A 72089-nucleotide genomic window follows, 5' to 3' on the forward strand; every position below is an offset into this window, starting at 1 on the left:
TTGTTTTTAGCAGCGTGGTGATGTCAGGATCCTCAATGGATGGTTCTCGAAGCACGCGATAGCCCTCAGTTTATGGAATATTAATATTTCAAGGGTCATGATCATCCTCCTCTACCTGCACGTTATAACATTCTAGGGTGCTCCTTAACTAGGTCACCCATACTAGTTGAAGCATTTCCAGTGGCTCCTATGGTATTTTGAAGATGGCAGCTTTTACTGCTTGCAGTGCATTGTTAACAGTATCCCACCACTAGTCTTTGAAAATGAATGTTAACAAAAATCCTTCGCACAATATATCGCACTCGCCTATACCATGTCGGAGTTCTGTCTTAGTATACTAGTTCATGGGTATGACATCCAGGGTATGGTAGAATAAGTGTACCCATTCAGACTGTGGTTCTTCCCCATAGACCTTGGTCCATTTCACGAGGTACGTGCATGGGTCATCTCATCCATCATATTTGTCTTCCAACCATAGTTGCGGTTTCCAAAATCATAGGTGCATCATCCTTCTACATCCATGCCAATCCTCAAAATTTCCTTGATGTGTACCCTACCATCATGCAGGTGTTGCGCACAGTGCCCACCTCAACGCATTGAACCGCTACTATTCTAGTACTACGCTTTCAAATTTTCTCAGGAATTTTTCTACCGCTATCAATCCATCATATGTCGGAAGCTCTCTTGCCTTTGTGGTCACACAACACAGTGATCTAACCATCATGTTGCAATTCAGCATTCTCACTTCGTGCAGCTAATTCTGCCATCGCTCTACTTCTTCGTCTGAATCCAAAGTGAAGGAGCTTAAGTGCTCCCACGAGATTCTCCCATCTGCAGTCAGATTCACCCAGTCCTGGTCTCATGCAGTTATCTTGTAAATACAATCTATATCATCATCGCTATCATCGTCGTGCACTGGTTCAGTGTAGCGCACTCCTTCAGCTAGGTCTAGCGGGACTACTATGTGTAGTGACTTTTCATCGAAGATCATATTACGCTTCTTTAGGTTGATGACTCCGTTCATATCAGTGGCCCAGTCTATTCCTAACAGTGCAAGATAGGATTGTTGTCATCGACAATCTCTATTATCTCAAAATCTGCTTGCGCACTCATGCCTTCAATATCAACTGTTAGCCCTTGCAACCTCCCCATGGGAAAAATCTTCTGTTGGTTCACCATTGTAATTAAATAGGGGACCATTATAACATGGGCCTACCCATGTGTTCCCATGTTTGCTTCAGCAACACATTCACGTCTGAACCTAGATCTAGGATTACCTTATCCATATCATACTCATCAATCTGCGCAGTCAACCTCATTTCCCTTCTGGTGCACAATGCATGCTTCCCCAATTTTCGGACTATGCGTGGTTCTCCTAACCCTGCACACCTGGTGATAAGCTCCTATAGTCCTTTAACTACCTTGCTGTCACGCAGCAGTTTCATGCATGTCTCCAGAAAGATAGTGAGCATTGAAGAATCCATCCCTAGCTCTGGTTGATCCTTACTACTTAAAGTGGAGGCCTCCGTGAAGCTCTTCTTAACTTCCATGAATGTCTCCTTTGCATGCTCTAAGTCAAACTTGGGTTCTTTTGTAGGAGCCTTGCAAACCCACGTATCTTCCTCTAGCTGCTTCCCCTTATCCTTTCCCATGGTCGCACCACTTCTGAGCATCATGTTCACATTTGGGTGTTCTTCACGTGGCTCAAACCTCATCATTTGTATATTCTGAGTCAGAGGAGGCTGGAATACCCATTTTTCGCACATTTGTGTGATCAACGTAGGACAATCTATTGTTTCATGATTAAACTGAGCACAATACGAACAGGACATCCTTGTCAGATTGCTACAATCATGGGCATAGTGCCCTAGTCTTCCACAATTGTAACAAATTAATTGTACACAACCCCTTCTTCGTCCCATTCCTCCTCATTCTCGACCTCGTCTCTGAAATCCAGCGTGCGCCATCCCTACAGTTGAGCTGAGGGCTCACATTTCTGTCTGCATCCTATAGACCGGGGTCTAATCCATCATTAGCTCGTAGCTCCAGCAAGTGTGCTCATTGTGGCCTACTGACCTACAGAAATTACAAAACAATTGTTGGGGCGTCTATGTATACTTCTGCAACAAATGACAATTGTCCGTTATGTGTTTCCCTCCTATTTGACAAATCGCGCACCATAAAGTGGGTGTCGCACTCAGCCCTTCCTGTGCCTCCATCTCAATGGCATTGGCCCTCCTCCTGCCAAGTAGTTTACTAATACTGAACAATGATCCTTGTCATGCCCCTGGCCTTTGCATTTTATGCACCATACTTCCTCACGTGCCTCTGGTCGCGGTGCCCTATCCTGCTTCAAGCTTTTCATTTCTAAACACATATTCTGTAGTTGTGCGTGGATTTGTTGAACTCCCAACCCAGGGTCTTGTATTAGGGTCTCATATAACCTCATCGTCATTTCCAATGCTTCGGCCTAGATGGAAAGTTTCTGTTGTGACAACGCCATCCTCAAGTGCAGTGTCAGATATGCTACAAACCATGCATGATGTTGTCCATCTTTCAACGTCATATTGGCTTCGCAGATCATACTCTTCAGCTGTTGATCCAGATTGCAGGGAGTCTCACTCGGGAGCATTGCAATTTCTTTAAACTTGATGATTGATTGTCTTTCTGACTTTGGCCTACTAAATTCCTTTTTCAGCGCAGTCTGGATCTCTGCTATTCCTGCATTTGGGTGGTCGTTAGAGTGCTTGATATACCATGTTAATGTGTGATCCTATAGCATGCTCACCAATGTAGCCTTCTTAATATTATCATCTATGACACCTTGTGTTTCCCATACTACTCTTACCTAGAACTAGAATTGGTCCAGAGATTCATTCCCTATCCCTTTGAATACTGGTAGTTTGATTGCGCTCGCCATACTGAACTGTGGAGGTGGTGGACATGGAGTAGGTGGAGATGGAGGTGAGGGAGGTGAAGCAGGTGGTGGTGTGGGTGGAGGTGGTAACCACGGAATGTGCTTCCTTATCAAACTAATCGTGCTTCTCGAAGAGACCTTAGCAAACTCTTCCTCACTCTCTCGTGGGGGTGAAATTAAGGGACTGTTTTCTAATTCCTCGCTATTTTTGTAGATCTTTTCGCTCCGTGTGGTCCCAAACATTAAAGTATTCTCATGACCCTTTTTTTGCACAATAGCATTTTAATCCAAGTATTCAAAGATTTAATATACTTACCTTGCCGTCCTTTGAGAAAGCGTCATTCTGCCTTGCTGTAGCTCACAGTCGTGTCTACCGCAAACTCAGTGATAAATCCCCTTATTATCTAGTCGAGCCAATGGTCCACAGCTTGCGCGATCTTATCCTTTGATGCTTCTAGTCTGCGCACTAATTTTGGAGTCCACACTATTGGTTTGTTGAGCCTACACCTTCCTTGGTTTTCAGCTAACTTCATGATCCACTCATATAGCTCCGAAGGAAAGGATGCAAAGAAAATCTCATGGATTTCCATATACACGTAGCACTCCAACTACTTTTCCTTAGATACTTGCGAAGTTTTGTTTTCCTGTGTTGTGAACTCATGAATCTTCTTGTCCAACCACTCTTCAATTTCCTTCTTTGTTGGGTTCCAATGGCACGACATTAGACATCCCTTATGTAGATCCCAGTCCTAGCAACAGAACCATTTGTTGGCTTAGTGGGGCCTGACCTAGGTTCAGAAGTGATTTAGCCAAGCAAATCCCAGTACTATTGGCCCTTTCGGCAACAGTCCGTGGAGCAAGAGCTGATGTCTCACCCAAAGTAATATGGGAGGGTGCTAGAACCAGGTTTCCTCACCCTGGGGATGTCTGATATAAGGTGATTAGTACACAATCCAACCTTTGCACTTATTGTGCTACACACACTAGCGAGCACCCCATGCCCTGCGATACGGTCTTCGCACAGTTCTAGCCACAACGCGACCCATGTTATTTACCCAAGTCTTCCTTAATTAGGCTTTGTTAATTGATTACTTAGATTATGTTCATATACAAGCATTCATATAAGTATTTATCAATTGAGTGCAGTAAATAACATGGTAAAAGTAATTCATAAAATCAAAATATAGAGTCAAGAATAGATGCACAGAGTAAACTTCTCTTTATTATCTTTCAATCCCATTTACAGACCCGACTCTGCCCTGCACACTCAGTTGCAGGGGTCCGCGCACTCAGCTGTGGACTCTTCTAGGCCTCTGCGCACTCAGCTATAGAGCCTCTTCCTACTACTATGACCCAGTACACTTCACATCCAACTCTACGCTCTAACCATGCCTTCACATTTCTATAGGCCAACACAACTTTACATTAAATTACAATCTTTTAGGGCAGATAGCCCTATGACTCATCCTAGACTTTCAGGCTCCACGCCTACACTTCGCGGAGTCTTAGAATACAATTGACCAAAACTTTGGCATTGAGCACCAAAAAAATGCTGCAGGGGATCCCATGCCCAATACAAGATTTCTCCTTTGGACATTTTTATGGTTGATCTGTTTTGATAGGTATTGGTTCTCGAAACTGGCATATAGGTTATGTTTTTCACTTGAATTGCACATTTATCCGTTTCCTTTTCCATTGTGGCCTTAGGATTGACCCCACCAAGTTATGATGTAGAACCTTCTCATTGCTTAGAAGTATCATGACTTGTTGGTAGAGCCTACCTTATCATGGGCGCCCTAGATAGTACCTTGTTGTCATTTGGCACTCATGCTGAACTTTTGTTCTTAGGCTTGGGAATCCTCTTTATTCCCCCCGATGACTTGTTCGTTGAAGCTTAATTCTCTTACTTCTTCACTATTTTTTTGGCTTTATACTTTAGAGGCTCCTTTGTGTTGAGTTGTATTGTTGCATTGCATGTTGACCATTTGTACCATTTGGCCTTGAGCTGGCTTCACCTGGACTCGTGTTTAAGCCACCTTTCGACCATGTCTTCTATGAAATCAACCTTGAAATCACTTAGCCTCTACAACTTAACGCACCCTTTTACCCATGGAAAAAATATTCCTTTGAGTGTCATTGACCAGTTTCACCACCTTGCATTGAGCATAGGAATGTTCCCCTCCCGGGAACTAGAGCATCTGATTTTTCAACACTCATTCTTTCCACCGTACTATAGCATTCGTTTATTCCTTTTCAGGCTTAATAAATATGAAAAGAAAAAAAAAATTATATATCCCAAAAAAGAGTGAGAATGGGACATTATTTCCATAATTGATGGTAGCTATAGTCAATTGTGTCACCCTTAAACAAAGCACTAAAAAAGAAAGCCTTTCCTCCATTGGGATGTGCTTTAGTTTGACTTAGGAGAGCCTTAACCTTGTTATTGAGTTAGTACTCCTCTAATTAGTTATATCGTCAAATCATATTAAGAGTTTTCTTATGCCTCTTGCATGGAAAAATTATACAAAGTTATCATATGCTACCATGTAGTCACAGTTGAGTCATGCTTTTGTTCAAGGGAAGTAAACCTGAGTTGGCCTCTCTACGTTGTCTCTTGACCTATTTTTCATTCAGCCATCCCTTGTTTTCATCGTCTTGTTCGACATCACATCATCTATGTTGGTCCTTTTCTCATGCTGATTTGAGAAGGTCTCCATTGACTTCTTGCTAGCAGGTCTTGCTCTTATCGACTATGAAAAATTGCTCTGAGGGTAGATCTAGAGCCGCACCCTGGCCCTATTTTCATTATTGATAGGTCACCTTGTGATCAGCATCGATCAGTATCATGGGTCTTTGACTGAGTGGTTTCCCTTGCGTTTGACATCAGTTTTCATTATCACACATTGGGATTCATGCAGTGCCTTGGTTTCCATTTGACCCTATTGGTGGATTCCTCGCCTCTGTGTTAGCTTTCATTATTGGTTGGTTTAGAGAGTTTCTATTAGTGCGCTAGCTACATCTTTTGTACACTAGAAACGTGCTTCGGTTTGGTTACTACATCTTTGTTCATTCGATTCCTTCCACATTATTGGACTATGGGTTACGCTTGTGCTATATTGATGAAGGATGCCTTAATGCCTTCCTTCTAGTAGATCTTTTCCCATCGACTTCAGCTCATTTCTATGGGAAAGTGATCCAGGTGGATATTGGTGGCCACCTGCCAAGTCCACCTAGACCCCCACCATTGTCCCTCTTGACATTTTCAGTTTCCTTAATTATAGCACAATTTACTATTTTTAGCAGTTTTCGGGTCCTAAACTTCCGGAGCCGTTTTGAGGCCCTAAACGACGTTTTTTGGGAAATCCCGCTCTGCAATTTTTTGGGTAAAAAATCGTTGTTTGCGTTATAGTCCTCAGAAAGATCTTTTCAACGGGCTATCATGCGCGTAAAACGGAGATCGTATGCCAAAGTTACGACCCCGGGAAGTTGATGTACCAATTTACCCAAACGGGGCCCATAGTTTGGCGTTTTCATCTTCTAGGGTTAGGTTTTGGAATGTTAAGGGTTTTCCATTGTTTCTCAATAATAAATAGGCCTTCGAGCCTCATTGTAAAGACAGTTCGAAACAGTTCAGAGGCATGTAGCCGACACATCTCTTCTCAGAGATAAGCTACCATCGCCCTAGCTGGGTTATTTCTATTTGTAAGCATATTTCAGTATTCTCCATTAATTAAATGAAGTATTATTTCCGCGGCATCTCTGTTTTTATGGTTATCGCATATTATTATTTCTGTTGCATCTCTGTTTTTATGGTTATCGCATCTCTGTATTTATGGTTATCTCCGTAATCTATTGCGTTCCTGCTTAAATCCGGATCAGTGGTATCAGAGCGGTCTGCTTTTTCTCTGTTTTTCTTTGCATGTCCCCAACGAGGTCGGGATATAAGGAGTTAGGGCTTGAACTGGTCGAACCTTTGCAAGACCAGCCTCGCAAATCTCGACGTCCTCCCATGGCGGATGAGAAGAAAGACGAGGGGGCAGGAGATCCTATCAAAATCTTGCTCGAAGAAGCGCTCGAGCGACAAAGGAACGCGATGATGGATAGCTTTGCACAGATCCTTCAGCGGCTACCCAGAGGCGACGCATCGGCTTCCAACAGCTACTCTGAAAACGCCACACCGTTTAAGGTACAAGTTAATTTTGAAATCCCCATCTTCGAGGGTCAAATAGATGCAGATGCCGTAGATAAATGGTTAAATCTGCTAGATGGGTATTTTTCTGTTCACGAATTTTCAAGTCGGGAGAAGATTGTTTTCGCTCTTCTCAAAGCAGCCCCCCACGTCAAGGACTGGTGGGAAACCTATTACGAGCAGAAGGATGAAAGTACAGGCTCACTATTTTCAACCGCACCCACTTGGAATGACTTCCGGGATGCCATCAAGGAGCAGTACTACCCCGTCGGAAGCTATGAGGACAAATACATCAAATGGACCACACTGCGGCAGGGACGAGACCAAGATGTGCCGGAGTTCACAAACATTTTTCATACCCTTCGCACACAGTTGGGTATCAAAGATTCTGAGCTGCATCTGGTACTCAAATATCGTGGCTGCCTACACAGATACATCCAGGAAGAGATGGAGTTCTTGAACATCTCCTCACTCGGCACAGCATACCGATACGCTGTCAAAATCGAGCAAAAGTTCAAACAGAAGAAGCGAGACTTTGGATCTGCAAATCTAAAGCCCAAAGGACAAAGCCAAGGCGGGGTGACCCAAGACAACCCGTCGAAGCTGCAAGAAAAGAACAACACCACGAAGCCGAAGAAGGACACAGGAAAGTGGTGTGAGTTCCACAAGAGTCCCACTCATAACACAAGTGAGTGTTGGACCAAGCAGTCGCTGGTGGCCGAGTTGAAGGCTTCCGAATCAGATGCATGTTCCAACTCTGAGTCAGAACCCGACAAGGGGAATGACAAAGGGAAGCAGATTATTGATGCGGATCCCAGCGCCACTGTTGCTACTGCCAAGATCCAGAAAAATGAGCCCGAAGATCCAGAGGAGGGGGAACGTCTTTTCCACTCACAGATGTGGGTGAAGGGTTCGTCGCTGCAATTCATTGTCGACAGTGGCAGCCAAAAGAACCTCATTTCAGTAGAGGTCGTGAAGCGGTTGGGCCTACCAACTACACCACACCCACAGCCGTACACTATCGGTTGGCTTCACGAAGGACGAGATCTCAAAGTTTGCCAGCAGTGCCGCCTTCCCTACAGCATCAAGCCCTTCACAGACGAGGTATTGTGTGATGTTACACCTCTGGATGTTTGTGATGTACTATTAGGCCAGCCATACTTGTGGAGGTGACATGCTGTGTATGAGTCAAGGCCTCGCGCTGTCATCATTTCTTTGGATAATTCATTATACAGGATACTAGAGGTAGCCCCACCTACCGCCACCTCTTTGATCACTGCTAAGAAAGGCAGCAAGCTCATCTCACAGACTAGGAAATTTATTTTCTGTCTGGTTCATTCCCAAAGTAAGGGGAAGATCGTTGCTACATCCATGACCCCCGCGAAGGGTTCCTCCACACAGCAGCAGCAACAGAGGGATACAGTCATGACAGAACACAGGAACAACTTCTCGTTACCTGGAGGGGTACCACACAAGTTTCAGGTGGGTGACAAAGTCTGGTTGCATTTACAAAAGGAACGCCTTACTGGAGCCTATCGGAAACTGAGACCACTCCGATATGGTCCCTACACCATTACTAAGGCTGTGGGAGACAATGCATTTGAACTCAGCATTCCCCCATTCCTTGGCCTGCACCCAGTGTTCAATGTGGACCGCCTTCGGCCATACTTTCCACCATTGCTAGATACATCCGACATTGCAGAACAGCTCACCCCCACAGAATTAAATCCAGATTGCATGGAACAAGCTGCAACTGATCGAATCATGGACACACAGATCAAGAATACTCGCCGACAGAATATTCAACTGTATCGAGTTGTCAAAGCAAGTCAACTCCTTCACAATGGCAAGTGGCTCACCAGGGACCAAGTTCAGCAAAAGTTTCCCCATCTCATGGAGGAACTCAACGCAATGGGGACCATTGCTTCCTAAGGGGGGAGGAATGATCCAGGTGGATATTGGTGGCCACCTGCCAAGTCCACCTAGACCCCCACCATTGTCCCTCTTGACATTTTCAGTTTCCTTAATTATAGCACAATTTACTATTTTTAGCAGTTTTCGGGTCCTAAACTTCCGGAGCCGTTTTGAGGCCCTAAACGACGTTTTTTGGGAAATCCCGCTCTGCGATTTTTTAGATTAAAAATCGTTGTTTGCGTTATAGTCCTCAGAAAGATCTTTTCAACGGGCTATCATGCACGTAAAACGGAGATCGTATGCCAAAGTTACGACCCCGGGAAGTTGATGTACCAATTTACCCAAACGGGGCCCATAGTTTGGCGTTTTCATCTTCTAGGGTTAGGTTTTGGAATGTTAAGGGTTTTCCATTGTTTCTCAATAATAAATAAGCCTTCGAGCCTCATTGTAAAGACAGTTCGAAATAGTTCAGAGGCATGTAGCCGACACATCTCTTCTCAGAGATAAGCTACCATCGCCCTAGCTGGGTTATTTCTATTTGTAAGCATATTTCAGTATTCTCCATTAATTAAATGAAGTATTATTTCCGCGGCATCTCTGTTTTTATGGTTATCGCATATTATTATTTCTGTTGCATCTCTGTTTTTATGGTTATCGCATCTCTGTATTTATGGTTATCTCCGTAATCTATTGCGTTCCTGCTTAAATCCGGATCAGAAAGAGATCTAGAGTCCATTTGGCAGTACCTTAGGGTTTGTAGTCATTGGTGGTAGATTCCTTCACTATCAATAGTGGGAAAACATCATTGTCTCTTGATTTATAGATTCTTCCAAGTGTTCGACTACAACTCATTTATTCACATTTGTTAGATTGTACTGGGTACCTTGACTCTCATCATCATTATCGGTGAATAGTCTCGCGTTTGTTAACAATATACCTCAATGACCAGTAATCAAACAATTTCTCACATGGTCAACTTCAAATCGTTTATTCCCATTATGTAGAAATGTACCATGATGGTTGGTGAAGACCTCAGGTTTGCATCAGCATGTCTTGGTTCACTTTTCAGTTGCTCCTGTTTCTCCTAGTTGACACCATCCACATTATATATTGCAATTCCTTATAGTGACATCCTATATGTTGGCACTTGAGTGGTAGTGTAGTACTATTTATTCCACCATGTTGACTTGGTACTATGTAGATCAGTTTTTTGACTTCAGTGATCAGCTTCATACTTTAGCATCATTGATCATCTCTTTATATGTGATATTCTGACATGTACTTTCTTGTTTATGTTCAGATGATACATTATGTATTTTGAGTTCCTTTATACTTGTATGCATATTGGATCTGATTTTTTACTTGACATGACGACATGCTTTACTATTTCTGAGCATGGGTATGCCTTCCTTAGACAACAGTTTCTTTCTGATCTCTTTCACTGGTTTGGCAGGCTGAATTCTAATGAACTCCTCCTCGGTCTCAGCATGATTCTTTCTATGCACTTAATACATTTTGGCCATAGTGTACCCCTTCTGACCTCATATATTAGACGTCATCTTTTATAGCACCATTTACTACTCTTGGTAGATCTAATGCTCTAATTATGGCCTAGGGCAACTGTTCCTTCCAGACTTGGTCCAAAATCTAAAAACCAGTGTTTTATTCCCTATATGCTACTTTTCCCTCTGATAAAAATGTGTACACATGTGTCAGCATATACCCAAACCATGTTCATGTGTTAAAATACTTAAAAATAATAAGTTTCCTTAATTTAGGGTGGAGTTCACGGGTTTTCCCTATTGCTCACCTCCTATAGCCTGTGGCCCAACTATTTCCCAACTGAAAAAACTAATTTGGAGAGGTATAAATAAACCTTCATGGGAATGCCTTAAGGGGGAAGATATGAGATATTGATACTATAGTGAGATTATCCCTAATCGAGTCTGATGAAAACCATGTGCCTCCTGCACTCCCCAAAGCTTCAGGAAACCCTTATTTCCTTGTTGGAGATATCCTTCATCTTTCTTGAGATATCATTATGTATGGTGATGGAGGAAGATTGTTGAGGCTGGGAAAGGATGAATCCAGAGGAAGGTTCCGTTTGGATTTAGAGGAAGAATCGGGTCATATTTCTCTACTTTACTTGTAGCGTACTTCAATTAAGAAATGATGTTATGTTCCTGATATTAAACTTGTTTATGCATTGATTTATATTTTAACTTGTTTATGAATATTATATTGATGCGTAATTGTTCATTTATTTATATGATATAAAGTTAATATCATGAACATGATTCATGTTTCTATTGATGTATATGTTTCATTTGAATAATTTTCAGGTTTCAAAGACATCAGGAGAAGCTGAGGGTTTGCACCTTGCAGGATCTACCCTAATGTAGGACCTTTGGGTAAGGACACTCCTACACAGTTTAGTAGAATAAGCATTTAGGTTGTTTGCCTAAGCATTTCTTGTTGTTGTCGGCCATCCACTCTATTGGGGTTTTCAACCCAAGACCCTAGGGTGATCTCACCCTCAACACCACAACTGATTGGATCATGGACACGCAGATCAAGAACATCCAACAACAAAGGATCCAACTATATCGAGTTGTCAAAGCAGGCCAACTCCTTCACGAGGGCAAGTGGCTCACTAGGGACCAAGTTCAGTAGAAGTTTCCTCATCTCCTGGAGGAACTCAATGCAATGGGGACCATTGCTTCCTAAGGGGGGAGGAATGATATAGGTGGACACTGGTGGTTACCCACCTATTCAACTTGGACCCCCACCATTGTTTCTTTCCATTTTTCAGTTTCCTTATTTCTAGCACAATTTACTATGTTTGGTAGTTTTTCAGGTCCTAAACTTCCAAAGTCGGTTTAAGGCCCTAAATGATGTTTTTTTGGAACATCGAGACCAACATGGGTCATAAAAAATTTTGGTCATTCAAAAGTTGTATTCCTTCCATAGATATTTCTAACAAGGTATTGTGCATGTCAAATGAAGATCGTATGCCAAAGTTATGACCATGAGAAGTTGATGTACCAATTTACCTAAATGGGGCCCATAGCTTGGTGCTTCATCTCCTAGGGTCAGGTTTTTGGATGTTTAATGTTTTCCACTATTTCTTAATAATAAATAGGCCTTTGAGCCTAATTGTAATATAGTTCAGAGGCATGTAGCCGCCACATCTCTCCTCAGCGATAAGCTACCATTGCCAGAGCTAGTCTTATTTACATTCTGTTTATAAGCATATTTCAGTATTTGATATTAATGAAATAAAGTGTTATTTCTACTGCATCTCTATATTTATGGTTATGTTTGTAACTTGTTGTGTTCATGTTTAAATCTGTATTAGCTGTATCAGAGCATCTTTCTCTTTCTCTATTTTTCTTTGCATGTCCCCAATGAGGTTAGGATATAAGGAGTTAGGGCTCAATCTAGTTGAACCTTTACAAGATTAGCCTCACAAACCCTGACGGTTGCCCATGGGGGAAGAAAAGAAAGACGAGGGAGCATGACATCCTATCAAAATATTGCTCGAGGAGGCCCTCGAGAAACAAAGGAACACAATAATGGATAACTTTTCCCAGATCCTTCAATGGTTTCCGACCGATGGTGCATTCACATCCAACAACCACTCTGGATGATCCACTCCTTTTAAGGTACAAGTAAAAATTGAAATTCCCATATTTGAGGGCCAAATAGATGTAGACATGTAGATAAATAGTTAAATATGCTAGAAGGATATTTTTCTGTTCATGATTTTTCCAGCCGAGAAAACATTACTTTTTCTCTCCTCAAAGCCACCCCCCACGTTAAGGACTAGCAAGAAACATACTGTGAGAAGAAGGATGAAAGTATTACCTCACTATTTGTAGCCACACCCACTTGGAATTCATTTTGGGATGCCATCAAGGAGCAGTACTACCCTGTTAGGAGCTATGATGTGGCAAGGAAGGGACCAAGATGTGTCGGTGTTTACCAATGTTTTTCATACCCTTCAAGGATTCTAAGAAACATTTGGTATTCAAGTACTGTGGCTTCCTACACATGTACATCCTAGATGAGATGGAGTTCCTGGACATCTCCTCACTCAGCATAATGTATCGATATGCAGTCAAAATCGAGCACAAGTTTAAACAGAAAAAGTGAGACTTTGGATTTGTGAATCCAAAGCAAGGGAAAGGTGCCCCCAAACCACAGAAAAAAGGAAAAATCCAAGGAGGGGCAGCCCAGGATAACCCACCAAAGCTGAAAGAAAATAACAACACGGTGAAGACAAAGAAGGACATAGGAAATTTTTGTGAGTTCCATAAGAACTCCACTCACAACACAAGTGAGTGTCAGGCCAAGCAGTCACTGGTGGCCAAGATGAAGGCTTCGAAATCAAATGCCTATTCTGACTCTGATTTAGAACCCAACAAGGGAAATGAAAAAGGGAAGAATATTATCGATGCGAAACCCAACACCAATATTTCCACCATGAAAATCTAGAAGGAGGAACCCGAAGATCCAGAGGAGGAGGAGCACCTCTTCCCCTCCTAGATGTGGGTAAAGGGTTCCCTGCCATAGTTGACTGTCGATAGTTGGAGCCAAAAGAACCTCATTTCAGTAGAGGTCATGAAGTTGTTGGGATTGACAACCACATTACACCCACAACTGTACACCATCAGGTGGCTTCACCAAGGACTGGATCTTCAATTGAGCTAGCAGTGTTGCCTTCCATATAGCATCAAGCCCTTCATGGATGAGGCATTATGTGTCATTGCTTCCCTTGATGTTTGTGATGTATTATTAGGCCAACCATACTTGTGAGAGTGACATGATGTGTATGAGTCAAGGCCTCACACTGTTATTGTTACTTTGGGAAATAAGTTGTATAGGATACTGGAGGTAGCACCGCCTACCACCATCTCTCTGGTTACTGCAAAACAATGCAGTAAGTTCATTTCCAAAATTAGGAAATTTGTTTTCCTGATGATATTCCCTTAAGGAAATAAGAAGACAATGGCCACAACCTCCAAATAGGGCCCTTTCACATGACAACAATAGATGGAAAAGGTTGTGGAGGAGTACGAGGACATCTTCACCTCCCCCACAGGGGTGCCTCTACACTATTAGGTCAATCACTCCATCAATCTGACCCCAAGTGCGTTGTTTCCCAATGGACCAATCTATCGACATTTCGTTTTGGAGAATGACGAAATTAAGAGGAAGATTTAGTAGTTGTTGTAGAAAGGTCACATATGGCTAAGTTCATTGCCCTATGGGAGCCTGATCATGTTGGTACAGAAGAAGGATGTGACTTAGAGACTCTGTATTTACTCTCGAGTGCTGAACAAGATCATTGTTCACTATAGGAACCTACCTCCCACATATTGATGACCTTCTAGACCAACTCAAAGGGGAAAATATTTCAGCAAGATCGACTTGAAGTCTAGATATCACTAGGTACCAATCGAACCCTGTTATGCGTGGAAGAATACCTTCAAAGCCTAGGAGGGCATTTTCGAATGGTTGGTTACGAATGCTCCTACAACCTTCATGAGTCTAATGGATGACATCTTGCGGCCATTCACCAACTAATTTGTATTTGTATACTTGGATGAAATCTTGATCTTTAGCTAGAGGTGGGAAGAGCACCTCCACCACATCCAACAGGTTCTCCAGACACTGCAATAACATAAGATGTTTGAAAATTTGGAGAAATGAACATTTGGCATGACCCAAGTTTAGTATCTAGGATACATTATTGATGAACGATGGGTGCATGTTGATCCAGCCGAGATCCTAGTCATTCGAGATTGGCCAGACTTTACCACTTTGATAGAGCTCCACAACTTTCTGGGTCTTGCCAATTTCTACTGCAGGTTCATGTTGGGATTCTCTCGTATCACTTGGCCATTGAGTCAAGTCACCAAGGGAGGAGCGAAAGAAAAATTCTTTTGGTCTGAATCTTAAAATAATGCATTCGCAAAGTTGAAACATCGCCTCTTCTTTGCACCAACAATCAAATTACTAGACTTGCAACAACCATTTGAGATCGAGATAGATGCCTCTGACTATGCTATTGGGGGAGTGCTTACTCAACAGGGGCATCTAGTGGGATATCACATTGAGACACTTTCAGACACAATTTGGAAGCATCCCACTTATGACAAAGAGACATTTTCCATTCTATAAGCCTATTGACAAAGGAAGCATTACATTTTGGGGAAGGAAACAGTCATCCACATAGACCACCAACCCCTGCAGTTCATACAAATGTAAGGGAAGTTGCAGAATGATCGCCATCAGAAGTGGTCCACATAAATGCAACAGTTCCATTTGAATATCAAGTATAAGAAGGCCATCATCAATAATGTTGTAGACTGCCTTAGTCGACCACCGATCATGGCATTAACCACCGTGCTCAACTCTTGTGGGCACGAGACTTCTGATTGATCACTTCTATAAAAAAGTGACCCAGAATTCCAGGATGCCTTGTTATGCCACCTGGGACACCTTTGTGTTCCTTCAAGTGAGCATGTGTTGGCTTGTTGGGGCATGACCAAGGTTCAGAAGTATTTTAGCCAAACAAATCCCGAAACTACCAGCCCTTTCAACAATAGTCCGTGGAGCGTGGACTGAGGTCTCACCTGAGGTAGTATGGGAGGATGCTGGAACTAGGTTTCCACACCCTAAGGATGTCTTGATGAGGTCTGGAAAGGTTGTGAACCAATCTTGTGTGCTTGCGTTGCTCCGCGCAGCTGTTTGACCTTCGTGTAGCTCTGTACAGAGCACGACGAGTTGTGGCCTAGATCCATTACCTTTTCGATGTTTATTATTATATATCTGACTTAATCTGTGGGCCCAATATTCTTATTTAACGTTTATAACCAATGTGCGCAATCATAAACTATAAAGAGATGCATAAACATATACCAGAAGCATAAACATACAGATCTGCGAATAAATGCACAATATTTCAAATTCAACTTAGCTTTTATTAACTTTCTATTCCTATACAATCCAATTCTACCCTGTGCACTCAGTTGCAGGGGTCCATGCACATAGCTGCGGACTCTACCAGGCCTCTGTGCACATAGCTGCAGAGCCTCTTCCTACTCCTACAACCAAAGACTCAAACTTATAGACTCAGAGTGAATATTGCATTCACAAACCCATAATATTTTTCATCAGAACAAAAACTGCCTTCTACCCTTAGAGCCTCACTCTATTTATATACTCCCATGGTCCGTGGACCATGGGTAGGTCGACATATTCTATATTAAATTACAATATTTTAGAGCGGACTACCCTTTGACTTGACTTATTACAATTTACACTCCGCGGAGCTTTTACAACATCATTACCCAAACTTGTGGGCTTTAAGCCCCAAAACCATTACGCGGGGGATTCGTTGCCCAACAGGCCCCCAACACAATCATCATGACTCATCCCGAGTCACTCCGTCGGTGTGGCGAGTCACGCTACCAAGGCTTTGCGGTCCACCATCCCTATGAGTTATGTACTACAATCTGTTGCTCCATCATTTCCACCTACAACGCTTCTTCAGGCTCCTACTCCATTGCCCCTACTAATTTGCTTAACTGATGATGCTCATTCTACTCTGCTAGATTAAAAAATAGTGACTCCTCATAGGATTTTAGCTCTAGCTGAGATGTCTAATGCGTGAAATTTTTGTGAAAGAGCAGCAAGCTCGCAATCTCTGGGTCAATATACTCAATGTCTGCTGAAGCTTGTGTTGCATTTTTGCAAGAATGTTGTTGCTGTCCGTGAGGTCCCAATCTTCAAGTTTTGTCATAGGCATGCAGCCCACTTCAACTCCATTTAAATTATCGTCTTTTGTTGTAATATTCCACATATTACCCTTATCTTTCATAGATTTCCTACCAAACGACGGGTTTCACGGTGACATCTGGACCAGTCTTGCTATCTATCTAGGATTTTCCAGTGCATCTCCCACCGTTGGCATTGGGCTCAGTGTGGCTTCCTTGGTCGTCGACATTACACTGCCCTGAAGGTCCTACGTCTCTTTTGGTATTGTTGCAAACACTGACCTTAATCTCAAAGCTTCGAAGTTCAACAGGTCGATACCTATTAGATAGCGCAAGAACTTAATTCTCAAGATGCCACAATTTGTTCAGTGGATGACCAGCTATGATTTATAGGCCTGTTTAAATTCAAATTCGACTGTTCCCCCTTATTCAGGTCATTAATGTGAGATTTACGGTAGATCATTCCGAATCTGGCACTGAATCCATATCTAAATTTCTCACTGCCCACTCCTTTTCACCTTAACTCAGACATCTTGTCATGAATAGTGACCCCAATGATTACTTCCTTGATTCTTCATGCAGCAATGCAGCCCCTTCTGCACGACCGCGACCCTTGTGACATACCGACCTTGCGCGCACCCCTGTTGTCGCGCAGCTCTCTAATAGAATTTTTTATAGCCCTGCACTCTCTTTCAACTATCTGGAGCGGTGAGACTGTCTCTTCTTCAGCTAGTCAGGTGGTCGCACCCCCTTGATGCACTATTATCACGTCTTGGCAACCAACTCCTGATCCAGTCTCTATTTTCGCCACTACGTATGTTGCTGGATGTGGCGCGCTCTCCTGATTTCCCTTGAGAGGGAGGTGCGGCCTTAACCTCGTCATTCGACCTACTAGCTCCCAGTCATACTCCTTCAACCCATCCTTAGGTTTTCGCGTATCCATCTGCAACTTTCCAGGTCTTCCATTCAGAAAGTGTTCCTTTAGTTCCTTTTTTAGCTATTTAATCTCCATGTCTAGCATCGAATTCTTCGTTCTCAATAGTACCCTGTTTCTTTCCAATTCGCGAAGTTGTGCATATCCTTGCCGAATGGCTTCTTGAACCCCTTCATACTCGTCTTCGCGCGGTCTTGTGAGTTCCTCAGTCTGGACTTCACTTGTTGTTCTTTTCACCGACATTGCTATATCTACGACCTTTTGCAGAGGTTCCTCAGTTCTTATACCATTCTGCAGCCTCAGACTCGTCTTCGCGGCTAGGTTCTTACATAGTGCCATATATGCCAATCTGACCACTGGGATGCATAGGTCCCCTATTGTATATTATAACTAATGTCCCCTATTCATGACTTCACCTACCTTGGTGAACACTTCCCTCCTCATACTTGGTAGTGCGATCCTTTTCTTCCACCAATGTGCCTTATTCGGGCCTATCATTGGAATCCTGCTGTGCATAGGAATAGTCTGTTTGGTATATGTCTGTGCCTAGTGACTCAGATGGGTGTGCCGACTGCTTCATCCTGGCTGCGTGGCTCATGTTTGATGCTGGCGAATTCCAAATTGTAAGCTTATATGTCTTCTATATTCGCACCAATTCCCCATAGTCTTCTGATGTGTAGTCCACCATCGTGCACGTGTCACGTGCAATGCCCATTTCATCACCTCGTAATGCTATTGTTCCAGTACCACCCTTTCAAATTTGTCTAAGAATTCATCCACTCCTGTTACCCCCTCATAGGTTGGCAGTTCCCTTGCTTCGGTCGTCACGTACTGCAATGATTTAGTCATCATGTTGCAACTCAACATTGTTACCTCATGCAACTAATTCTACTAGCATTCTATCTCCTCATCTGAATCCAAAGTATAGGAACTATCACATTCCCATGAGATTCTCCCATATGTAGTCAGATTTACCCAATCTTGATTCCGCGCAGTTATCTTGTAGATACAATCCAGCTCATCGTCACTTTCATCATCACGTACAGGTTCGGTGTAGTGTGCACCTTCAGCTAGATCTAGCGGAACTACCACGCGAAGGGATTTTTTCTCAAATATCATATTCCTCTTCTTCAAATTGATGACTCCATTCATATCCATTACCCAGTCAATTCCTAACAATGTGGGGTAAGGATTGTTGTCATCAACAATTTCTATCACTTTAAAATATATCTGTGTGCTTCCACCTTCAATATCAACTGTCACTCCTTGAAATATTCCCATGGGCATGATATTTTGTTGGTTCACCATCTATAATTGAATAGGGGACCACTGCAATGTGGGCCTACCCATGTGTTCCCAGGTTTGCTTAGGTAACACATTCACGTCTGAACCCAGGTCTAGAATTACCTGATCCATTTCGTATTCCCAAATATGCACCATCAATCTCATTTACCTCCCAGTGCGCATTGCATGCTTTCCCAACTTCTAGACTATGCGTGGTTCTCTCGACCCCACACACTTGGTGATCGATTCTTGTATTCCTTTAATCACCTTATTGTCTCACAACAGCTTCATGCAGGTCTCTAGAAAGGTAGTAAGCATGGAAGGATCCATCCCCAACTCTGGTAGGTCCTTACTACCTGAAGTGGAGGCTTCCGTGAAGCTCTTCTTAGCTTCCATAAATGTCTCCTTTGCACGTTCCAAGTAAAACTTAGGTTCCTTTGCAGGAGCCTTGCAAACCCATGTACCTTCCTCAGGCTATTTTCCCTTATCTTCCCCTGTCATCATGACACTTCTAAGCATCATGTTCACGTTGGGGCCTTCATCGCGGGGTTCAAATTTCATCATCTGGATGTTCTAAGTCTGAGGAGGCTAGAGTACTCCTTTTTCATGCATTTGTGTGATTAGCGTAGGACAATTCACCGTTTCATGATCAAATTGCTGGCAATACTGTTACTGGGAATAGTGTCTATGCAGAGCTGCTAATCCCACTAAGGCTGGTAGCTACCTTAGAAACAAACAAACTTAAAACTACTTTCGTTTTCCTTTATGAGAAATAGATGAGAGAAGAATAAAGGAGACCAACCTCTGTCTTGCGCTGGGTTCCTTGCTCGATTCCTCTCTCTTTTGATAGTCCTTTGCTACTTGCTTTCTTGTGTACCCAGCTTCACAGAGTACCTGTAGAATCAAAGCAGCATAACACTATACGAGAACATAGATCTATTATCATAAGCAATATAGGATCAGATGTATATTAACCATACAAATGCATAAAACATCAATCACACAAGTGTATGGAGGAAAACTTGAATAGCTTTATTGATAATCAAGAAAGAGCCAAGAGAATTACAACCAATTATTCTGACCCAGCATCATCCTCTCAGCAAGAAGCCCTTCTTCATGTCATGAAAAGCTTAGATCACCCAACACTATGATATTGCACCAAGAAACCAGCAGCACTTCCTTACAAGATACAAATTCCAGCCTCTGGATCTCTGGGATGAGGGATCCATATATAGATGTATGCAGGGAGGTGAGTCAGCTTTTGAGATTTGATTAGTGTCTCCCCTCTGATAATTCCTGATTCCACTTGGAGATTGATGATCTCTTACTCATCCCTGGTCGAATTCAGAGAGGCAAGTGTCACAGGAGAAGTTTCTGGAAGATTCCATGCTTCTCCACCTTGCGGATTGACCCTGCCATTTGTCCCTTCTCACCCATCGCACCCCATAAAAGGGAATTTTGACATGCAACACACCTACTGTGTGTATTTAGGTGGGATGAAACGCAATTTGCCTATGGAGCAGGTGAAATGGTCCAGTTTTGACCAATTCTGAGTAGTTTTTCATGGAGAACTTTTGGGAGATGCTGTAATCAGTTGACCTTATTCTTTTAGGGGTTGGAACAACACCTTTAGGGACTTAGGAGCCCTTGGTTTATGGACATTTATGCTTGGGGTTGCAGTGCCCAAAAATGTCTATAACAGTTGCCCCCTAAAGCATGAGGTCGTTAATCTTTTTGATGTCAGGTGAAATGCTTTATCGTGAGGATCCGAAATTCTTTCAAGCTGGAAGGAGACCTGTAATAAGATACAATATAATACATTATCTTCATAATATTTTCATGATCTAGCTGAGGCGGGCATCCCCATGCTCAGCTTTATAAATTCATTTTTCATGTACATGAGACAGACAATCGTCTGAGTGTAGACTGATGATTCGGGTAGAGCCATCATCCCTTAGATTGGATGATTATCTGTGCAGCAATGATGTACATTTGATGTCTTTATTTTCCTGAATATATATCGTAGCCCGAATGGATGAAACTAGATCCAGGTTCTTCAATCTCATTCGATCTTCACTCAAAGTACAAGTCGATCCATGTGAGAGATGTTCTGGAGTCGAACATGGAAAGACACCACCTGATTACCAGCCAATGATGTAAGCTGTTAACAGGCGCGAGAGGAATCACCGATAATGATGACGACCCTCAAGGTACTATAGTACAATTTACATGGTGTGAATAAAGGACTTGGCGTCGAACACCATGCAAAATATTTCGGTCGAAGGCCATTGATGTAAACCTTGTCGCCGGAAGTGAGAAACTTGCCATTGAGGCATGTAAGCTTCAAAGTACTGAAAGGGTTGTTCCTAGATCGACTTCTTGGATAATGAGCTGATGTCGACAAGAAGTGATCTGTCATAGGAGGGCCTTAATGAATCCCACATCAATAACACGGAATGGAGCAAATGATTTTAATGGAGGTGAAAACAATCTGGTGATATAAGGTTCAGGGTGGCGGTCATGAAAGAATGGAGCGTAAATGTATTGCAGTGGGTGAGACACAGCTGAATTCTCTGAGCGACTTCTCTTGAACATATCAGCGACATTGACATGATGGATCGGTAGCATTAACCCCAAATGTGGATGGTGTGATGGAACCATGGTGATGTGACCAACGAATGGAACAACCCAACTCGACTTGGATGCATAGTGAAAGTGTCATGTTCAAGAGCGACTTGCTACCAACAAAGTTTCTTCAAGTTTTCTTCCCAATTTTTCCCCAGTCATTGCTGACCAGTACCTCTTTATTTTTCTCAAGCTTGAGGAGGATAACATATGCTTGTTCTATAATTTTCCCTTCGAGCAAACCCATCGCTATGTTTTAACGAGCCTAGCAATAATGAAACTCGTTCTTGTCTGTTATGGACAAGTTTGTCGCTATTAGGTTTTAACGAGTTTAATGACAAAGATAACTCGGTCCTTCTCAATTTTAGAGAGTTTGAAAAGGGATGTAAAGGAAACTCCAAAAAATCCTTTTTCGTCATCTAATCCCTTAAGTCCGAAAAAGTATAAAATAATACAGAAGGGATGAATTTTCGGTATTTTTAACGAGCTGAACAAAACAAGTGCTCAATATTTTTGTGTAATAATCCCTCAGGTCCAAAAAGATTAAAATCAAAAGGAGGGATAGCACTTCCGGTCACTTTAACGAGCTGGAGAGGCCAATAGCTCAGCAATCTTTTCATATTTTACGAGTCAGTTGAAAAGAGCTTAAAGGAGACTCGTCTTTGAGGAATGAGTGATAAATTTGGGTAGCAGCTGATTCCAGGTAAGGTTTGGAATTTTCCAATCACGGCAGTGTCACAAGGATGGCTAACAAGATCACTCTTCGTAGCTGTTCCTCAAAAGGGGTAAACAATCAAGTGGAGGTGAATGATCGGCCAATACAGAGTGGAGGTGATGATGAGAACACGACCAAGGCTTTAAAGGCTGAAGTACTACATTCACGGTGGTTATTTATCGGAAATTGGTTCATTTTTTATTTTAAAATGAGCTTAAATGCTGGGGGAAACACTTGCTCATTTCTTATGTTTATTTTTTAACGAGCTTGAAGTCCGCGTTAAAACTGCTCGATCCAGTCATATAATAAGGATGTCTCATCTTAAGATGCCATTTTTATGGAGCTTGCACCTTACAAAGCTTTGCTCTGCTGCCTTTCACATGCCAGCTAGGGGTGACCAACTACTGTTTATGGGGTTAGCTAACCACTAAGGTTAGGTAGGAAACTCTCTCCTTTTCTTTGCAGACGCCTTTTGGAACAAAAGGCCCCCCTGCAAAATGAATGGTCGGTCCGACCACTCACCTAACTTGAGCAGTTATAGTTAGCGAATGTATGAAGTTAGCATTATGTTGGTCGCTTTTCACTAGTATGCTGAAAGGTTTGCATGCCCCCAGGTATAGTGAAATAGAGTTTCAAGGTTACCCCTCAATTTGCAGACAAAAATTTGTTTTATCGGGAAAGGCCTACCTTTTCAGGTTACCCCTCAATTTGCAGACAGAACATTTCTTTATCAGGAAAGGCCTACCTCTTTCAGGTTACCAAGATTTTTCTATTTGTGCCATAAAGAAAACACTTCTTCGGCGATGTCTACCGAAATAGACAAAGGTGAGTGACACAGACGCCTCCACTCACATAACTTTGATGAGGGAATCTTATTCCAGTCTAATCCCATTTTCCAAAATGGACGGGTGTGTCAGACTAGTCATATATCCTTCGTGGAAACCTACCCTATACCTGAAGTTTTCCTGCTGAAGCAGACCAGGGTGCATGCCCCCTGGGTTTCAGTCATGCCCTCCGAATCACTCGCGCTCATCAGGAGGATGGACTGGGGATTGATGAGACATTCCTTGCGTGAAAAGACCATTCAGGGATGATATATGACTATTTGTTGTGCGTGAAACGGGGAATGAAAGCTGGTCTACGAGCTTGACCACTCTTCCTTCGTGCGGAAAACACATTACTCTAAAGAGTGAGGAGACAATGGCTCCCATGCAATAAATATAGTCTCGTCCAAGGAGTAGATTATAATCCAGGGGTCCTTGGACTACCATTACGTTCATGTGAACAGTTTTCCCTCTCAATGTTATGGGCACATCGGGAAGGATCCCTAACAGTTGACTGGTTCCTTTGTCAAAGCCTGTTAGATTTCTCATTTCAGGCAAAAGCGATGGCGAACCAAGTGCATTCCAAGCAGTTGAGGAAAGGATACTCACAGAAGCCCCCTCATCTATGATGGTACCAGCCATAACCATTCTATATACTTGAGCAATGATTCAGAATGGTACACTAGCCGGTAAACGGGGTCTGCCTAGTAGATTCCAGTCAAAGGAAACAACCAGGTTGCTTGGAGGTGGGACCGAATAGACGGCCGGGTATGACTCTGACGAACTTCCTTCCTGTGGTAAAGGAACGGGTAAGTTGCCCCCATGTTCATCAGAGTCTGTGCTTATGAAAAGAATTTGGACGGTGTCATCTTTGTTCTCTTCGGTGACTGTATCATCTGAAGATGGAACCTCTGAAGGCAAGACCGGGTCAACTGCCGCCTCGACCTTTTGACTTTCGTCTGGTATGGATTCAGATGGTTTTTCTTCAATGATAGATACTTCGGCCAACCACAAGGGCGTGTCAGCCGGATTTTCAACTAGTGACGGACTCAGCAAGAGTTTCTTATATCCAGGAGGGAGCCGTAACGGTGAAACTGGACGATCATCCAAAACTCTTTTAGCCTCATCTAAGAAGGGACAACAGTGGACGGCGTGATCACCTTCACATAGTTTACAAGGAAATTTACACTTTCCTTTTTGTCTAGGGGCTTCACTTTCACTAGTTGACGGTGTATTTTCAACATGATCATCAGAGGTTGATGACACCGAGTTGTGCAAACGAGGAGACCAGTCCCTTAAGATCCGAGGGATGCAAGGACAATCTCGATGATAGTGGTCTCCTTTACAAATGACACATGGCGATTTAGGCCTGGTCGGTGTAGTGTGTGGATTTTCGCTAGACAATGCTTGGTTGCCCCTTTTCGCCTTTGGCTCCTTCTTCTTCTTCTCTTTCTTCTTATTTTCCTTCTTCTTCTCAGGTACTTGATTTTTGGCTTTACCAGCTTCATCAAGCGAAGAGGAAGGAGGAGAGGAAGAATTGGATGAAGTAGAGGGTTGGGGGTAACTATGGAATCGTTTAGTTGCTGACTCGATTGTTCAGGAATCGCGGTGTTTTGAACGATGGAGGCTGAGAAGAGCCATATGGGCAAGCCAATTGTCAATCCTGGAAGTGACAATGTGGCCATATGGGGTGCACCAACATCTACCCAAGAGGAGAAGGGACTAGGATTTCCTCCAAGGGGAACTCCTTGGTTGGTGGACCCCATTTTCCTTAACCTAAGACCAACGTAGGAAAGGTGATAATTATTCTGTTTAAAATAAATTTTAGACGCTTTGACACAACTTGTTTTTTCAATTTTTAAGAGTCGAGAAAAAACAAAATATGACTCTAGTCGCCTTTGATTTTTAATGAGCCTGAAGTGACAAGTGCTCAGATGGACCTTTTCTGTTAAGGAGTCTGAAAAGGAATGAAAGGAACTGCTCTGGAAATCTAGATAGAGGGATTACCAAACCAATCGCAAAACTACAGAATACTTTTTACAGTACGGCAATCAATCTTCCCGAATGCTATGTTCAGTGCATTGCAATCGATAGGGCAGCAGACACAGCTTCCTATGGATAAAGGATTCAGCCTATTGTGGTCTCCCAAAATATACTCGACGGTACGTGGGAGCAAAAGCCCGTACTGGCACTTATTGTCTCAAAGTGTAGGAATCACCCAACCAACAGTGAAAACAATAGTTACCAAGCTTTACGACACCAGAATACGTCTCTAGCCTAGACTTCTAGATGTTGTGCGTTAGGTTCCAAAGCGTTTTTAGATTCATTAAATTTATTTTATAGTTGATCTTGCTTAAGAAATTTGCCTTTCAGGTTCACCACGTGATGTGGATGTACAATTCCTAAAATGCAATCTAAGATGATAAACAGTCGTTTAATCTCTTTTCTGCAATTGAATATCCTAGCTATTAAGGAAAGAGAGATGGCATTCTTTAAACAAAGAGCAAAGAGCACACACTATATGCACTGTCCTAAATCAAACCAACAAACAGTCTAAATGCAAATGAACATGCATGTATTTGTTTTCAGCCTTCTTAATGTGTGAATGATAAAAAGAAATCTAAGCGCAAATCTGAATTATTTTTCCAAAGCGACAATTACTAACAATTTTCTTTTCAAACAAAATGAGGACAATGACAACACTTTGCGATTTGGAATTGAAAACTTGCTTTCGACACTAGAAAAAACTACTAATTCAGATCAAATACAAGAGTAACAGTGTAATCAACTATCAAGAATAATCAGATTCTCTTCTATGACTGAAAATGACACTTGCGACACTTTCAAATCAAGAAACGACAGTACAATTACGCTACTTCTTTGTAAAGGAGAACTGAAAATGACTCAAAAAATACATAAAAACATTTATAGTTCTTTGCACAATGGAGGCGGAATAATAGCAAGGAAAGGGGTTTCAAACAGAGGTGTACAAACTACAGGCAACAAAAATCCTAAATAGATCTGAAAAGAGTGAACACAAAAACCAAAATTTAGGAACACGGCCTTGTCTGATCAGCGCACCTGTAACACAGTGAAACTGAAATGCAACGCACCTACTACACTCGGGAAGTGCCCCACATTTGAAGTTCATAGAACAGACAGTGCACTGGACCAGGGATGAGACTTTGATTGGGTTCCGAGTCACAGTTTGCAGTTCAGTTCAGGGATTTTGGCCAAGCAAGTGGTAATCAGTAAATCAATCACAGGGGTAGATCTAAGGAGGTTACTAGAGCCACCACAAGGGCAATTATAGAGCTTGTAGATCAATTGTTTAATTCATAACAAAACTCAGAGATTGACTTAAGCAGCGTTGATCTAATTTGCACTTGCATAGCAAATGCAGTTCGAAGGCTAGCTGGCTTGACTTCAGGCTCCGTCTATAAGTTTATAAACTAAACAAATGTAGATGAACAAAACAATCTACTCGCTCCCCAGTGGAGTCGCCATTTTGTTACCGGGAATAGTGTCTATACAGAGCTACTAATCCCACTAAGGCTGGTAGCTACCTTAGAAACAAACAAACTTAAAACTACTTTCGTTTTCCTTTATGAGAAATAGATGAGAGAAGAATAAAGGAGACCAACCTCTGTCTTGCGCTTGGTTCCTTGCTCGATTCCTCTCTCTTCTGATAGTCCTTTGCTACTTGCTTTCTTGTGTACCCAGCTTCATAGAGTACCTGTAGAATCAAAGCAACATAACACTATACAAGAACATAGATCTATTATCATAAGAAATATAGGATCAGATGTATATTAACCATACAAATTCATAAAACATCAATCACACAAGTGTATGGAGGAAAAATTGAATAGCTTTATTGATAATCAAGAAAGAGGCAAGAGAATTACAACCAATTGTTCTGACCCAGCATCATCCTCTCAGCAAGAAGCCCTTCTTCACCTCATGAAGAGCTTAGATCACCCAACACTATGATATTGCACCAAGAAACCAGCAGCACTTCCTTACAAGATACAAAATTCCAGCCTCTAGATCTCTGGGATGAGGGATCCATATATAGATGTCCGCAAGGGAGGTGAGTCAGCTTTTGAGATTTGATTAGTGTCTCCCCTCTGATAGTTCTTGATTCCACTTGGAGATTGATGATCTCTTACTCATCCCTGGTCGAATTCAGAGAGGCAAGTGTCACAAGAGAAGTTTCTGGAAGATTCCACGCTTCTCCACCTTGCGGATTGACCTTGCCATTTGTCCCTTCTCGCCCATCACACCCCATAGAAGGGATTTTTGACATGCAATGCACCTACTGTGTGTATTTAGGTGGGATGCAACACACTTTTCCTATGGAGCAGGTGAAATAGTCTAGTTTTGACTAGTTCTGAGTAGTTTTTCATGGAGAACTTCTGGGAGATGCTGTAATCAATTGACCTTGTTCTTTTAGGGGTTGGAATGACACCTTTAGGGACTTAGGAGCCCTTGGTTTATGGACATTTATGCTTGGGGTTGCAGTGCCCAAAAATGTCTATAACAAATATGAACAAGACATTCTTGTCGGGTTGGTACATTCACAAGTGTAGTACCCCAGTCCACCGCAATTGTAACAGATTAACTATACTCATCCCCTTCTTGGCCCCATTCCTCCTTGTTCTCGACCTCGCCATGGAAATCCACCACGCACCATTCCTGTAGCTGGATCGAGGCCTCATGTTTCGGTTTGCACCCTATATGCCAGATTCTGATCCATCATTAGTTCATAGCTACAACAAGTGCGCTCGTCATGTCCCACTGAACTAAAGAACTTAAAAAACAGTTGTTGTGGGCGCAGTGTATACTTCTGCAACAAATGACAGTTGTCCGTCGTGTGCTTTCCTCCCACCTGATAGATCGTGCACTAGAGCGTGAGTGCTGCACTTGGCCCTACCTGTGCCTCTGGTCTCAACGGAATTGGTCCCCTTCCTTCCAAATAGTTCACGAATACAAGACAATGATCCTTGTCATGACCTTGACCTTTACATTTTATTCACCACACTTCTTCGCGTGCCTCCAGTCATGGTACCCTATCTCGCTTCAGACTCTGCATCTCCAAGAATAGGTTCTATAGTTGCACGTGGATTTGTTGAACTCCCAACCTAAGATCTTGTATTGGAGTTTCATGCAACCTCATCAGTATCTCTAAATTCTTCAACCTGGGTTGAAAGCTTCTATTGTGACAGTGCCATCCTTAGGTGCGGTGTCAGGGATGCCACAAACCATGTGTGGTGCTGCACATTGGAGAGCATCATATTAGTCTCATGGATCATACCCTTCATTCATTGATCTAGATCCCAAGTGGTCTCGCCTGGGAGCATCGCAATTTCTTTGAACCTAATGATTGACTGCATTTTTGATTTCGACTGGCTAAATTCTATGTTCAACGCATCTTGTATCTCCGTTATTCCTGCATTTGGGTGATCTCTAGAGTGCTTGATATACCATGTCAACGCACGATCCTGCAGTGCACTCACCAATGTAGCTTTCTTGATGTTATCATCCATAACCCCTTGTGCTTCCCATACTGCCCTTACCATGAACTAGAATTAATCTGGGTCCTCATTTCCTACTCCTCTGAATACGGGTAACTTGATCACGCTCGCCATGCTAAACTTTGAGGGTGGTGGAGGTGGGGTGGGTGAAGATGGGGGTGATGTAGGTGAAGTGGGTGATGGCGTGGACAAGGGTGGTAGCTGCGAGATGCATTGCTTTATCAATTGAAGCGCACTTCTCGAGGAAAACCGTGTGAGACCCCCCTCGCTTTCTCGTGAAGGTGAAATTAACAGATTGTTCCCTAACCATTCGATCCCTTTGTAGATCTTTTTTCTCTACATCATTCCACTCATTAATGTATTCGCATAACCTGCTTTTCACATAATAGCATCTTGATCTAGGTATTTAGGGATTTGATGTACCTACCTCGCAGACCATTGAGAAATCATCTTTCTGCTTCGTTGTAGCTTACATTTGTGTCTATCGCAAATTCAATGATAAACCCTCCCATTATCCAGTCATGCCAATATTCTATGGCCCGCGCGATCTTATCCTCTGATGCCTCTAGCCTGTGCACTAACTCCGAAGTCCACACTATCAGCTGATCGAGCTTATACCTTCCCTAGCTATTGGCTAGCCTCATGATTGACTCGTATAGTTAAAAAGAGAAGGACTTGAAGAAGCTCTCATGGATTTTTGTATATACGTAGCGATCCATCCACCTCTTCTTGGATATCTGCGGAGTTCTGTTTTCTTGTACCACGAATTTGTGAAGCTTATGATCTAGCCACTCTTCAATTTCCTTCTTCGTAGGGTTCTAGTGTTCCGACATTAGACATCCCTTAGGAAGATCCTAGTCCCAGAAACAGAACCATTTGTTGGCATGTTGGGGCCTGACCTAGGTTCATAAGTATTTTAGCCAAACAAATCTCGAAACTACTGGCCCTTTCGGCAACAGTTCGTGGAGCGCAGACTGAGGTCTCATCCGAGGTAGTATGGGAGGGTGTTGGAACCAGGTTTTCACACTGTAGGGATGTCTTGATGAGGTCTGGAAAGGTTGCAAACCAATCCTGTGTTCTTGCACTGCTCCGCAAAGCTATTTGACCTTTGCGTAGCTCTGTACAAAGGGTGACGGGGTGTGGCCTAGATCCGTTACCTTTTCGATGTTTATTATTATAGATCTAACTTAATTTGTGGGACCAATATTCTTATTTAACGTTTATAACTAGTGCGTGCAATCATAAACTATAAAGAGATGCATAAACATATAGATCTGTGAATAAATGCACAATATTTCAGAATCAACTTAGCTTTTATTAACTTTCTATTCCCGTACAATCAAATTCTACCCTGCGCACTCAGCTGCAAGGGTCTGCGCACATAGCTGCGGACTCTACTAGGCCTCTACGCACATAGCTACAGAGCCTCTTCCTACTCCTACAACCTAAGACTCGGACTTATAGACTCAGAGCGAATATCGCATTCACAAACCCATAATATTTTTCATCAGAACAAAAACTGCCTTCTACCCTTAGAGCCTCACTCTATTTATACACTCCCATGGTCCATGGACCATGGGTAGGCTGACACGTTCTATATTAAATTACAATATTTAGGGTGGACTACCCTTTGACTTGACTTATTACAATTCGCGCTTCGTGCACTTCGCGGAGCTTATACAACATCATTACCCAAACTTGTGGGCTTTAAGCCCCAAAACTGTTACGCGGGGGATCTATTGCCCAAAAACATGCTAAGATGATTTGGGAAGCACACTACAGTCGAGCCACTTGGCATTCCAGGGTTGAGAAAATCGTGACAGTATTGTAGAAGTATTTCTGTTGGTCGAATCTTCGAGGGGATGTTGGAAAGTACATCATATCTTGCACTGCCTACGCCATTACCAAACCGACCATCAAGAAGTAAGGCCTCTATACTCCATTGCCTACCCCTAGTCGACCTTGGAAATCTATCTCCATGGATTACATGTCGGACCTTCCTTATACTAAGCATGGCAATGACTGTGTTTTTGTGTTCTCGACAGATTCTCGAAGATGCCCATTATGGCAGCCTGTAAGAAGAATATCACATCAAAAGCCATTGCTAAACTCTTCTTTGAACGAGTTTGGGTACACTTTGGGATCCCACAGTCTATCATCCTAAATCGAGACAACAGGTTCCTCAGTACATTTTGGTCTAGTCTCTGGTCGATGCTAGACACCAAGCTCACTAATTTCCATCGCCGAACTAATGGCCACATAGAGTTCATCACCAGGATGATCGTACGCAATATTCACATGTATAACTCAAATAATCCATGAAAGTGGGCTGAGATCCTCCCCTATGTCCAACACAGCTATAATCGGGCTCTCCACAGCTTGGCTGGACACAACCCTTTTTAGGTGGGCTTCAGATTCCAGCCACTATGTCCCATTGGTGTGGCCATACCATTTGCAGCTACTCAGGCAGATTCGACTCATGTCCAGTCTGAAGTCGATAAGGAAAACAAATTCATTGAGCACATCCAACATATCCACTAATAGTTCCACAAAATTCTGCAAAAATAAAATTCCAAGTATAAGCAGCGACATGATCAACATTAGGTGCCACACAAGTTTGAAGTGGGTGACAAAGTCTATTGCATTTTTTTGGTGCACTAATATGTCTTTTTACAGGCAATCTTAATCCCTACATTAATTTTCAACCCAAGGTAAGTCTTTTTATCTCAAGAGTGCCAGCACAATATATGCAGTTAATTCATAGGTTATCTAATGGTAAATCATTGCAATCACTAATAAATATCTCTTCAACTCAATCCACACAATTTTGAAGGAAATAAATAAGGAAGAAAGAACTCTGAAAGAACTCTTAACACACTCTACAATTATGTTTAACTTATTCTGAAATAAAATGAATTTGAATGTGAATGCAAAGAATCACACTTGGAAACCTTCACATAGAATTAAGACTAACTCACTCAATCAAGAAAGAGAATTATAACAACTGAATAACAATGATAATCTATAGAAAATCCAAATTGAAAAGCAAATCCAATTGAACGGAAAATCCTAATTGAACAGAAATCTCAACTGAACGGAAAATGATCATTTAACAGAAGTCTCAATTGAACGGAAAATGATAATTAAATGGCAATATCAACTGAACAAAAAATGATAATTGAACAACAAGAAAGAATATAATGGTAAATGATCTCTAAGCAGCAATTGATCTATGTAATAAAATCATGGAAATCAATTAATGCTATCTCTAAGATCTATGGTAACATCACTCATAATGAATATCAATATACTACTAAAACTAACATAACCAATCCAATCAAAGCATTACTCAGATATATCACATGGCTAAGTCCAAATCTAAATGAACAACAATATGAATCGGAATCGTCAATCTTCACAATAAGCAAAATAATATTAACTGAATATTAAAAACCAATAAATACTAAGTAGAAAGATTATAACACAAGAAAGTAGTAGAAATTCTCTTCACTAGGCCTAGATTCGCTAGAAGTCTTCGCTAAGAACTACTCAAAATATAAGTATGGATCAAACACAATCTTTCCTCATTAATATAAGTAACAAGATTACATAATCACTGAGATAACAATATTATATGTCTCAGAAAGAATAATTACAAATTATGAAAGTTTGAACTCTCAACTCGTTTGCCTTTCAGCCTTATATATAACATTAAAAGAGTAAACTAGATAAACACGAATCCTCAGGATCAGGGGATCCAGAGGATTTCACTATACATAATCTGATCTTTTCACGAAATAGCATCAGTCTGCCTAGTCTCTCACTGCCTTGCCTGCCTCAGACATTGTCTTTCCCTTTTATGGCTCGGTGCTGCTCTATTGATTGAACGTCTATTGACCAATCCATGTCTTTTGCACACAAGGATAGTAAAAAGTCAATTTCTCGTGCTAGATTTATCTAATTTGTTACCAAGTACTTTTATCCAACTTTAGTTGTTATTTCCTTTATTTTGATCCATAAGTAGAGATAACCATGTAAGGATAAATGCTGAAATAAGTTATTTTCAAAGATAAAAGATACCTTTTTCCTGACCCAACATACTCCTCAGCTTACCTTGTTGCATGTCATCATGCAATTAAGTAATTGATGTGTAGCTGAGTTAGGGAGTAGGCTGGATATACCTCCTCATAATTTCTGAAGCCATTTTTCTTCATTCGTATAGAGAAAGCCTGGGTAACATCTTGATCCTTCAAGGTGTAGTCACAGTGATACTTATCTGGAGGATACCATATGATTGGAGTCCTATTCTGACATCCTATCCATTCAAGCCCCATGGTTAAAACCATGTTACTATACTTGTATAAATGAAAGGAGGCAGCTTTAAAGTTCTGGTAGCCAAATGGTTCTCGATTTCTAACAATAATGTTGGAGACCTCCCACCTTTGTCTGGATGTAGAGAAGGCTTCCTCCTTAATCTCTTGGAGGTTCTCCTTTCTAGCTTGTGTAATATCCATGTGAAATGGCCCCAGTTGGCCCACAACACTGTCTCGCTTCATAAATTGCTTGTGTCTGACCAAGAGATGTAGGGGTTTGGTTGGTTCCCCTCTCACCCATAGGTCAATCCCTTCTTGACACCTCCTAAAAATATTGTGAGCCTTGGCCCACTTGAGTTGATTAGTAGCAAAAGAGAGAAATACCTAGAGATGTACATCCCCTATAAAGGGCCAAAGGTTGTTGTCCCTGTCATCCCCCAGAAAGAAATTGTGCATATAAAGTTCACAGAGGAGGTGTTGTACCTGCTTGTCCTACTTTCTAAAGCATTTGAGAAAGTCCAGGGTAGCTTTGATTTCCACAGGCTTGCCAGCCTTAGCAGATTTGATTTTCAATAGGAGGAACCTTTCCATGAGGAATAGGGCATAATTTGTAGTAGGGGCTCTGCATGACATGGTTTCTGACTAAAGAGAGCAGACGATGTCCAACTGCTCTTTAGCCTTCTGTAATTTATCTCATTCTTTCTCAACCTTTTTCTATTCATCCTTTTACTGAGCAAAGGTCTCATCTTCTGTTACAGTTAGTGCCTCAAATTTCTTCCTCAACTCTTGATGTTCATGCAAGGACACTACCTTTTCTTTGTACTAGGCTAATTCTTGTTGAACCTTCAGTATTTCATTCTAAAATCTGCTAAGAAATGCCTCCCTTACTAGGGGAATATAAGTAGGTGTCTCCTCTGTTTGGGCTTCATTTTCAACCAAACAGTTAAGAAGAACCCCTCCCAGATCTTTCCAACAGAGAGGACTATCCAAAATGTAGAATTTTGCAGACTTTAGTTTTAGTGATCTACCTTTACTTTTCAAAATTCTAGGAGGAGGAGAAATATGTTGAAGAACATATACTATATCAGAATACCAAGGTGAGTCGAGAAAAATCTCTGATCACTGAATGAGTGTGCCACCATCTTCATCATATGACATTGCTGTAATAAGATTTATGTCCAGAGCATGAAGATTCGACTCAGCCATGATTTTTTCCAAGCCTTGACCTTTGATTAGTTTCATGGGCTTAATCTCAAGATCATACTCTAACATTGCTACTATCCACTTACCTCTTCTTCCTTCCAGATCAGTTTGCATGAAGACATCTTTGATAGCAGCATTGGGAATATATGCTATGGTATGCGAATGTAGAATGTAAACTCAAAAATCCTTCAATGCCTTTATAAGAGGCAAATCTTGTTTCTCAATGATGTTATAGCGAAGAGCAGCATCTCTGATAGTCCGACTGAAAATTGCAATGGGTTGCTCCACCTGATCCTTCTTTTGCATCAACACCACAACCAAAGTATGCTCAAATGCAAATGAAAATATAATAAAATCAGGAGTATAATCAGGACTGATCAAAATAGGGGTTGTGTTCAAATCAAGCTTTACCAAGTTGAAAGATTTCATGGCATCCTCAGTCCATTTCACAGTGCTGTCCTTCTTCAACATATTATTTAACTCATGCAAATGCTCAACCAAATTTGGTATGAATCTGTGTAAGAAGTTCATCTTATCATTGAAGGCTTGTGTTGAGAACTAGAGAAGGTATGTTATTATCATTTATTTTTTCATCCTTTCTTTAAATTCATAACTTCTCTACATTATGAAATCGGTATATGATGGGAGATTATGATAAAATCTAGAAGATTTGTGTGCAACGAAGATGACTAATAATTACCCTTTTCTATGCAGAAAAAGGGGAAAATGGAAAATCACCAATCTAAAGGAAATGACAAGATGCCATCAACTACTGTCCCTTTGACAGGGAACCACATCCAAACAAGAAGGTCTAGATTGGAGCATACAAACCAAGAAAAGGAAGAGGAGATACCAAATCGGCGCAAGCAAACGAGAAGATAACTGAGAGCTAACAATATGGCGAATCCCTCAGGATCCTTTGATCCTAAGGGATCACTACCTTAACGATTCTTTGTATCATTGATATCTATGCTCGACTGTTATAAGAAGGGGCAGCATTGCTAGCCAAAAGGGAGGACTATTGTTGTTTTTATGAAATTCACTATTGTACTTGAAACTTTGATCATCGACTCTCTCTAAAAGAGCGATTCGCTGTAAATCTGTTTTGATGCTTAATATATAAGTCCTGTTTCCATTCCATCTCTGATTCTGGAGTAATTATAAGCAGTGCATCCCTGGAGGCTATGGACCCAGTCCTGGTGGATCACTTGCTTCTTGTGCCATTAATTCTTGATTTCAAGTCGTGTGTGGTTTGTTTTCTCTTATCTAGTTTGCTCAGCAATTTGTTGTTCCTTATTTCATGTATTAGCTCTGCTATATTTCGATTCCCACTCGAATAGTAAGGTTATTCTCTGCACAAGAATGTTATGCTACTTGTTCTGAAGTTACATCGTATTGTTGTTCCTTTGACAAACTGATATTATCATATAACATTGTTGTTCCTTAACATATCACTGTTGTTGTTTGATTATAGAGTAACAATGTTGAGTATTTATAAATTGGTATCACTATCTATTTATCTACGGTTTACTTCCAAATGTGATTGCTATTCATTGGAACTGTTTTTCCACTGAGATCACAATTGCTATTCCCTCATAACTGGGATTAACTATTGTTATGCCGAAACTTAGATTACCATTCCTTTAACAAAAAGTGTTGTTGTGCATTTATATTTGGTTTAAGTTGTTGTTCAATATTTCATAGCTTCCTTTCATTTGTTGTCCCATTTCTGTTTTCTGTTTAAATCATTTCTGAGTGAATATTGTAATTACTGTTCCATTTTCATAGGTTAAAGCTTTGTTGTTCAATTGAGTTAAATATATTAGTCGATGTTCTATTTCCTGCCATTTGAATTATCATTGCTTTAGTGTGCACAAACGATCTGAAACTATAGTGAATATTGATAGTTGTTGTCCAGTTCCCAGGTTGATGATCTTTTCCTTAATTTAATTCTCAATTACATCAGTTTACAAAGGGATGAGTTATTACTACTGCACCCTTGACTGATAAGTTGCTGTAGTTTTCTAAGTGAATGATTTAGATCTCAGAGTGCTAAAAGTTTCTTTTTGAAAATAGATTTTATTTCAAGCATCCATTTACTCTTATATCTAAGAGCACTATACTACTAGCATTACTTTGACAAATGACCGCCTCAGACTGAGTACACTCTTTGAGATAACAAATCGTGCCTAGATTGAAAATTAATGTTGGGTAAATAGAGGTGAAAAAGACCCTTTTTACTGCTCGACATTTTGGCATCGTTGCTGGGGAAGAGTGTAGCCATTTGTTCTTTTCATATTTTTGTAAATACCTGCTAGGAGAGAGTTGGTTTTAAAAACAGAAGGTAAGAATCTGCGTACGGAGCATGTAACAACCCTGCTCCCCTGCTCGCTTTCCTACAAATTTGTTTCTATTTTGGGTAGAAATTAGCATTTGATTTGTGTGCATGAATAAGCAGAAAAAGCCTGAAAAGAATCCTAAACCACTACCCAAATCTGAAAAAGCTAAGGGGTCGATAACCCTTGGCCGATCAACCTTTATAGACGAAATCCTTAAGAAAGCAGAATCTCAGCCTTTAGTAGGACCTAGAAAAGTTACTTCTAGACAACCTACGAGTTCCCTTCAGGCCATAGGATCACCATCTGTAGCCTTTGCTGAGGTGCATAGCCAAACTGAGGAGCAATATTTTCAAGAAATTGAAAATTCTAGTCCAAAATCATTGCAAGAAGGGAACCTTAGCAACCTCTGTGAAGGAAGAGGAGAAATAGGGAAATTGAAGAACCAAGATCTCCTCTTGGGATAATTCAACCATTAAGCAGCCCAGATAAGGGAAGTTCTGCAAAGATCATCCAAAACAAAGAATCCCCCCAAACATTAGTTCAGCAAGGAACTCTCATTATCCCAGATCAAGGAAGTGTTGTTAAGGCCATTCTTGCTTCTTCTAGTCAGCCTCAGAATACCCTCCTAGACATCCCAGAAGGTTATTGGCACATATTTGACCAAATGGCCTAGAACCAGCCAAACACCCAAACCTCCACACTGCAATATCCCATTGTAGATACTGCAACTAATGCACCCATGAAGGCCATTCCACTCTAGCACATCCCTACATTTCATGGCCTTACATCAGAAGATCCAGATGCATTTTTATTTTAATTTGATGTGTTGTGCAGAGGATATGACTATACCACCGATCCCCAAAAGATGAAATTATTTCCATCTACATTAAAAGGGGCTACTTTAAGATGGTTTATGGGGTTGGGTGGAGGTGTTATAAATAACTGGGATCAAATGAAAAGTGCTTTTCTAAAAAAATATCAGGATTATTGTAGGTCTAGAGAGTTAAAATATGAAATATTTCAGATGGTAGCTAGAACTAATGAAACATTAGAGGAGTATGTTGAATGTTTTCAGTATAATCTTCAAAGATCTCCTTATGCATCATTACCCTTACCTAATAATGTATTAAAAACAAAATTAATTAAAGGAATGAAGGAACAATGGATTGAAACACTAAACATTATGGGAAAAGGAGATATTTATCAAGAAAATTTTGCTGACATTATTGATTTATGTATCAAGAGTTCGAGAGGTAGCACAAGACTAAAACCAAAAAAACATGATAGGTTTACAAGGGACAACAAGATCTCTGCAGGAGGAGTAACTCGTGCAGAAATTGGAAATTTATTAGAGAATTTCGAAACTAATATATTGGGGACTCTGACAACACATCTCGATATTATGCAAGAAAAGCAAAAACAAGCAGAGGAAGAGCAGAATCTAGCAATCTTTTGTCCTAGATGTAGAAAGAAACACAGCCACAAAGAGTGCCCATTAAATGCAGTTCAATTTTGTGCCATTTGTACAAAAGACCACTCTACAGAGAGTTGTCCCTCACTTCCTGGTCTGAAAGAAGTATACAAAGAAGTGGAAGAAGAACCAGAACCAGTGTACCTACTTAATCAGTGACATCAATGGTAGCCGCGATAATCAGGTATGTTCCCCAATCTAGCTTCTTCTTTTCAGCCCCTACAATATCATGCTCAACAATATAATACAATGTGGCAAAGTCAACCCCCCTTCCCAAATTGGTCACAACAACCATTTCTTTCATCCTCTCCATGGCCGAATCAAACAAGCCAATCTAATTGGCCAAATTTTCCCTATGCTCCACCATATTGGTAAAATAATGCGTATCCAACACAATGGTCCCCTCCTACTTCACAAAGTCAATCTTGGCAGACAAACTAGAAAAGACCGATGAATCAGCTAGTAGGAACCATTCCACTCCCTCAACCTACACTGCCAACACTACAAAAAAACCCCTAGTCCAATTTAAGACCGCAACTCCCAGCCCAACCCAACCCAAACCCAAATAACAAACCAGTTCAATCTATTCAAATAATTGAAACACCAGAACTAGAAACTGATCTAAGGGAATGCAATGACCTTCAATTAAGATCTGGGCGCATTATAGAAACATAGGGAGATAAAACTATTCAAGTTGAAAATCAATTACCTATAGAACAACCATCACAAGAAGAAGATGTGATCAGACACCAGACTCATAATCAAACAACCGCATCTTCTCCCCCATTCCTAGAATGATTAATCATATCGCGCCCTATAGAACATCCTAATTTTAATATTTTGGGAGAGATTAAGAATTTGTACATAAAAATCCCACTCCTCCAAGCCATCCAAGACATCCCCATATATGCAAAGACTATCAAAGAGCTATGTATAAAAAAACCAAGGAGGAGAATAACAAATAACCCAACAGTCCAAGTAGTTGGCACCTTATCTGACCTGTTATCAAGAAGAGAAACACTTGTTAAGTATGAAGACCCATGAAATCCAATAGTAACAGTACAAATCAATGGACAAACCTTTTTAAATACCTTAGTTGATTTAGGGGCTGCAATTAATATTTTAACAACCGCCACTTGTCAAAAACTAGGCATTACATCAGTAGAACCGACTTCCACTTTATTAGAACTAGCTGATCGATCAGTGGTTAGGCCAGAAGGTACACTACATGATGTCATGGTATCCATTGATTCCTGGGAATATCCTGCCGACTTTCTGATAATAAACCCCAAAAACCGACTTGATGGACATCCATTGATTTTAGGTAGACCTTGGCTTGCAACTGCTGATGCTTATATTGGTTGCCGACAAGGTAGCATGACCATAACTAGAGGGAGTAACATCAAGAATCTAGCCCTATACCCTCCTACCCAGCTAAGTGTCATGATAATAAAAACTAACAAACATCCTGTATCATACCTCACCGAAAACATTAAATCCCCATTAACCATAGAAGATTCCCTCGATTTCAAAGATCAAATAGAGGATGATGTTATTAACAAATTTATTAACCAAACTGAATCCAGACCCCACATACCATTTCACATGATAGAGGCGGCATTTGATAATGAATTAGAAGAATATCCTCTCAAAGACACTCATGATCAAACAATACCTACTACCTCTATGTCAAATAGAAAAACTATAGAGATTGAGCTAGGAAAAACTTTAAACATTAATAGCAACCTGACTCCCAAACAAGAAGAGAAGCTAATCGAACTACTGAAAAAATACAAGGAAGCATTTGCATGGGATTATCCGGACATGAAAGGAATCAATCCCTAGTTATGTACGCATCACATTTACACAGAAAAGGATGTATGCTATGGGGTAAAATGCACAGGATGAAAAATACCCTCGAAAGTCTTCCCGGGACTTCCGATAGACTGTAAGGTTATCTGCAAGAGCTACCTGTTACACACATGTTCATCTATCAGACATATATTGACAGGATATGGAGAAAGGATCACCTTTGGTTCTTTCTAGATTCACTTTGGGATCTCCGTGAGGTAAGAAGAACTCCTCTTGACTGGCTCCAAGATGATTCCTGCACAAAAGAACGAAGCAAACCAATCACAGCATATACTTCTAACAATTAATGTAAGAATCTGCAACAAACATGTATAAATGTGTAACTTATCTACTCAACACAACAAGCATCAGAATGAACAAATAAATGCACAATATCGCCGACACTTTGCGTAGGGAACACAACCGCAGTCCTATATTCAGAATAGAAGAGTGATTACAACAACCCTGTTGTATCAGCCTTCCTTATCCCTTCTTCCTCTCTCTCTCTCCTTCTTTCAACTAGCTCCTTCAAGAATATGACAATATCACAATAGCACCATGTACTATCCTTCTAAATGCTCTAACCCTTTTGCAATGGCCCTCTCGTTGCTTATATAGCAATTGATTAGGGATGCGCAACTCCACCTATAGTTCATTTGGGAAAAAAACATGAACCTACCTTGTTTACCAGCTTTTTCCCATTTGCCTCTGTTCCCAGAATATAATGTCTCCAAATATCTTTATTTTTGGAGTTTCCTTGATTTTCTTGCACAAATTTAGGGAAATAATATCTAGATATTTAATGGCAGATTCGTTGGCATAGCCTCTTGAACATCACTTAAGTTCACTAATGCTCCCCCTAGTCTAACAACAAGAGTTAGCAGGTTGGCTAACGCTCCTTTATGCTTGTAAACAAGCTTTATAAAGTAGGTTGTCAGTGTACAAAGAGTGTTAGTGTGGATTCTGGGCCTGCAAATATGGTCATTCTTTCAGTCATCTTGTCTTTCTCCTTTGAGTTGATTAGGAGGTCAATGTGTCTTATAACAGATGCCCCCTAAAGTATGAGATCAAAGGTATAGACGATGGATGAAATACTTTATGAAAATACTGTAGTTTCCCATCAAAATATTTGTAGAGAGAGAGAAGTTTCAGGTGGTAAGGAAAACCTGATACAACAAAAGTACATATATATGAACTGCTAAAATCATATCTTGAGTCAAGCATTCCCATGCTCAGTAGCTATGTCAGAGTAACTTTCTCCTCAGAGATATAACAATACTGGCCGCCAATATGGCACAGGGCATATCTAGTGTCATAATAGATTATCCTAAAATGGCTGTCTTCAAAGAACAATATTGCCGCTTGGGAGAGGAAATAAGGCCAAATGATGCAAGCCTCTACCCAAGGTCTTGATTCCCGCTTCACCGAACAGAATAGATCGGTACATGTGATAAAATGAGTTGACGTTGAACATGCATAAAATCATCTGATTACCAGCCAATAATTGAGATTGTTAATAGATGCGAGGAAGGCCATCGATAATGGTGATGCTCTCCAAGATGCACAGTGCAAACTAGCGAGTGTGAAAGATTTTTTGTCGTCGAACACTTGTAGAATCGCTTAACTAGGAGCCAATAATGAAAACTCGTGATCAAGCACAAGGTAACCTGCCACTAATTTCTGCAAGCACCAAGGCACTAAATGTGTTTCTGGGTTATCTTCCTAGATAGAATGTTGAAGTCGATAGGAAGGAACCTATTGAAAGGTAGGCAATGATGTGTCCTACATCATTCAACACAAAACCAGACAAGGATGATTTTGTTTTTTGAAGAATATTTTGAGCTTTTGGGTCTAAACAACAGAGGACATGATTAAAGGATATGTAGGGTCAGTTGATCAAGGAAACAAGTAGGGACCCTTGAACAATAAAAGGAACGACAACAGTTTTAACCAGACAGCACTAGACTCATGAACACTATAGTGTGTTTAAGATACGGAGATGCAATGGCATCAGGGTATATAGGCTAAAAACTCATAGGTTGGTAGGGTTCATATTGAGAGGCTATCAAAATGACGGTTTATCTAAGGGAGTGCCATGTTCAAGGGAACTTTTGCTGCCAAACCACACTTCAGGATACAGTTGTATTTCCACTTTCCCCATCTAGTTTTTAATGAGTCCAGATGAGTAAACTCATCGATCTTTTCATGTTTAGAGAGTCTGAAAAGAATCACAAAAAGAACGACTCTTTGCCCTATCTGATTAGTTTAATGAGTCTAGATAGGAAAACTCGTCGATTTTTTCATCTTTTAAGAGTCTAAAAAGTATTGTAAAAAGAACGACTCTATATCTTGTCTGTGTATTTAAAGAGTCCAGACTAGACAACTTGGTGATCTTTTCATCTTTAGAGAGTCTGAAAAGATCGTAAACAGAGACTCCATGGTGGTCCATTTGTCATAATTGTTAACCGGCTGCGACAAAAGGTTAATAGTATACCCGTATCGGTTACTTTTCTGTATTTAATCTATTGGACCCAGATAAAAAGAAACCTTTTTCCAATAGATGTCAACCTCATTTTGTTACGAGTATGAGGTGGCGGACTAAACTCGTGTTTTGTCATGACACTTTAACGAGCTCAGTAACAAAAACTCGGGAATTTCATTTTTTAAAAAGCTTGAAAAAAGTACCTGAAAGAATGCTCGGTTCATCTTTAGCATGTTTAACGAGTAGCAAGACACAGCTCAGGATTTTTTCAGTTTAAAGAGTGAGAAAAAAGTGCCTAAAAAGAATGCTCTGTTGGTCTTTTTCAATTTATGAGCTGGAACAAGATCAAAAAAGAGGAGCTTAGAGCATCATTTGCATATTTTTAACGAGTGCAAATGATGAAAAGCTCGGGGATGTTTATATTTTTTAAAGAGCGATAAAATATCCCTAAAAAGTTCTTTACGGATTGTGGTATATATGTTTAACAAGCTCTACTACAAAAGCTCAGAGATGTTTATATTTTTTAAACAGCAATAAAATGTCTCCAAAAGTGCTCTATTTATCGTTGCATAGATTTAACGAGCGCAAGGAAAAAATCTCGGGGATGTCTATATTTTTTAAAAAGCAATAAAATATCCCTAACATTGCTCTATTATCTTTATTGTAGTTTAACAAGCCCAAAGAAGAAGACTCGAGGTTTTTCTAATTAACGAGCAAGAAAAATACCATAAAAACAATGCTCGATCTTTCTCGATCTCATGCTTGACATTAGAAGGATCTATGCCATGCATTTTCTCATAAGGCCAAGGAAAAACATCGCGGAAGTCCCTAAACGGGTAGGTGGTGTTATAGACATTTTTGTGCCTTACAGCATTGAGCATGAAATGTCCATAATCTAAGGGATCCAAAGTCCCTAAACATGTTGTTCCTACCCCTAGAGGAACAAGGCTAACAAACGACAGCAACTCATAGAAGTTCTCCACCAAAAACTACTCAAAACAAGTCAAATCAGGATCATTTCAGTGGCTACACTAGCTGTTTGCGCTGAATGTCAAAGCCAACACTGGCTACCTGCGTTGAATGTCAAATGGAACACTAGCTACCTGCGCTGAACGAGAATGGACATGTGGCAGGCTCATTTCTCAAGGTGTCAAAACCCAGGAAGCTTCCAAAATGACACTTGCCTCAGGGAATTCGACTGGTGATGAGTAAGAGGTTCCAAATCTCCAAGTGGAAGCAAGAACCTCCAAGTGGACTCAAGAACTGACAGAGGGAGAGGACACTAGTCAGATCTCAAGCTGACTCATCCTCTCTCCAAACATCTATATATGGATCTCTCCTCCATGAGGTTGGGGGCTGGAATTTTGTTATTGCAAAGAATTGCTGTTGGTTTGAGATTGGAATCATTGGGTGCTTAATGCTTTGAAAGGGGGTGAAGATAGGAATTCCATTTGCTGGGAAGGAGATGCTGGATTGGAGCCCTCTGGGTTGTATCTCTTCCTGAACCTTGTTATTTATCAATAAAGCTATCTTGGTTTCTCCTATATGCTGATGTATTTTTGATGTATGAATGCATTAGTATGTTTAGTTTATTTCTAATCTTGAACTAGTTATGAATATGAATCCATGTCTTGTGTACTGTTCTCTTCTTGTGATCTTGCAGAAACCTCTTGAAGCTGGGTGAGCGAGAAGGCAAGTAGCTGGGAATCCTCCAAGAGAAGAGAGACGGGATCGAGGGACAAACAGAAGACACCGGTGAGTCCATCTATCTCTCTTCATTCTTAATTCATAAAGGAAGAAATATCAGAATAACTCTCTCTGTTTGTTGCTAAGGCACTGTCACACCTTAGGTGGATAGGATCGTCCTGCATAGGCATTTTTCCCCACAACAAATTGGCGACTCCACTGGGGAAATCTGTTTAGTCATTTTATTTGTGTTTCTATCATTGTTTGTTCCATAGACTTGACAGCAACAATCGAACTGCATCTGCTTTTCCCGGATGCAAAGTAGACAGTTGCTGCTTTGATCCAATTACTGGACTTGTCTATGATCTGAAAAATGGATTCACAAATGATTTGATGATCCTTGTGATAGATCTTAGTACCCTTCAAAGCATCCCTTTGATTGTACCTTGCTTGTTGCTTTTATTTGGCCTGAAACAGTTGATTAAATAGCAATCTGTGACCCAGAACCTGTGGGAAACGAGAGTTTCTCCTTCAGCGCAGACCCAGTGAAGGGATTCTTCATTTCAACGCAGTTCCCGTGAAGGTTACCTGTGCTGAATGTCAAAACCCCTGTGTTGAGGTTGCGCTGAACCAGTTTGTCCTAGTACAGCTGGGGTTCTCTGCTCTGTTTTGCCTTGTTTTGATCTTTGATTTTTGCAGCCTGTAACCAGCATAGGTACCAGTTTGATAACTCCTTTTCTCTGCTTAGATTCCGCCTCCTTTTATACAAAAAGACTGTGAGTGTTTTTTTTATGTGTTTGTGGCGTCATTTACAGTCTTCCTTTGCATGAGTGAAGTAATCATCCTGTAGCCCTTGATTCAGATCTGTTGATTGTGATCTTAGGAGAGAGTTCATTAGCTGTTTACAGTTGTTTATACATTTGCTTTTGCTTATTGGTTTGAGTTTGTCTCTTTTAAAGTGTCGAAACAAAAGTTTATTTCGAAAATCGTTAAGTGTTGTAATCTCTTCTACCCTTTCTGATTTCGAAAAAGTAAACTTTTTTGTATTGGTCATTTAAAAGCAAATTCAAAGTTGTGCAAAAAGCTTTCTTTGTAGGCATCAATACTAAGAAAGCGGAAAACAAGCACCTGCATTGTGCATTTGCATCTTGATAGTTTGCATGTCTGATATAGGAAAAGTGCAATTAGAGTGTGCTGATTGCTCTTTGAGAAAAGATGGTGTCTTTCTTTTCCCTTTGTAGCTAGGATTTTCATTGTTGAAAAAGAGATAAAATTTGCTTATCATCTTTTAGATTGCATTTAGGAATTGTATCATACATCTCGTGGTGATCCAAAAAGGCAAACTTCTAAGAAAGATCAACCTAAAATAAATTGAATGAACTTAACAACACTTTGTAACTTAGCACACAACATAGAGGTCTAGGCTAGAGACGTGTTCCGGTGTCGTAAAGCCTGGTGACTGTCGATCTCGCTGATGGTGGGTGATTCCTCCTGAGGGACGATAGCGCCAGTACGGATTGTGCTCCCACGTACCGTCGAGTATATATTGGGAGACCCCTATAGGCATAAAACCTTTATCCTTAGGAAGCCGTGTCGGCCGCCCTAATGATCGCAATGCACTGAACACAACATTCAAGAAGATTGACCGCCCGTACCTTAAAAAGTATTCTGCGGTTTTGCGAAAAGTTTGGCACACCCTCTACCTAGAACTCCAGAGCAGTTCTTTTTGGCCTTTTTCAGACTCTATAACGGAAAAGGACCATCCGAGCATTTGTCACTTCGGGCTCATTAAAACATCGAAGGAGACTAGAGTCATCTTTTGCTTTTTCTCGACTCTTTAAAATTGAAAAAGCAGGTTGTGTCTAAGCGTCGTTAAAATTTATTTTAAACGGAATAATCATCACCATTCCCTCGTTGATCTTCGAAGTTAGTCTCTTTTCATCGTAAGTTCTTGTAGAATCGCTAGAAAATCTTTTGGATAGACTAGATATGTCTGAACAACCGTCGACATCCAGGACTGTGTCATCCGACACAGCAACGGCAGAGCCTCCTGCTGCTACCCCAACGATGTTCGGTGGTATACCATCTGTCCCGGCAAGTTATCAACAACAAGCCAGAGTCCCATCAAGGACTGCTTCAACAACATGGTTAGTTCCTATTTCTTCATCCGGATTATCATCTGGTATTTCTTATGTTGAAACTCAACAAATTGATCCAATGTGTCTTCAAAGGCCAATCTGCCCTTTAAGTACTGGATTGCCACCATATGGAGGGCAGTATGCCTTTTCATTGTTCCCTCCCAGAGAACAACCATATGGGAGTTTACAACAAAGTTCAGGTCAAACTGGAATTACATCCAGCGGTTGGGTACCAATACTGCCTCAGCAACCAAGGGTTGTATATTCAATGCAACCAGTCCACCCTGTGTCGAATATTCCCACTATACCTGCTATGGTTACTGCGTCGCAAGTACAAGTGCTACCTGTTGTATGTCAACCCCAACAACCATATTATAATGGTTATGCCCATCAACCTTGTCAAAGTTGCCAGCATCAAATACATTATGCTGGTATGCAAAGACCCACTGCTTAGGCGATTCCATCTTATCCTGGGTATGCTTTGCCTAACCTGAATCAACAGTTGCCCTTTGTAGAAACTCTAGAATTACCAGATCTAAACCGGCTGATGAATGATCCAATTGCTTATGCCCCTTGGTGGCCAATGATTCCACATAAACTTCCGTCAGATATTCCTAAATTTAATGGAAATCTGGGTGAAGATCCGTCGAATCATGTGATGACATTTCATCTGTGGTGTTCATCAAACACCCTAAACGATGGTTCGATCAGGCTTCGCCTTTTTCAGAGGACGTTAACTGGTCCAGCGGCAAAATGGTATATTGAATTGCCTAGAGCTTCGTTCAACAACTTCAGTACCTTAGCCACGACTTTCTTAACCCATTTTCAATTACCGATAAGGTATGAAACAGGAACAGAACTCCTAACCAACTTCAAACAGACAACGGCCACTCACATATCTGATCATATACATGAGTGGCGACGTTGTCGTAGGATGGTAAAAACGTACGTTCCCGATCAGCTATTAGCTGAATGGTTTATCAAATCCTTACTTCCTACAATCACGGAAGATGTGGCAAAGGGGGGAGTCATAACAGAAGAGCAAGTCATCGCTCGTGCGCAATATCTGGACTTGGTCTATACTCAGTCTGGCACGCTCTACGACAAAATACCTTACACCCCTAGACCGGAATTCTCAATTCCTCCTCCTCCTAAATCAAACAATGACTCTCATGCCATCGATGGCGTGATTGGCACGACAGACACGAAATCGAAAAAGGCTACCTCTAAAAGGGCCCGTAAGATTTCCAGTCAAAATGCAAATGAGGAACTTCTTGCCTCGGAAGTAAATGCCGCGTCGACCGACAAGGGCAAACAACTGAAGCAACCAGGGGGCAAGAAGAAAAAGAAAGGGAGAAAAAGGAAACCCCCTGCGGGGTGTCATATATGCGATGAGGATCATTGGACGAGAGATTGTCCACATATAGCTGAAGTTAAGAAACTCTTTAAGAGTTCAAGAACCTCAGCAGTATTAACTGTTCCAAGCCCGCGTACCAAACTGGTTTCTAATCAAAATGCTTCCCAATCCCAAGTGCTTATGTTGTCTATCTCAAAGTAGCAAAATGATGCTTTGGCAAGGAATAAAGATTACGGGAATCCACAGGTGTCGAATAACAAGGCTAATGAACAACCTAGTAGTTCGACAACAACTTTGACCAAAGTTGTGCCACCCACCATTCCTGAACAAATGATAAAGTTGCCAAAGGGAGTAGGGTACAAGTCGACATTTAGTCCTCGTGCAAAAATAGCACAGAATTATAATATAATAGAGGACCTGGCCCAATCGCCGTCCGCTATGTCGACGCTTGAGGTACCGCAAAATTTCCTCTCCCAAGAGCAAGCTTTATTATCAGCAATAGGTGAAATTGACCCAATGGACTCCAATCTTGTGGCCTTTGATCATAAAGAATATAACCCTCAGTTACCAGCTCAACTAGCTTTCCTTATTCAAGTGAAAGCCCTCAACAAAATTGTTCATCGAACAATTATTGATGAGGGGGCATCTACATGTATTATGTCGATGAGTTGCTAGAAGAATTTAGGCTCACCACCCTTGTCGAGATCGTCGACGACGTTAAAAGCATTTGATGGACGATCATACACTCCATACGGGATTTTAAGTAACTTGCAAGTTGAACTAGGGGGCAAAACAGTAGGAATTGATGTTGAAGTAATTGATGGAAACCTCGATTACAACATCCTACTGGGAAGGCCCTGGATATATGCCATGGCCGCAGTTGTGTCGACCTACTTCAGGAAGATTGCATTTCCCTTTCAAGGAGGAATTACAGTCGTCGACCAACAAACTTTCCTCCCCGATAGTTCAAAAGTTACGGGAAACATTCCAATGATCCATGGAATCAATCATTCGCTTCAAAATATTGGAGTAGGTCTCCTAAAAGACCCTGCCTTAATGGGTACTTTTTCCCTACCGCCTGCAAGTAATCTGGCGGAAGTGGCCACAGTGGAAACCTACAATATGAAATCTTCTATATCTAATGGATTCGGAAGATTCCTAAACATTTTGTCAGCGTGGATCATCGCCCTAATAGAAATACTGTAAATACAGTGGGCTCCGAGGACGGTTCTAATCTCGTGTCAACCTCGTTAAAAAATGAAACAAGGAGTCATGAGGATAGTTCTTTTACTGTGTCAACCTCATTAAAAAATGAAACAACCCCCTTTCCAAATCTCAAAGGTAAACCTTCATTCCAACCACCAAGTTGAATGCAATGAAGCTTGGGGGGCATGCACCTCGATTTGCGTTGTTATGCTGGGGGCATGCAAACTTATCATCGAGCAGTTTTAGCACACAGTTCATGCTCGTTAAAAAATAAACACAAGATCTGAGCAGTTTTAGCACATAGTTCATGCTCGTTAAAAAATAAACATAAGATCGAGCAAATGTTTCCACCCGCGTTTAAGCTCGTTAAAAAATGAACTATTCCGGTAAATAACCACCGTGAATGTAGCGACATCAGCCATTAAAGCCTTGGTCATGTTTGCCCATCACCTCCACTTTTCCATTGGCCGATCATTCACCTCCATATGATTGTTTACCCATTTTGAGGAACAGCTGCGAAGAGTGATTTCACTAGCCATCCTTGTGACACTGTCGTGATTGGAAAATTCCAACCCGTACCTGGAATCAGCTGCTAACCCGTTTTATCACTCGTTCCTCAAAAGACGAGTCTTCTTTAAGCTCTTTTCAACTGACTCGTAAAATATGAAAATATTGCCGAGTTCTGGCCTTCCAGCTCGTTAAAGCGACCGGAAGAGCTATCCCTCCTCTAGATTTTAATCTTTTTGGACCTGAGGGATTATTGCACAAAAAGATCGAGCGCTTGTTTTATTCGGCTCGTTAAAACTATCGAAAACTCATCCCTTCTGTATTGTTTTATACTTTTTTAGACTTAAGGGATTAGATGACGAAAAAGGAATTTTGGAGTTGACTTTATGTATCTTTTCAAACTCTCTAAAAATGAAAACAACAGAGTTATCCTTGTCGTTTGACTCGTTAAAATCATTAAAGAGTGACAAACTTGTCTTTAGACGAGAACGAGTTTCACTATCGCTAGGCTCGTTAAAATATAGCGATGGGCTTGCCCGAAGGGCAGGTTATAGAACAAGCATATGTTATCCTCCTCAAGCTTGACAAAAATAAAGAGGTACTGGTCAGCAATGACTGGGGAAAAATTGGGAGAAACTAAAGAAAACTTTGATGGTAGCAAGTCGCTCTTGAACATGACACTTTTCCTCCGTACCACAATCGGGTTGGGTTGTTTCATTCACCGGTCACATCATCCATGGTCTTGCCATACCATCCATATTTGGGGTAATGCTACCAATCCATCGCATCAGTGTCGCCATATGTTCAAGAGAAGTCGTTCAGAAAAGTCAACCGTGTCCCATCCACTGCCATACATTATCCTTCATCCTTTCATGACCGCCACCCTGAATCATATGTCACAGATCATTTTCACCTCCATTAAAATCATTAGCTCCGTTCCATGTCACTGATGTGGGATTCATCAAGGCCCTCCTTTGACGGATCGCTTCTTGTTGACATCAGCTCATTATCCAAGAAGTTGATCTAGGAACAACCCCTTCAGTACTTTGAAGCTTGCATGCCACAATGGCAAGTTTCTCACTTCCGGCGACAGGTATACATCAATGACCTTCGACCGAAATATTTTGCGTGGTGTTCGATGCCAAGTCCTTTATTCACACCACGTAAATTGTACTGCAGTACCTTGAGGGTCATTGTCATTATCGGTGATTCCTCTCGCGTTTGTTAACAGTTTACATCATTGACCGGTAATCAAGCGATGTCTTTCCATGTTCGACTTCAGAACAATTCTCACATGGATCGACTTGTACTTAGAGTGAAGATCGAACGAGTTTGAAGACCCCGGATCTAGTTTCATCCATCCGGGCTGCGATATATATTCAGGAAAGATAAAGACATTGACATGTACATCATTGCAACAGATAATCATCCTACTCAAAGGATGATAATTTCATCAAAATTATCAGTCTACCATTAGACGATTGTCTGTTCTATGTACAGAAAAATGAATTTATAAAGTTGAGCATGGGAATGCCCGCCTCAGCTAGATCATGAAAGCAGTATGAAAAATAATGTATTGTATTGTATCTTATTACAGGTCTCCTCCCAGCATTGGATGAACTTCGGATCCCCCTGATAAAGCATTTCGCCCGATAAATAGCCTCATACTTTAGGGGGCAACTGTTATAGAAATTTTTGTGCCCTACAGCATTGAGCATGAATTGTCCATAATCTAAGGGATCCAAAGTCCCTAAACATGTTGTTCCTACCCCTAGAGGAACAAGGCTAACAAACCACAACAACTCACAGAAGTTCTCCACCAAAAACTCAAAACAAGTCAAATCAGGATCATTTCAGTGGCTACACTAGATGTTTGTGCAGAATGTCAAAGCCAACACTGGCTACCTGCGTTGAATGTCAAATGGAACACTGGCTACCTGCGCTGAACGAGAATGGACATGTGGCAGGCTCATTTCTCAAGGTGTCAAAACCCAGGAAGCTTCCAAAATGACACTTTCCTCAGGGAATTCTACTGGTGATGAGTAAGAGGTTCCAAATCTCCAAGTGGAAGCAAAAACCTCCAAGCGGACTCAAGAACTGACAGAGGGAGAGGACACTAGTCAGATCTCAAGCTGACTCATCCTCTCTCCAAACATCTATATATGGATCTCTCCTCCATGAGGTTGGGGGCTGGAATTTTGTTATTGCAAAGAATTGTTGTTGGTTTGAGATTGGAATCATTGGGTGCTTAATGTTTTGAAATGGGGTGAAGATAGGAATTCCATTTGCTGGGAAGGAGATGCTGGATTGGAGCCCTCTCGGTTGTATCTCTTCCTGAACCTTGTTATTTATCAATAAAGCTATCTTGGTTTCTCCTATATGCTGATGTATTTTTGATGTATGAATGCATTAGTATGTTTAGTTTATTTCTAATCCTGAACTAGTTATGAATATGAATCCATGTCTTGTGTACTGTTCTCTTCTTGTGATCTTGCAGAAACCTCTTGAAGCTGGGTGAGCGAGAAGGCAAGTAGCTGGGAATCCTCCAAGAGAAGAGAGACGGGATCGAGGGACAAACGGAAGACACCGGTGAGTCCATCTATCTCTCTTCATTCTTAATTCATAAAGGAAGAAATATCAGAATAGCTATCTCTGTTTGTTGCTAAGGCACTATCACACCTTAGGTGGATAGGATCGTCCTGCATAGGCATTTTTTCCCACAACAGGTGGAGCTCACAATTTCCTTAGGATTGTGATTGGCTCCACTCTGCATGTTTTCCACGATGCCTGTCATGACAAAAATATCAGGGAGCAATGTTTGTGAGATATTTCCCCTGTTTCCTTTCGAGTCAAAAAGTTGGATAGTCGTATATAGTGAGGAAACGATTTCATGTGCATCAGGTGACAGGATTTGAAGAGGCATTATGTCCGAATCAAATATCAAAACATGATTGTGTGAATCCTCCCAAGGTCACCCTTCTAACCTCATTATCTCTCTAATAGCTTCGTCTATCAATAGGACTTGATTGAGTGGATTGAAAGGAGTAGTTATGGGAGGGGAAGCGGTACCGTTGGCTGAAACCAAAGTGACTGAAGATTCGGATGCAATTTGAATGGCTTCGTAGGCCAATTCAATTGGTGACAGCGGCATTTGTTCTCCATAAGTGTCAATGTCCAAAGGAGCCAGAAGGATCCATGGATCGGTCTGTTCATGAGGAAAAGATGAAAGCATGTTGACCGATTGTGAAATCTTCGGTGGCTGAAGAGGGAAACAACCCATGAGGGAAGAAGCCTTCACTAGACCTGTACTTAAACTGACGTAACTGTCAGTTCCACCTCCTACTAGGGGTACAGAGCCACTTGGTAATGGTGAATAATTAGGGTTACAGAAAGACAACTGATCTACTATAATAACCTTTCCATCCAATGGAAATTGGATGATGCGAAAGACAGTAGATACGACAGCCATCATGGCATATGTCCAACTGCTACCTAGCAACAGATTATAGTCGAGTTTCTTGTCCAAGACTTCTACGTCCACCATTATTGTTTTCCCATGCAATGTGATAGGAAAACTAGCTAGGTATCCTTTTGGGATAACGGTGTGGCCATTGAAAGCTTTAAGGGAGTTCGACGACAGGGATAGGGTTCTGGAACCTAGGGTGAGCCAACATGAAGCCGACATGATGTAGGTTGAAGCACCTTCATTGATGACAGTTCAGTGTATACCTTTACCTTTCAAAGTGATATGCACCTGAAATGCAAGCTGGTGGGAAAGGGGAGGTTTACACTTATCCATGTCAAAAATAGCAAGAATGGAATCCATAGGGTCAATACCCCTGATAGCCGAAAGAAAAGCTTTCCATTGGCCGGGGCATGTTTGTAATACTTCGAGTACTGACATAGCCGATGGTGCTTGCGCCAAATCCTCTATGATATTGTAGCGTTGGGCGGCACATGAAGATGTATTGTGCCTTGTGCATTGAAATACCCCTTTGAACAATGTAAACTTTGAAACGGGAACTGATACTGTTACCCGTTTCGTAGAGATAGCAAAAAAATGACCCGATTTTCAAAAGTGGTGATGCAGAATACACATGTTTTTTTTAGAACATGGTTTTTGGAACTTTAATTTTTTTTCATGTTCAAGGATGAAATCAAGTTTTAGAATGGTATTGATTTTCATGCTGATTTTAAAAAGTGAGTATTCTGCATCACACCCTTTTTTTAAAAGACCTATTTTTTGACTTTTAATTTTCTAGTGTGTGAAATGTAAAAAATTATTTTCTAAATTTGATAGTTTTTGAAGTCGTCATTTTATTCATATTTTCTTGTTCTCTATCTTAATTTTTTTTTTTTAGGGGGGTTTTTATTGTTTTGCGTTTTTAAATTAGAAAGTCGATAGTTTGAATTTTAGATTATCTACATATTTATACATCCTTAATTAATTTTTCAATCCACATGAAATAATTGTTTCTAAAAAACAACATTTTTTAACAATGGACATAAAAATAACCATTTTTAACATAAATATAACAAAAAAACTAAACATTTTGATAATTTTTTGCTAGAACTAACATGTCAAAATCACAATTTTTATACAAAAATATTAACTAAAAATGGTCAAATAATAGTTTTTTTTATGAATTTCATGTCAAAAAAATAATAATAACAACTTTTTTTTCAAAAAATAATAATTAACTTAAAAATCAATGCGAAAATCACAAATTACAAATATTGAACACATAACAACTTTAATTCATTGATTATTCTTTTCATGAAATGTCAGAGTCAAAACATTGCAAAGCTTGATTTCCAGGTATAACTTAAATTTAATCAACAATGTCACGCAATCCAAACTCTTCGTCCTCTAGAGTTTCATCATTGTCATCTTCCACAATATTTTCTGCTTCCTTTTGCGCAATTTCCTCTTCTAATGGGTCTTTGATGTCGCAAATCTCCCAATATATGTCTTTCCAAACATTCCATGTAATGGTGGTTGGGGTTCCTTTGCCTTTTTTGCCACATGTGATTCACTAAAGTCCCCTTTACTCAATCCAATTTCTTTCATTTCATCTAGAAGAAATTGAAAAGCATTAATTCTTTGCTGAATGAAATTGCATTGTAATGGATCTTTCTCAATTGCAATGCAATTTCTTCCTTTTTGAAGGCAGCATGCTAGTGTTGTACCTAATTATCAAGCACAAAAAAATAATGAAGTAAATTAGTACAATGACATATTAATTAAAAAAAAGAACATATTGAAATTCAATTCCATGTGGCAAAACCTACCTGAGCCAGAAAATAAATCCAGAACCCAATCTCCTTCATTTGAACATATGTCTATAAGATAGTTAATCAATAATTGTGGTTTCTGATAAATGTTAACTATCTCTCCTTTCATTTCTTTGTCTTCATATGTTAGTTTTCTCACAACAGCATCATAAGTTAGTATTTGGCTATGACTCTTTCTCTCCACCTGATTAAAAATCATAGACATATGGCTATCATCTTTTGCCCAACTATCAATATGAATGAACTCACAGTCATTTATAAATTGTTGATCTTCATTGTTAAGAAGATTTGACTTTTGCCTGTAACATAAAATAGTAAAAGTTCAATTAACTTGTACATAAATGAATTTTTCAACATTAATCAAATATACCTTTAAACATCTTACCATGTAAGCTGCATCCTTGAATTTGTTTTCCCCTTGAAGCTTGACAATACCATTGCCAATTGTGTGTCTGAATGAAATGTCACAAATCTCCATAATGGTGATGACGTCACTTCCATAAATCCCGCCACCACTTTATTAAAAGCTTGATAAGTATAAGGGTCACTATCATAGTAAATGTTTGGAATATTGAAACCATGGGGAATATCTGCAATAACCAGGGCATAATCCCTTTTTGGTACGAGTTTAGCAATGTCTTCACAGTCGCCTTGTATTACTTGATATTGAATAGTGTCTAGCCCATTCCAAATGAAATGATTAAGAGTTGGATCAAGTACAACATTCTTAATACGTTGCTTTCTCAGTCTTTCAATCTTTATTTTTTCAATAAAAGTCTTGAAACTGTCTGGTGCTCCATTATCTTCTTTCTTCATCTTTTACCAAACAAACAAATGTATGTGTAAGTTTTAAATTAAAAATAGTACACAGATGATTAAAACTAAATGTATAAATCAAGATACCTTTTTAAATGCAAGATAAAAAGATTTTAATGTTGATGTAGAACTTGAATCTGGATAGTTGCGTACAACATCATCCCAACTATCTTCATTCAACAGTTTAACCATTTGTTCCTAAATTTTCATGTAAACTTTGTGACTGCATAGATAAAGTAAAAAAAAGTTAATATAATGATATGTATAACAAATACTACCAATAACAACATGTTTTATTTAAAAGATAACTATAATCCTGGAAATAAGTAAAAATAATTCAGCAAACTTACTTTTGAAATTCTTCAGACATTTATTCCAATGATAATTCCCCTGACCTCACACGAGATAATATTGTTTTGACAATTTTTTCATCTTTCACTCCTTGCATCGCCCTCCAAGGCGTGATGGTCATATCGTCTGGAAGTTGCTTCAGTTCAGGAGCTGATTTATTGTTGCTACATATCAATGGCTTAGACTTTTTGACCCTCTGGTTTTTAATCCCAATGTCTTCCCACATGCTAAAAATGTCATCAATCAAATTCCAAATATCTCCAGTTCTAAATTCCAATTGGAAAATGTTATCAATACCTCTGAATAAATCGCTAGATCTGCTATCTTTTCCACCTTTTGAATTGGTTTTCTCTTCAATTTGATAGCCTATTTCCATACAACATTCCTTTCGGAAATCTGTAGTAATATTTATCTTATCCCCACCACATTTTTCTAGGAATTCACTATGAATAAATCTAACCTTTTGGATCAAAGTCATAGACATCCTATATTCATTATCTGAATTATGATCCAATGCCACTAACTTTGCTTCTGTTTCATTTAAACCAGCATAAATGATACATTTCATTGTTTCAAAATGTGGGTTATTAGGATATTCCTCCATCAATTGTCTTTGAGCTTCAACAGAATGGTTCCCCCCAAGCACATAATAATTGTATTCAAAACATTTTGACTTATAAAATGCTTCTTTGTTGGGAACTTGAAGTGGATCAACAAGAAGCACATAACTAACCACATGAGCATATGGATTGTACCTCATCAATGTCTTCAAGTTGTGAACATGCAGATGATGTGGCTTTCTGATTTGATATTGGCATTGTCCTTCACTTGCCTTATAGGTTTGTCTGACATTTAACTGAAATGTACGACCACCATCAATTAAGTTTCTCTTTGTCAAATTCTGTCGAATGGCATTTTGTTTTGTTTTGATTATGCCATCATCTAAATCAGCTCCTGGTGTAATGATTTCTCTGCTTTCTTTTGAAGTTTCACTAGGTTCTTGACTGCTGTTAATGACTACTTCAAGATCTTCAACTCTACTTTTTTTCGTCATAACATTCTCAAGAGATCTATTCTTGGGCATTGTTACTTTTGGTCTTTTACGACCTTCTTCAGTTCCAATGTCATCTTCAGTAATGGCAACATATGCTTCATTGTCAATTTCAACTTCATCGTCCTCAAAAGTAACTTGTTTACCCTTGCTAGATTTATCCACCAGAGGCCTTTTTTTCTGATTCTTTGGATGTAGTTTTGTAGCATCATCAATTACTACATTTTCCATGTTTTCCATATCTTCTTCTAACACTGAGTAAAAATGGCTGACAACTTTCATGATATCATGCTCTATGAAATGAATGCCTCCCAACCTAATTGAACAGCTTTCAACAAAATTCTGCCAAACAAAATATCATATGTTAATATAAACAAAGTTAAAAAAATATAGCGAGACACTTTCAAAACGCAAAATAAAAATACAAATAACAATACTTACGATGTTTTGTGTCATCTCATTTACGATTTGTTTACACAACTTTGTAGATACCTCTCTCCTGTCATATAATGAATATGATAGTTGGTATTTAATCCTTTCATGTGACTTGGGAGCTTTTGTAAGTACGTAAACAACTTCAGTGTTTGGTACCGAACACATATCTATGACTCTTCCCATCACCTCCAAATTTTCATTATTTTGGGGTATATCAATGTATAGATATATATTCACAGTTGTGCTCTCTATTTCTTTCACATACCAGACTCTTGATGGAAATTTCACCTCTTTTGAACTTTTCCAATCTGAGATTAGCTTCTTATCACTTGAAGCACTTGAAATATTTGTAGGCATGAGCTCAGGTGGAGTCCGTTCACCAATGTTTTTTGAAGATACACCTTTAAGACTCTTTGGTCCAGAAAGATTCACAGAAATTTTCCTTGACGCCATTTTCCTAAAAAAAAACACATAAATTAGTAAATAAAAAAACATATTAACTTAAATTAATAACAAAAATATACCATAAATTTTTTATTTGTATAATCAGAATTGCCCAGCCACCTCTGACGGGCAGGCGGGTCGATGGGCGAGCGGGAGGTCAGGTGAGGGATAATGAGGCTAAGTAGACATTTAGGCAAGTATGGGCGAGCCCCTACCCACGTGCCCCCCACAACCCCCTAAGCTTCCCCCCCTCCCCGACCCCCTCCCCTTCCCTCACCCTACCCCCTACCGTCCCCCACACCCCCGCCCCTCCCCCCATCCCCCGCCCCCAAACCCCCTACACCCTCCAACACGTCCCCGCGGCTGCCCCTCCCCACTGCGCCCACCACTCCCCACACCACGCGCCCCCCCTACCCCATCGCCCCCCCATCCCCGCACCCTACCCCTTACCCCCCCTACCCCCCCCATCCCTTATCGCGCCCCCCCCCCCCATACACCCTACCCGCGCCTTACCCTTACCCTCCCCCCCTATTCCCCACCCGCGCCCTACCCCATTCCCCACCCGCGCCCTACCCCATTCCCCCCCCCTACCCTACCCTACCCTACCCCTACCCCCCACCGTCCCCTACCCTACCCCATTCCCCCCCCCCCCTATCCCACCCACCCCATCACCCCCCCCCCTATCCCACCCCATCCCCATGCCCTACCCCATGCCCTACCCCCCCCATTCCCCCCCCCCCCCGCCCCCTACCCTACCCCATTCCCCCACCCCCCGCCCCCTATCCCACCCCATCCCCACCCCCCCACCTGGGCCACCCCGCCCACCCAGCCCACCTGGCGCCCCGCCCCTACCCGTCGCACCCCGCCCACCCGGCCCACCCCGCCCCACCCACCCGGCCCACCCAGCGCCCCGCCCACCCGGCCCACCCAGCGCCCCGCCCACCCGGCCCACCCCGCCCACCCGGCCCACCCAGCGCCCCGCCCACCCGGCCCACCCCGCCCACCCGGCCCACCCACCCTACCCAGTGCCCCGCCCCTACCCGGCCCACCCGCCCCATCCCGCCCCGCCCCTCCGCCTCCCCCTCCCCCACCCCTCCCCAGCCCCCTCCACCGCCCCTCCCCCTCCCCCTCCCCCTCCCCGACCCCCTCCGCCCACACCTCCCACTCCTCCGCCCCCTCCGCGGCGCAGTGCCACCCCCGAGCCGCCCCGTCCCGCCCGACCGGCAGCGGGTCGATTCCCGGAATCGACCCGCCGCCGATCGGGCGGGGCGGGGCGGCCCGGGGGTGGCCCTGCGCGGGTGGAGGGGGCCGGGGTGGGCGGAGGGGGGGGGGGGCGGGGAGGGCGGGGTGGGCGGAGGGACCGGGGAGGGGGCGGCGGAGGGGGAGGGGAGGGCGGGGTGGGCGGAGGAATCGACCAGCCGCCGGTCGGGCGGGGCGGGGCGGCTCGGGGGTGGCCCTGCGCGGGTGGAGGGGGCTGGGGAGGGGGCGGGGTGGGTGGAGGGGCGGGGGAGGGGGAGGGGAGGGCGGGGTGGGCAGAGGGGGCCGGGGAGGGGCGGGGGAGGTGGAGGGGTGGGCGGAGGGGGCCGGGAAGGGGCGGGGGAGGTGGAGTGGTGGGCGGAGGGTGGGCAGAGGGGGCCGAGGAGGGGCGGGGGAGGGGGACGGGTGGGCGGTGTGGGTAGGGGAGGGGCCGAGGGGGGTAGGGGGGTTGGGGTAGGGGGGGTAGGGCGGGGGGGGTAGGGCAGGGTAGGGGGCGGGGGGCAGGGGGGGGGGTAGGGGGGTTAGGGTAGGGTAGGGTGGGGGGCGTAGGGGGGGTAGGGTAGGGGGAGGGAAGGGGGGGAAATGGGGGGGTAGGGGGATGGGGTAGGGTAGGGTAGGGGTCAGGGGGTTGGGGGGGTAGGTGGCAGGGGGGCGTAGGGTAGGGTAGGGTTGGGGGGGGGGGTAGGGCTAGGGGCAGAAGGGGTGGGGGTAAGGGTAGGGGTTAGGGGGTAGGTGGGGGGTAGGGGTAGGGGCAGAAGGGGGTGGAGGGAGAGGGGGCACGGGGAAGGAGTTAGGGGGTGGGGCCCATGGGGCCGGCGTTAAGGAAGGGGGGGAGGAGTTGAGATTGGAGGGGAATGGGAGTTAGGGGGTGGGCTTATGGGGAGGAGAGTTGTGGGGTAGGGAAGGAAGAGTTGGGGAAAGGGTGCATGGGTGGGTGAGTTGGGGTGGCAAGGGCTGGCGCATGGGTAGGGTAGAAGGGGGAAGAGGGCATGGGTGAATGGGAAAGATCGGTAATGGGTTGGGGGAAGGGGGCACGACGACGACCTACCCACGGTTATTGGGTGATTGAGTTTGATTGGGCCCACCATGCTCACGATTGACATAATTGTTATTTTGGCTTGGAAAAATTATTAATTCAAAAAAAAAATCTTCTTCGACGTTAAATTAATTTAATATGAAAATTTTGAAAAAAAATTTGAACTTACCTTTCAATTGCGATAATTCTTCGTTGAATATGTTGTTGATAGCAATATAGCTGCTCCACAAATTCACGTCTTTCAACGAACTTCAGAAAACCTGGATGTGAGGTAAGTAATAGTGATAACGAAATTATTTATATAAGTGAAATTACGAAGATGTTTTTCTGTACGATTAATGTGGGATAATTTGTTTTAAATTATTATAAAGCGAATATTGTAGAGTTATTTTACAATGGATTGAATGTGGGATTAATTTGTTTTAGAATATATTATAAAAATTTAAAAAAAAAAATTAGTTGTTTAGTAAATATTATATACTTTAACTATTAGAATAATTAATATAGAAGTTGTAGTTTACAATTTGAATTTCAGTGATTGATTTCATAAAAAAATTTAGTTTATGTTTTTCAATGAATTGTAGAATAAAATAATAAAGGTAAATAAATCTAACAAACTTTTGGAGGGAAATATTTTCGCGAAAATTTTTGGAGGGAATAATTTTGGAGGGAAAATTTCATTCTTTAAGCTATATAATATTCTTAGGAGACTCCATTTGTATCATTCAACATCTTCTATTTGAAAGGGATGGATTGTTCTGATGGTGAGGTTTCGATTTATACACCATCAACATATTCATTGTGTAACAACTCTATTCATATTGATGAATATAGCGGGAATTCTTCCACTATGAATAGAAAGTCAATTCTTCCACTTAGTCCCGATTCTAAGGACTATGAAAGCAGCGGTGATGAAGAGCATGATGGTGAAGTTCAAAAGAATGGAGTGTCACGATGTCCACTTAGTCCTAATTCTGAGGACTATGAGAGTAGCAGTTTTGAAGAGTGTGATGGTGAAGTTCAAAAGAATGGAGGGTCACGGTGTCCACTCAGTCCTAATTCTGAAGACTATGAGAGCAGTAGTTTTGACGTGCATGATGGCGAATTTCAAAATAATGGAGTGTCACGGTGTCCACTTAGTCTTAATTCTAAGGACTATGAGAGCAGTAGTGATGAAAAGTGTGATAATGAATTTCAAAAAAATGGAGTGTCAAAGTGTCCACTTAGTCCTAATTCTAAGGACTATGAGAGAAGTAGTGATGATGAGTGTGATAATGAATTTCAAAAGAATGGAGTGTCAAAGTGTCCAGTTAGTCCTAATTCTAAGGACTATGAGAGCAGTGGTGATGAAGCATGGGATGATGATTTTCAAAAGATTGGAGTATCACAATGTCCTCTTAGTCCTGATTCTAAGGACTATGAGAGCAGCAGTGATGAAGCGCGGGATGATGATTTTCAAAAGATTGGAGTATCACAATGTCCTCTTAGTCCTGATTCTAAGGACTATGAGAGCAGCAGTGATGAAGCGCGGGATGATGATTTTCAAAAGATTGGAGTATCACAATGTCCCCTTAGTCCTAATTCTAAGGACTATGAGAGCAGTAGTGATGAAGCGCGGGATGATGATTTTCAAAAGATTGGAGTATCACAATGTCCTCTTAGTCCTGATTCTAAGGACTATGAGAGCAGTAGTGATGAAGCGCGGGATGATGATTTTCAAAAGATTGGAGTATCACAATGTCCTCTTAGTCCTGATTCTAAGGACTATGAGAGCAGCAGTGATGAAGAACAGGATGAGAGCAGCAGTGATGATCCAATGATGGAGATGTTGCCAAGAAATATTGTATCGAGGAGTAGGAGCAGACCTTTTCGTATCAATGCAAACTATTCTAGTTATACAAGGGGTAGAGCAGAATATCTGACGAGAAGAAGTTCTATCAGTGCTCTCATTTCAAGTGAATGTTGCCAAAAAAATTGCTTGAAATGTATGGATTTCACATTTGCATTAGAAAGCAGGAAGAGATATTTGTCAATGAATAAAAGCATGCAAAACTCATATTTAGTTGGCTGCATGCAATCTACATTGTCAGGTTATGATTATCATATTAGGAATTTATTATTGTGTAGAAAAGCTTTCAAAATGTTTCATTCAATTGGGAATTTTCGTCTCTCGAGAATTCAAGAAAATTTGGAAAAGGATCCCACATTTTATTCAGAAGTATGTTATAAAAGACAGTTTGGGCCATTATCAAATACTGTAATGTCATGGATGAAAGATTTCTTTTCAAAGCACGGAGAGTGTATGCCAAATTGAGAGACAATACATATTCCAGATAATTTTTCAAGATGAGAAATCTACAACTTATACAAAGAATATGCAGAAAGTGCTGAGGGACAGGGCCAATTTATTACATATCAATATTTTGTGAAGATATGGAAGAAAGAATTCAGTAATGTTCGTATTCCTAAGAAGACAAGGATGGGGATTTGCAGTACATGTGCTTCTCTTAAATAAAAAAGGGAAAAATGTGAAGGCTCACAAAGAGGTAAGTGTTCATAACTTTTACTTTCAAAATTGTATAGTCATCAACTATGAAAACATATTTCTTAATGAATTTCTTTTATGTTGTGTAGATTTAATTGTCAAAGAACTTCAGGAGCATCGCGAACAACAAACAAATGAAAGGAAGAAGTTGTACAAGCATCGAAAGAAGTGTTATGATAATCCAAATAAATATTTGGGTTTGATAATTGATGGTATGGACCAGAAGAAAACACTTTTACCACATTTTGTTCGCACACCCAAAAATCTACAAGAGGAAAATTTTATTCAGTTTCACTTGGTCGGTTGTATGGTCTTCAATGGGAAAATGTTGCCAAGGGTGTACTTCACAGCTCCAAATATTCATAATGATGCAAATCTGACCATAACCATAATTCATGATGTGATTTCTCATTGGTCTAGTAATCTTCCTGAAGTTTTGTATCTACAATTGGACAACACTTGCCATGAAAACAAAAATCAGGTTGTTTTTGGGTATCTGAACATGCTTGTTGAATTGAGAATTTTTCAAAAGGTAAAGGTTGGTTTCCTTCTTGTTGGGCACACTCATGACCATATTGATCAGATGTTCAGTCGTTTTTCAGTCACATTGAGGAGGAAAGAAGTTGGGAGCTTGCCATCACTAATTGAATGTATTAAGAAATCATACATGCCAGAGCCTGCTTTTGAAGTGTTGGAAGAAACTGTTGACATGCGAAGGTTTATTCTAGGATCATATGGTGAGGGGAAATGCATTGAACAACTTAATGATATTAGCTTCCAACATCAATTTTGTATAAAAAAAATTGATGGGAAAACACTAATATGGGGCAAGAAGTTTTCAACTACTACAGAATGGGCACCGTCATCAGGTTTGCAATTTTTGAAGTTCATTCTAGATCGTCCAATATTTTCATCAAAAATATTGTTATTACAATCAGTTGGTGAAGTTCAGAATGCACGCAGACAGAATAGACATATAAATTATTCTGATTGCCTAGAAGAAATTAAAAAATGTATTAGATATACATATGAGTACTTTGACATTGCTGATTTAGTTTGGTGGGAGTCATTTTTCAATAATCAAAGTGATATCATTTCAACAACAACCAATGAAGATATACCTTTGAAAAATCCATTTATTTGGCCACAAAATGTGTCGAATAAACAAGAGGAAGTAAACATTGTTGAACAGCAACAAACTCAAGGTATTATTAATTCTTCACAGGCAATGGAAAGAGAGATGTATATTGGTTCCAGAAGATCTCATGCACAACATGAAGCCATGGAAGACCTTTATAGGGGTTCATTACATGATATTAAGGAGGGTTGCATGATTGCAGTGCTAGCAGATGGAGATCCCAAAGGCTATCCATTTTGGGTTGCTAAAGTTATAAAGGTCTTTACAGAAAATGAGGATGTTACAAGTGTTGAAGTACATTGGTATGCCACAAATACACACCCATTCAATGGTGTGTATAAGCCAGAGATGGTAGTTGACAAAAAAAATGGTGGAAAAAGAAAAAGAAAGGGTACAAATATAAATCGCCGCCGCACAGACATATTACAATTGGAGGATGTTGACATACTTGTTTATGACTTCAATTTAACAAAGAGAGGAACTCTTCGCTTCAAGACGATAGAGATTCTGAAAAGGTTGTTACCAGAAGGAATAGTGTTGACATGGGAGTCTGCTGAAACCAGTCGTAGATCTAGAAGACTTTTGAAACCTGGAATGTTGGGCATGCATGTGGAATCAGATGGGGCACTAGTTTATGAAAGAGAAGAATATGGAACATCTTCGTCAGCATCTAGTCACTCATCTGAAGATGTGAATTGTAATGGTGTGCAAGAAAATATGAGTGATTTTGAATAATTGTTTAAGACAGATTATATAACTGATGTATGCATCATATCTTCAAATAAAATTAATGTTTTCCATATGTTGTTAAATGAGAAGTTATGAAGCATTTTTATGTTGTTGGATTATGTCTTAAGTATGATAAATTTTATTGTTTAAATATCTACAATGCAATATAAAATTAGAGATATAATGTCCGTTTTATTCAATATACAAATAAAGACTTTTGATTTCATTCAGTGATATACTTTGTTCATAATGTCATGGTTTTTTAATTTTATAGTTGAAAAAATTTCAATTTCTTTTGTATCTAGCATGGTGTGGTTGAAAACATGCTAAATTTATACTTAGGAAAGAAAAATGATATTCTACCATAAACATTAATGTGTTTTTTCCTTAAAAATTAACTTTGTTTGAGACATAAAAATTTGGTTTTATTAGCATTTTTTAAAAAGTTTGAAAATTGACCCTAAAAAAAAAAAGGTTATTCCAGTAGCATCACTTTCGTTTTGAAGCTATATTTTGCACGAAAATTTCGTAGTCACTGCCATTTTTAAAACACGTTCAAAATTGACACCTAAAAAAAAAAACATCGTTCCAGTATACACACTTTTCGTTTTTAGCACTGTTTTTTATGTTTTTTTGGGGTTTTTTGGCCAGAGTTCCCATTTTGAGTTTATAGTTCCCGTTTCAAAGTTTACATTGTTTTTGGGGGGTTGAATTACAACGTCCTCAATTGGCCTTTCGATATGCAAATCGTTGGGTGGCGATAGGTTTTGACCTGAGGATGGTTCTGCTGCCGGAGCGACAGGAGCTCCATAAGATTTGGCTCTTATGGTGAGATCTACCCTTCCAAATTTCTAAATGACAGAAGATCCTTCTCCAGCTGAAGGATGTTGCGAACCATCGCTACCTCCTGACATGGGTTGTGGTTGGTTGGAAACGATATTTTGCTACTGTTGAGTAGGAAAAGGATTTTTAAGGACCGCAGGTGCCTTACCAAAATCTCTTTTGGCAAGGTAATCTATGCATTCTTGGAGACGTAGACAACACTAGGTTATGTGATCTTCAAGATAGAGTTTGCACGAATTGTTGGTGCCTTTATCCTTTTCTGCATCAGTAAGCACAGTGGCCTTCTATTTTGGGTTAGGCTACTTTGTTGACTTCTCTTCAGAAGGAGTGGTCTTGTTCTGTTTCTTCTTGTTCTTGCTACTGGATTTCTGTGTAGACTGCATAGATTTAATCGTAGTGGTAGTAAGAGCAGTCATTTTGGTAGAGGGGTCCACTGCCAGCTTGGCAACGGACCCATTGAGTTGTTTTACAGTGCCCACGGAGGTTGCACCGACAATCCCGTCGGCATGCGCTCTAGGGCATTGAGTGGTGGGAGGATTGGGGTTATCAAGAGAATAGGGGATAATGTCATAGAGAGTGCCAAACTATTAATAAATTAAATCCAAGTGTTGGGCACGATGTATGGATTGGTCCTCTGTGACTGCACCACCTAGAGTGACATCTCTAGTGATTTGTGGGAGCAATCACTTATAGAACCAGTCTGTTAAGAGAAAATCAGGGATGGGAGCTTTGACTAACCTCTGCCTATGTCTCCATTCATGGATATGATCGGAGATGTGGGTGGTGGTATCCCAACAAAACAAAGTAAGGAGCTCCATCCCTGTCTCATAACGGATAGGTAACTGAAAGTACTTTAGGAACTCCATTGCTAAAGCATCAAAGGTATTCACTGATGCACGTGGTAACTCAATATACCACTTTGCAGCATTGCCAGTGAGGGTGTGGGGAAAAAGATGCAACCGGAAACTGTCATCCACCATGGAGTTAGAAACACACCATAGATGGTAGGTGGTGACATGAGTGCCCGGATCCTCCCCTTGTTTTCCGTCTAACTTAGGAATATCTGCCGGTATTTTATGCGGGATCGGCAACCATTGTAGGTTATGGTAGATTGGGTCGTTTTTCAATTTGTATAAGTTGGGGATATCCAATGTTGCCAAAAAAGGAAAATTCTTGGGTGCCCCCGACTCCGACCATGGTGATGACGAATGACCTAAGGAGCGTTGTGCTCCTCCCATCATTTGGTTCCCCATGGTGTACATGAGCTACGTGGTGTAGCAGTTGCTTTATGGTACGGTGTTGTAAAGTGGATTCCCATGAGGATTTTGATATTGGGGTATGAATTTTCCCCCAGTATAAGCAGTGCCCCCTTGACTCATCTGAGTTTGTGAGTAGGGTGCCCCCATGGATTGGGTGGGGATCCTTGTGGATTCCCAACTGACACAGAACTAACCATATGGCTTTGATTGATAGAGGGTACACTCATGTCAATCAACGACTGTCCATGCATGCCTGAGAACGATGGGGGAACTATGAGACTCCCCCCCTGGCATGTGCATATCAGGAACTGCCCCAGATATCTGAATCTGGGGGTTAGAACCATACATTGGCGACCGACCTTGGTGTTGGTAAACTGAAACTGCACCCATAGTGCCACATTTAGTGTTATATGGAGCACTATATGTGGCACTAGTCGAAGGTATGCTTTGGTGCACCATAGGAGTGGAACCTGGCATCTACTAGGTTCCACTTATAGAGGGTGTTATGTGAGTTGTAGTACCTAGGACAAACGGGATTGTGGGGTTCCACATTACCGGTCTTGTGATAACCATCGACTGGGGGAGTGGTAGAGGACTCACAATGTCTCTATAATTCCACAACCCTTAAGGTGTCGACTAAATAGATGGGAGAGTTCCTCCCACTGAAGAGTGAAGTATAGGTACCACGGGAGCAATGATAGGATCCGACAGATTTGTAAGCAGAGTGTTAAAATGAGGAAGAAATCCTTCCGTGAAGAAATCCTCCAGCAAACTAGAATCATCGGTTGTCCAGAACGATCCCGTGTGAAATTTAGGAGACTGATTCCTCGAAGATGAGGAATTCGAGTTAGTGGATCTCGGTGAATCCTCCATAATGAGTGGAGGAAGTCCTAACAACCGTTTAGATTGACGATGAGGGCCGGATGTAGCCACAATGACTGGTAAGTTTTATCAGATAAATTTTAAGGTGATATTATTTAAGTCTCAAAAATGATAGCACTTAGGTACCTAAAAAGAAAAAATCACTAAATATGACAATCATCAACAAAGTGAAATTACCTCGTCTAATAAACACCAATTACTAGAGATGAAACCTAGTCTCTCAATGAGTAATAGAGAATGATGGCCAAATGTATGGTTACGATTACTTTTGAGCTTCGCCGAAACCTCAGATTGAGGGGCCAAGTACTCTTTTGAAGACAAGCACCCTCCCAAAAACTGAGGATAAAGTAGGTCCGTTCGTTTGAGGTATCAGGACAGCCTGTCCCAGTCACCTTAGGTAAGTACCTAGAAGTATTGGCCACTAGAGATACCTCAAATCACAGACATTACCAGGGGGGACATAGTCGTAGACAGCATGCTGTGTGGGCAGGATACCTGAGTCCCCGACTCAGTTCCAAAATCCCCGAAGGGACCCCCGTTACACAGAATGCCCAAAGGAGTTGTAAAAGAAGGCGGGCTACCTTCGATTACAGTCCGATGTTGTCTCGTATTTAGCTCCATTGTGAGTGGAGTGGTCCTAGTAATATGAGTGCAGAAGGATTTTTCACTCGTTAACGACACTAGTTTAATTTTCAACCTTGGGTAGTTGACTCACTCTCTTATCCCAAGGTCCTAATCTATCTAATGTTGGTTTTCTCAAAAAGAGTATCTGATTGATTTTAGTGTAAATTTTAGTGTACTTTCTTATTTTTCTTCAAATGGGGTGTTGACGTATGAACATGATGAGACTCTCGACTCAATAAATTGTGCAGAACAATGCTTTGAAAAACATTTTCAATTTCTTATGTAAACAAATCTTATTCTACACATGTATTATTTCACATATTCATGTATTTTTCAGTGCATATAAAGCCATTCAACACTTTGCATAACCAAAAGTTTCTTTTCTCAATATTCCCTAACAACTACTGAACCAAAACAAATCAGCCTACAACTATTTTGACAGAAGGAGATGTACAATTTATCTGCTTTTCTTTCAACAAAAGTTTCTTTTATGAGAGAAAAACTAAAGCATTTTCTTAAAAAATAAATTTTAAGACACCAAATTTGTTAGCATGATACTGTTGCAGTTCTTAATTTAGCCCCTGAGACAAGTTTCCCCCCCTTTTGGTCCACAAAATCTCTTGAAAAACATGGAAATGGGAGACTAACGCTCTGTCTGTGTGTAAACAGAGCTTTAGTTTGGCCACTAACACTCCCTGTGCACAGTCAAAGAGCTTTATAAAGCTCTGTGTAGACCAGAAACCTGCGTTATTGAGGGAAAGAGCTCAAAAAGTGGGCTTTAAAATGATGCAACAAGTTAGATGGTGGATAAGAGAAGGATATGAAGAAGCGGGAAGCTCATAGAAGAGAGAAGAGATCTGAGAGGAGTCTGAATAACTGGGAACTAAATGTATAGTCCCCAGCAGAGTCGCCAATTCTGCTATGGGGTAAAATGCATGGGATGAAAACTACCCTCGAAAGTATTCCCGGGACTTCCGACAAATTGTAAGGTTATCTGCAAGAACTCCCTGTTATATACATGTTCATCTATCAAACATATATTGACAGGATATGGAGAAAGGATCACCTTTGGTTCTTTCTAGATTCACTTGGGGATCTCCGTGCGGTAAGAAGAACTCCTCCTAACTGGCTCTAAGACAATTCCTGCACAAAAGAATGAAGCAAACCAGTCACAGCATATACTTCTAACAATTAATGTAAGAATTCCTAACAAACATGTATAAATGTGTAACTTATCTACTCAACACAACAAGCATCAGAATGAACAAATAAATGCACAATATCACCGACTCTTTGAGTAGGGAACACAACTACAGTCCTATATTTAGAATATAAGAGTGATTACAATAACCCTATTGTATCAGCGTTCCTTATCCCTTCTTCCTCTCTTTCTCTACTTCTTTCAGCTAGCTCCTTCAAGAATATGATAATATCACAATAGCACCATGTACTATCCTTCTAAATGCTCTAACCCTTTTGCAATGGCCCTCTCGTTTCTTATATAGAAATTGATTTAGGGCTGCCCAACTCCACCTGTAGTTCATTTGGGCAAAAACCATGAACTTGCCTTGTTTACCAGCTTTTTCCCATTTTCCTCTGTTCCCGGAATAGAATTTCTCCAAACATCTTGATTTTTGGAGTTTCCCTACTTTTCTTGCACAAATGTAGGGAAATAATATCTAGATATTTAATGGCAGATTCGTTGGCATAGCCTCTTGAACATCACTTAATTTCACTAACACTCCCCCTTGGTCTAACAACAAGAGTTAGCACGTTGGCTAACGCTCCTTTATGCTTGTAAACAAGCTTTATAATGCAGGTTGTCAGTGTACAAAGAGTGTTAGTGTGGATTCTGGGCCTGCAATTGTGGTCATTCTTTCAGTCATCTTGTCTTTCTCCTCTGAGTTGATTAGGAGGTCAGTTTGTCCTATAACAATGCAAGACCTGTTCGCCGACCCCAAAGGACACTTAACCCTCATCTAAAAACATTGTGAAAGATGAACTGCAAAAATTGTTAGATGTGAACTTTATTTATCCTATCTCCAATAGCAAATGGGTCTCTCCGCTTCTAGTGAAGAATGGAAAGTGGAGGATTTGTGTAGATTATAGAGAACTAAATAAAGAAACACAAAAAGACCACTTTGCCCTTCCATTCATTGACCAGGTATTAGATACTTTAGCAGGAAAGAAATTCTTTTCTTTCTTGGATGGCTTCGGTGGATACAATCAGATTTAGATTGCCCCTGAAGACCAAGACAAAACTACTTTTACCTATCCTTGGGAAACGTTTGCCTACATAGTTTTACCCTTTGGCCTATGCAATGCCCCTACCACATTTCAAAGGGCTATCCTCAGCATCTTTTCAGATTTAATAAATGAAGGGCTCGAAGTATATATGGATGATTTTACACCATACGAAGATGATTTCGACCCAACATTAGACACACTGGAAAGGGTGCTGCAACGATGCATTGCCACTAGGCTTTGGTTGAGCCATGAAAAATGCTATATGATGATGACTGAAGGACTCATCCTAGGTCATTATATCTTAGCAGCTCGAATATAGGTAGATCCGGCCAAAATTCAAATAATCTTGTTAATACCTACTCCTACCACACAGACAGACGTATGCAATTTTCTTGGATTTTCTAGTTATTATAGGAGATTTATAGAACATTTTTCTCACATTGCTGCACCTCTATATGCACTGATAGGAAATGTTGACTTTGTTTGGTCAGATAAATGTGACCATGATTTTGAGGATCTGAAAAAGCTTGTGTCAACAGCCCCAGTACTCAGAGGTCCAAATTGGGACCTGCCATTCCAAATTTCATCAGATGCTTCAGACACAACTATTGGAGTAGTCCTTGGGCAGGAAGAAGACAAAAAACCATACACAATTTATTATATTAGCAAGAATTTGTCCCCTGTTGAGTTGAACTATACCGTTACTGAAAAAGAATTTTTAGCTGTGATTCATGCTGTAAATAAATTTAGGCATTATATTACTGGATATCCTGTTGTTTTATATACAGATCACTCTGCCATAAAATATTTAGCAAATAAACCAATCACAAACGGTAGAGTAACCAGATGGCTGATTTTATTGCAGGAATTCGATATCACAATAAAAGACTGACCTAGAAAAGAAAATCTTGTAGCTGACTTTCTCTCACGAATGCCAAAACTAGTGGATTCAGCAGCGGTCGAAGATCAATTTCCATATGAACATTTGTTTGTTGTTACTGTCAAAACACCTTGGTATGCTGATATTGCAAATTATTTAGTAGTAGGCAAATTACCAAAACATCCGACTCCCAATGAACAAACGCAGATTGTCCAGCGTAGTACCCGATTTTCTTGGATTACGGGCTACCTATTCCATACAAGGGTGGATATGCACATCAAAAGATGCATTCGTGAAGATGAAATTTTTGACATTTTGAAAGCCTATCATGACGGACCGTGTGGCAAACATTTTGCAGATCGAAGAATTGGTCACAAAGTTCTGCAAACAGGGTATTATTGGCCCACAATCTTCAAAGATGCAAAGAAGTTTTTTCAAGCTTGTGATAGCTGCTAAAGAGCAGGATGCCCTGGATAGTCCGACAAAATTCCCCTAAACCCATAGTTAGTCATTGAACCATTCGAATGATAGGCACTCGATTTTGTTGGTCCAATCAACCCATCATCAAACCAGAAAGCATATATTCTGGTAGCAATGGAATATGTCACCAAATGGGTTGAAGCAGAGGCATTGCCAATAGCTATAGAGGATTCTGTTATTCAATTCCTATTCCACATATTTGTGAGATATGGCCTCCCAAGAGACATAATCATGGACAGAGGACCATAGTTTGCTGGTAATAAAATAGCTGAAACACTAAAAAACTATCATATTCAGCATAAAATTACTACTCCATAACACCCACAGGCCAATGGCCAAGTAGAAAGCACAAATAAGGTAATAGAAGCAATACTGACAAAAACCATTTCATCACACAAACGCGATTGGGCTACAAGATTTCCAGAAGCCTTGTGGGCATATAGAACAACATGGAGAATCACTACTGGTTATTCACCATACCAGCTAGTATTCGGAAAGGAA

This window comes from Pinus tabuliformis, chromosome 5_1 (genome assembly GCF_031772625.1).
Source record: "Pinus tabuliformis cultivar Carrire ecotype Pingquan chromosome 5_1, CPIR1, whole genome shotgun sequence".
Classification (NCBI taxonomy): domain Eukaryota; kingdom Viridiplantae; phylum Streptophyta; class Pinopsida; order Pinales; family Pinaceae; genus Pinus; species Pinus tabuliformis.